The 72,089-nt window shown below is 41.4% G+C and overlaps 3 protein-coding genes across 8 annotated transcripts in view; 2 read left to right on the top strand and 1 right to left on the bottom strand.

Annotated features, from left to right (window-relative positions):
• Window positions 1–18,626: 18,626 nt before the first annotated feature.
• On the bottom strand, window positions 18,627–34,972 carry ube2ql1 (ubiquitin-conjugating enzyme E2Q family-like 1). Its single transcript, XM_023272240.3, has 3 exons — window positions 34,763–34,972; window positions 33,123–34,047; window positions 18,627–22,632 (listed from the first exon to the last, which is right to left on the bottom strand). The coding sequence occupies exons 2-3, from the start codon at window positions 33,825–33,827 to the stop codon at window positions 22,501–22,503; spliced, it is 837 nt and encodes a 278-aa protein (XP_023128008.1). The 5' UTR covers window positions 33,828–34,047; window positions 34,763–34,972; the 3' UTR covers window positions 18,627–22,500.
• A 2,461-nt stretch (window positions 34,973–37,433) lies between these two features.
• Window positions 37,434–39,672, top strand: med10 (mediator complex subunit 10). Its single transcript, XM_023272249.3, has 4 exons — window positions 37,434–37,698; window positions 37,787–37,870; window positions 38,421–38,523; window positions 38,888–39,672. The coding sequence occupies exons 1-4, from the start codon at window positions 37,577–37,579 to the stop codon at window positions 38,981–38,983; spliced, it is 405 nt and encodes a 134-aa protein (XP_023128017.1). The 5' UTR covers window positions 37,434–37,576; the 3' UTR covers window positions 38,984–39,672.
• Window positions 39,673–44,208: 4,536 nt separating this feature from the next.
• Window positions 44,209–72,089, top strand: part of LOC111569849 (uncharacterized) — a 27,961-nt gene continuing 80 nt past the window's right edge. The window contains exons 1-7 of one of the 6 annotated variants that reach the window (XR_008604222.1): window positions 44,293–44,963; window positions 45,053–45,133; window positions 45,284–49,119; window positions 49,209–49,285; window positions 49,616–49,726; window positions 70,888–71,004; window positions 71,140–72,089. The exon at window positions 71,140–72,089 is cut by the window's right edge and continues 80 nt beyond it. Coding sequence is in view for 2 of the 6 variants with exons in the window: in XM_035949053.2 (XP_035804946.2) it covers window positions 44,674–44,963; window positions 45,053–45,133; window positions 45,284–45,341 (429 nt within the window). In the remaining 4 variants the exon portion in view is untranslated. Of the gene's footprint in view, window positions 44,964–45,052; window positions 45,134–45,283; window positions 49,120–49,208; window positions 49,286–49,615; window positions 56,667–70,887; window positions 71,005–71,139 lie in introns of those variants that run through there. The other 5 variants (XR_008604221.1, XR_002746235.3, XR_008604223.1 and 2 more) reach the window with 5 other exon arrangements.

The raw sequence follows: 72,089 nt of genomic DNA on the forward strand, positions 1-72,089 counted from the left end.
GTGCACTCAGTATCACAGTGTCCTTTCTTCACCTCGTTCACTTCTTCCCTCCCTTCCTCCTCTTCCTCCTTGTCCTCCACACCACCCCCCTCTCTCCAGTTTGATGCTCTTGCATGCTTCCTGCCCTCTAGTGCTCAGCCTTGTGGACATGCATATATGTTTGGGATTATATAATCAAGCTGTTACGCAACACTAAAAGAGACTGAGGGAGGCAAATTCACACACACTTAGAGGGAGAGAGAGAGTGACAGAGAGGAGGAGGAGGAGCTGTGTGTGTGTGTGTGTGTGTGTGTGTGTGTGTGTGTGTGTGTGTGTGTGTGTGTGTGTGTGTGTGTGTGTGTGTGTGTGTGTGTGTGTGTGTGTGTGTTGGGGGAATCTAGTGTTTCATGTTTGGATTAAACCAAATCCCACTCAGCTCTACACACACACACAGACCCACACATACACACAACCGCTCGCCCTTTTAAAATCCGCTGGTAAATCTCTGGTTATGGCTGTTGGCTCCGTCTGATAGCGCCATTGTGCAAAGCCAAGTGTGTGTGTTGTATCCATGTGTGCACGTGCACCCTCAAAAAAATAACATTTTTCATGGCAGCTCTCTTCCCACTCCACACATGCACACGAGGCAGAGCTCGGCCTATGCCATTTTATTTCTATCTCTGATACACACTCTGTTCTCCCATGGTATGACGCGGCAGCTTTCACAAGCTTTAATCCTTTTTTTCCTCTCTCATCCTCTGTTCCTGACTCGTGCTAAACATGTGTGTGCATGTGCGCATGTTTGTCCGTACACACTCCTGGTATGGAGCCATTAGCAGTGAATACATCGTCTCCCAGGACTGGATCGAGGGTTTAAACCTGAATTCACCTAATGTGTTATAAAATCCACTCGCACAGGTTAGCAGACACCCATGGGCTTCAAGAGGCACTCTCGAGTCCTCTTGCTGTAATCAGCAGCTGAATAGCACCCACATCACAATGAATCTGTGCACACAAGCCTCCGAGAGAAGCGAAATAAGTATAAACAGACTAATATTGGGACTGGTGTTTGATAAACTACACTTGGTCCCATCAGTGATGGTTTATTCCATCTCCATTGAAATTTTCAAACAATTTCAGCTGTGATTTGCATGAAATTTTGGGAGCAAAAAATATGGATATTTGTAAAGATATTTGTGAAATTTTAGATTGATATATCAGAAACTTTTAACACATTTTTTGGCATCATTTTTCACACATTGAATATAATTCAAGATAAAAGCCTGAAATTTTGTCTGCTATGTTTTATCATGACATTGATTCCGAATCTGCAATGTTGGACAAGAAGATTAAATATTCTCTGGTTATAGATAAGGGAAAATCTGAAAATCAGTGGAAGCTGTAATGAAAGATCCCATCTTTGAGCTGATGCAATGATGCAGAATCCAACTAGTAATATCTTCTGATCTATATGTAGTTTGATGTCACAGTAACACCACAAACTGCGTTATGTTTGTTGAATTTCCATAATCAATTGAGCAGGTATGTCAAGGTGTACCACAAAACCAGAAATATTCCCAGATAGCCTCATCCAAGTAGAGCTGAGATCTGGAGTTTCAAAGCAGTTCTAAAAACATTCCTGTCCCTGATATATTGTCATCCAAACGCAGCCTCAAATTTCAATCTGAGAAAAATCATTCTATAAGTGGGTTGACAGGCAATATGTGCATTTTCTAAAAATAATCTTAGAAAGTATTTTGATGTATCAATCTAAAATTTCACAGATACCATTTTAAATATTGATAATTTATGATGAAAAGCAAACCAGAGATTAAATTTGAGATAGAATGACCCTGATATCTTGTAGCTAGCTTGTAACAATAGTTATGTATATGTATAATGATTATTAGTATTTAGTTTTTAAAAAACGCAAAATCCCTTCTTATCGGCCAAATCTCCAAACAGCACGGGGTCACTGCTTACAAACTGCACTTTCTTGCTGCCTGTCAGGTTGACGGATCTCATGTATGGTCCGAAGATTTATCCTCGTCGACAGCACGGAGCGAAAGATGGGGTACTATGTCAGAGTGACAGTTTGGGGTTAGTTTTACCTGCCTGCTCCCCAAAGTGTGCTGTCTTTATCTACTGCTCTTCTCTTTCTATCTGTCTCTGTCTGCTTCCTCAAGCCCTCATCCCATCTCTGCTGATAAATCACAGAAACTTGTAATATTCTCAAGTTTAAGGAATTATGAGCTCAGTGCAGAATCCAGGTGAGGTAGAGGTCATCTGTGCTCCCTGCATGCTCATTAGATTTCCCAGAATTAAATTGGCAGCAATGTTTTCATTTCATCTTTCCTAAAAGATGTAGCTCATCTGGCTAAATGTTGCCGCATTTACCTGTACAAAAAGATGCAAATAAGGGTATAAAACTATAAAATAATTCTAGAGAGCATTTACCATCACTAAATCCTGTTTTTAAGAATGCATGAAGTGTTTTCTATAGCAGCTGTATTAAAACAACAGCAGCGAGACGAGAGAAGGATGAAGAGTGTTTCTGTTGATGTCAGTGGAGGCGGTTTGTTGATGCTGCTTTATTGGTGCTTGGAGGGAGTTATGAGGCACTTTGCATGCAAAAGCACACTTTTAGCATGAAACAAAAAGCCTTCATTACATTGTTGATTATAAAAGATCAGCTTGTTGGCTTTTATTCAAAATCAGACCGCCTCTGTACATGTTAGGTTCTCCTTAATGATGGCCGCTGTGATTTTTCTTTTGTAAAGGTTATTCAATAAACCATTTTACACCTTTTCTTTAAAAGAGGCTTGAAGCACTTCCTGCAACTTCTCAGAGGCAATCTAAATGTGCTTATGTGAGTCACTGTGGAATTCTCAATATGTCCTCATGTCTGAATTGCCTAACTTGTTATTAGAAGTGAAATTAGACTTATAATAGACCAGGAGCCAGTTGCATCAGCTCTCTCTAACCGCAAACTTTGCCTAGTTTTTACTAGAGAGAGTTGAAAAAGTACTGAACCTCACAAGTCCTTAACATTTACACTCAGTGACCTAACTGACCTAGCAGCCCAGCTAACTAACAAATGTTAACTCTAATATATGACCGGTAGTAGGGAAGATTTGAAATAGGCTGCTCAGTCGTTGTGTCATTTCTGATGGATGAAATCTTTGATAAAAAAAATTACCTTTGTACCTGTATGTTGTGTACGGATACTGAATCGCGTGACCTAAATATGCAGTGGGAATTGATGGGACTCGGAAACACCCCTACAATTGTTCCTTGTATGATTTCAGACGGATAAGTCCCGATAAGTCAGCAGCGGTGGATTTGTAGTAGGATCGCAATCATGTGATCATCAGCAGGCAGCTGATGTAGTGTTCACTTGTAGTCATAGTTACAGTGACACCGTGTCGCTATCTTGTAAGACAGAAATCTTTATCAAATCTGTAGATCCAGACTATAAGCCGCATCACTGACAAAATCTAATCACTTGGTCCTTGTGTCATTTCTGACCATCCCTGAAAATTTCATCCAAATCCATTATTCTGTTTTTGAGTAATGTTGCTAACAGACAGACAGACAGTCAAATGGACAAACAGACAAACAAGCGCCGATCGTCACATGACTCCGCTGCGCTCCTTGGTGGAGTAAAAATTGAGCTTTGCTAAATAACCTAAACTGTTACCAAGCATAATCTGACTCAAAAACACACCTTTGTCAGCCTATGCATACTATTGTACAAAGACAACTAAATAATGCCTGTATTTACAAAAGCTGTTAAAGGCAGAGTCAGCAATACTAATCCAACACGGTTTTGTTTTTTTTGTCAAATTCAATGAATATCTCTTTGGAAACAGTTCGTACAAAGTGGCTTGGACCAATTCCACAGCATTGTTCCAGCATGTTCTGCACATGGTTGTGCTTGTCTTTAAATAAACTAACTAGTTAAATATCAACAACATTCCTCCTGAATCAAAGACTACACCCTCTCTGGTTCTTGATTTAACCCCTAAAAGCTTAATTCGGTGTGTCAGAGTTACAAAATGTGCCAAGAAAATAATCCTTCCATGTCTTAAATGGCTTTAAATGTATCTCCATCCAATTCTCTGCACTCACTGCAACTGGAGCACACCAGCTCACCTACAGCTCTGCTCAAAAACTGCAAAACTACTCTAGACGACACAATGGCAATTTGTAATGTTGGGAATCATTCAGCCATATGTGTTCAAAGAAAAATAATGATACAGAAAGCTGTAGTCTACAAGATGACAGGATTGGTTCTTTAGGTTTGTTACATATGAAGCTATGGAAGCCTGATTCTGTGTTTTTGAGACTTTTATTGGTACAATGCAATTTCAATTTGGAGTGTCATGGGCTGCTTATTTCTATCATAATGTGTCTTCTAGCATATAAAAGCATCATATGGACATGCTGACAAATTAAAAAAATAGATTTTCACTTGGAGGATTTTCTTAAAAGACCCATATTGCCATTTTGTCACATGTCCCCACAGTGTCTTTCAGTTTTAGTCAAAATACTGCATGCATGGTTCATTCCACTTTTACTGTATGCCACCTGGTTTTATGGCTGTTTAAAATTAATATTTTGCTCTGAAAACCAATGAGTTTCTACTGTTCCCGCCCCCTTCAGGAAGAAAACACTATCTGCATCTGTGATTGACAGATGGAGCTGAAAAATCATTTTCTGTTTTATTGATGTTCATAGGAAAGGCTTTACTTTCAAAGACCCACTGGCACAGGACCAGTAATATCAGAGGATCTCTATTATTTATAATAATTGTGGAGGTCATCTCTGATTATAATCCTATGTGAACCTGCCATGTCCGTAATTTGTAAAGTAAAAATTCCACCACAAATTAACTACTATATTTTTTCTCCAAACACAGAGGTTCTGTGACCTTTTGAGTCTCATTTTTCTTTTCTTTCCACCTGTCCTCTACCTCTTCTTCACTCAAGAAACTGAAAGCTGTATTTGGCATTTATAAATGAAAGTTTGGAGTGTTTTAGATGTAAATTCAGGAGGCTTATGTCGCTACACAGCATGGAGACCTATTCACAGTGAGAGAAATTGAAATCCATCTCCAAGGATAATGAGATGGATGACACACATGGCAGCATGCGGTAAGGAACATTTTGCTATCTGTCTGCAGGCTCATCTGTTATTATGTGGCAGATTGTTAACTAATAACTGAGGATAATGTAAGTGAATTCAAATTTACAGATTTTGCTCATCCTGTATGAATGCATCACATGAAACACGCTCAAGGGTGCTTCAGAAAATTCTCAGCCTCACCAGAAATCATCACAGGAGAAACGTTGTTCTTGCTTTTTTTTCCGAGCTTAGTCCCTTTTGATTTTAATGCATCTGACTGATTTTCAAGACTCGCTACCCCTTTGTGGAAGAAGGTCACATCTTGAGTCTCCAGATACTCAAATTTTAATTTTGGGAACAGATAAAATTCAGATGGTGCAGGTCGGGTGAGTAAGGTTCATGGGGCAACAGTTCAAATCCACATATGGCTGCTTCTGCCACCCGAGTTGCGTGGACGGACGCATTGTTCTGGAGCAACACCACACCATTTATTCACTTCCCTATAGTAGTATATAGTAGTATACAGTGTACAGTTATGGCCAAAAATGGGAGTTAGGGCACTTGTTTCCGGGTGAAGTCGAGAACTTTTTTTTTAAAGTTATTTTTTTGACCTTTCATTGGCTTTATTTTGTAGGTACAGTCAAGAGTCAGACAGGAAGGCAGGGGGAAGAATGAGGGGAAGACATGCAGTAAAGCGCTGTGAGCTGGAATCAAACCCAGACCACTGCATACATGAGTCATTCGCTCAACCAGTTGAGCTATCTGAGTGCCCGAAGTTGAGAACTTTTTGAAGTAGCCTTGTATGTAGGAGCCTTATTTCTAAATCACATGTGCTCCACTCTTAGGGCTAAACTTGACAAGATATTTAGGGAAAGTTGATGCAGCCTAATCCAGTTTATGAACTGTATCTTGCTTTTTCTATCTACCCCATATTTATCTGCAGGTGCGTATGAAAGAATTTGACAGGAAACAGAGCATCCATCCATCCACTATCTGCTTAGCTTGATCCCAGCTGACATTAAGCAAGACCCTGGACACAGAAACCTGATCATAATATCAGGAAAAGGGTAGATGGTATTGTTCTACTGTTCTCTCTTTCCATCTCTGAGGTATCCTTAGTTGTAGAAATGAGTTATTATTGTGGATCTGGCTTCACCCCCTGCAGCTGCAGACTGTGTAGCGACCTTAGGAGAAGTTCTTAAACTCAAAACCAGCACCAGTAATCTAATTTACCCCGCTAACCGCCTCCATAACCTTTTTTTATTTTTTCCAAACAAGAGGTAATGTCATTTCTGCTCAGTGTCAAACCACAACTGAAAGCAAAAAGGGAGAGAGAGAAAAAAAACTCTTTTCCGGTAGGTTGAAGGAATGAAGGAGGACGAGGACAACACAGGAAAGAACAGGATGTGCGAGGAGACGGTAATGGGTGCTGGGGATGATGGGGTGAAGGGGTTAGGGTCCTGGAGAGTGAGGGAATGAATGAGAGAAGGAGAGATGGATGAGGCTGATGAGGAGAGAGACAGAGAGGGAGTTGGAGGCGGGGGCTGGGGTGGGGTGAATAGTGGGTACAAGGCTTTATTTAGTGCATGCCTGCAGGTGTTGCCTAGTAACAGAGAGGAAACACATCGAGGGAAGAGAGCTGGAGAGCACATCTCCCTTCATCTTTTTCACTCTTTCTCTTTCTGCTCCTGGCCTTACCCGGCTTCCAAAATCCCAATACAGGCACGAACACGCAAACAAAGACACACACTCTCTGTGTTTCTCCCTCAGACTCCGTCAGACACAACGAAAGCCTCGTCCCTCATTAGCAGGCAGGACGGCTGCTGTCCTCCTGTCAGGAAGACGCCGAGGAAAGGAGGGCAAGGAGAGGCAGGAGGAGAGGCAGGAATGAAGGAGGAAAAGTAAATATGGAGGAGAGAGAATGCAGTGAAATCATTCTGTTCAAAAAAAAGAACAACATTCACCAAGGTTGTTGCCATAGCATTTGTTGCTCTGTTACACTTTCTCATCATTTCGCTCTGTGAAAGTGTGCATCGGACGAGTATTCTGCAGTTCGAACTGTCACTGGCTTTTAATGAGTCTGATTCTGCATCTTGCCGAAGAGCTTATAATATGAGTAAGGAAGGCGGCTCGATAAAGTGCTCGATGTGTTGTTCCCATCCAATCATGACTCTTGGTATTATTGATCAAGGTTAGATTGAGGGCACTATAGGCGGGAATGTGTGTGTGTGTGTGTGTGTGTGTGTGTGTGTGTGTGTGTGTGTGTGTGTGTGTGTGTGTGTGTGTGTGTGTGTGTGTGTGTGTCTGTAATCGACCAGCTTACCTGAAGCCTTGTTAAAAAACCCCATAAGCTAAAAGATCAGGTGAGACATTCTTGAGAGTGAGAAAGAGAAATATGGTCACTTTATATGTGAAAGAAGGTTCAATGATGATGTCTTCAGCAGATCCCTCTCTATGCACACACAAATTCCAGCAGTGATGTGGCTAATGATCCAGGGATGTGTCTAATGCCTGGATTACTAATGAGAATAACAATGTATTTTAAAAAAAAAATCCCTTTCATGTCCAAGCACTTGCAGAAGACTGCACACACTGTCTGCTGTCTGCTGCTCATGTTCATGCATGCATGTCTTGGTGGCCGTTGGAAGGGTGTGCTTTGCATTTTAACGACCCATCCCTCACTACAGACGTCTGCAAAAGGCTTTTTCTCTCTATTCTTTGATTTCCCCCCTCGCACTGCCTGTCTTGTGCCATCAGCGTCTCTATCTTTCTAATTGTCCTTTGGGAGACAGAGATCACCTTGTGTTTAAATCCCAAATACACCGAGACGCAGGTCCTTAAAACTCAAACTTTGTTGAGTTTAAAGCTCACAAAGCGTATCCTCCCTTAAAAGAACTCATTGAGAATCGATGCGGTGGCTGTTGCCAGTGGACAGCAGTCAGACCTGATCGAACTGATCGAGGCCGACCCTGATGCAAAGGCAGGGGTACGAGCGCACACACGAGGAGGGTCAAATTATTCCACACCAAAAAGCTGTCTGGCTTCGCAGGAAAGCTGGCTTCTTGTGAATGCACTGAAAGAGGCTAAAAATACATTTTTCCCACATGCACTGTGCCATATAAAATATTTATAGTGAGCCCTAGTCTGCTAAGAATGGCAAAGATGCTACAGAGCGAGAGGAGAGAGAGCGAGAGAGAGAGCAAGTAGCTGCCAAAGCTTGCTGTAGCCTCCATCCCTGTGCCAGAGCTTACATAAGAGCTAACCACAGTTTGAACGAGACGAGTACAGGCTTTACTCTCTCTGTCTGTATTTAACACACACACACACACACACACACACACACACACACACACTCAGAGAGAGACAGAAAAAGACAGACAGGAGGACAGCGAGGACAGATTCTACTGTGTTCCCTCTTCAGCAATCTAAATTTATCAGCCCCTTATTTATACGCTACAACTCGCTACTATGCATGTTCTGATTTTACCAAGCTTACAGTTGTGGGTGTAATTCATCATCCGAGGGCAAAAGAACCAATGAAGAGAAACATGTAAACGAGGAACCAAGTATTGCAATTTGCACTGCATTATTACTAGATTATTTACATTTATATATATAATAGATAATATAGGTGCAGTCTAGTATCTCTGTACTGCAGTGAGGCAGGTGTCTAGCTGTTATACTGGCCGTTGACTGGACAATTAGGGAGCATCAGGGAGCATCAGTGATCTGCTGTCAGGAACCTGACAAGTTGGAAAAACCCATTTTGCAAGCTTCACTTGAAATGACTAGTCTAGTCTGTTGGACCAGTATACAGGAGTACCTAAAAAAGTCATAGAAAAATGTACCCAACTGACTGTATATACACATGGAGGGATCTTTTATGTAACATGCACATTAAACCTCGAGCATAACACTTTAAATGTACTTACTTTTATAGGGTTTATGTCTGTAACTAAAAAAAACCCAATTCTGAATATGCAATTAGATATTGCTTTAGTTTTTAGTTTAAACATTCATGTACCTTTTGTAGATTTCTAAACAATCTGGTTCATTTTGCAGCCATACAAGTTGAGCCTTGCTTGTCATTACAAGGAATGCAGGTTTCAGGCCCTTCTGCGTTTGCTTCACTTTTCGGACCCGGAGGCTATGACCGTCTTTTATGTTCAGTCTGTTATGTACCTGTTCTTGTGCTTGTTTAGAGATAGGAGAAGAAATACATCAATTAATATTGCCAAGGTCAGTCTATGTCTGTCTGGAAATATTTCCACCCTAATACATTAACATTCACCTTCAGCATGAATATGAAAGAGAACACCCACACTAATAATGTATTTCAAGAAATTTCTGAAGACTAACGTGTGATATAACATCTAAACAATCCAATCTCCGCTAATGTCATTTTTAGACTGTGGCATAATTATATAAGATAATTTGGGCTGACACTGACTTTGCCTGTAATTGTGTCAGGCTGTGTACTCTAATATCCTGTGATGGTGGAGTTTCACTCTTGATACCAATTATGTCACTGTAAGACAAAGTAGCTGATTGTAAGATGAAGGTGCACTAGAGAAAGTGCTCTGTCATCCTTAAAACATTTTTAAAAAACAAATGATTGTATTGCACATTACTCTGTTTCAACATTGTACTCTCACTCTGTCGAAAACAAGAGTGATTTATAAAAATACAAATATGAAAGCAGAGAACTGTGCTGGGTAAAATGCCAATAAGAAGTATTCATTACTTTTGGAAGTCCTTACTATTTATTATTTATCTATAATATAAAAAAGACCTATATTGTCTTTAAACCATTTCTGTTTAGCTTGCTGTTTTTGCTTTACTCTCTACCTTTATAACCCTTGCAGGGCCTGTTAGCAAGAAGCATCCCCACATCATGATGATGCCACCACCATGCTTGACTGTAGGGACAGTGTGTTTGTGATGATGTACAGTGTTGGGTGTCCACCAAACACAGTCTGATGCTCAAAAATGTTGATCTCATCAGACCAAAGAACCTTGTTCTAGTAGATTTTGGCGGCATTCTGGCAAACTCAGGATTTAATATGTGTTTTTCAGCACTGTCTTTTTCTTTGCCAGTGTCCTATAAAGCTTTGATTGGTGAAGGAAAGGAAACAGCTGTTGTTTTTGGTCTCACCCATCTCAGCAACTGAAGCCTGAAACCCCTTTAGAGGACTCATAGGTGTCTTGGTGGCCTCCCTCACTAGTCTCTTTATTGCACCATCACTCAGTTTTTGAGGACAACCTGCTCTAGGCAGATTTATGCATGTGCTATATTTCTTCCTTTTCTTCATGGTGGATTTAACTGTACTCCAAGGGATATTCAGTGACTTGAACATTTTCTTGTATCCATCCCCTGACTTCTACTTTTCAATAAGCTTTTCACAGAGATGCCTGGAGTGTTCTGTTGTCTTCAAGGTGTAGCTAAAACCAGTATTATTGATTCATCAGGGACCGGACCTTCCAGATACACTTGAGACACAATCACTGCACTCAGATAATCTCCATTTCACTAATTGTGTGACTTATTGCAACATTCTGGTGCACCTGTGTTGAATTAAGTAAGTCACTTTAAAGGATTAAATACTTAGCAACCATTTATTTTATATATATTTTATATATTTAAATAACTGACATTACTTTGTGGAAATGGGTTTTCACCTTGCCATGAAATAATCTTTTTTGTAATTTCTTGTCAAAAAAGCCAAATTAAATTGACCATAATTCCATGTTAAAAAGCAACAAAAGTGGAAAACCTCCACATGGGGTAGTCATTTTTATAGGCACTGTTTCGGAATCATTCATGTCTTACACAACATATTCAAACAAAGTAAATACATCACTTGGTAGATGACAAACAGTCATACTAATGAGCATCAGCAGCTTTGCTAACTGAGTGTTGATAGAGGCACACTTACTGTAATTGCTGCAAACAGCCTCCATTCTTCAAACTGCTTTAAGTGACCGCCTTTAATTTATCTGGCAGATGTTTGCTCATGGAACGGAATCAATTTTTGATGGCCGCAGTTATTCAAATGCACGTACACACATATACAATGCACACGTGATCCATGTGTAAATCCTCCCACACACATACACATTCACACGGTCCATCTTATCCATACATCTGTGCATCAACAGGGAAAACAAATTCATTATTTAACACCATATTTCCAAGGCAGACGCCAGCGTATCGGACATGGAGGCATTATGCATGCAGCCCGTATAGAATAAAATCAAATCTCCAGTGTGCCTGCACAGTAAAGCTCCATCTCGTCCTACGCTCAGGCTACAGCATCGCTAATGCGCTCAGCATTTCAGATTATTTCTGCTGTGGAGAAGAACCATGGTTCACCTCCAAAATATGATCACTGTAAATCATCCTGTGGGAATTAATATGATCATCAGATAATATATAGTGTGTGATCTATATGTCATTGATGCTAGTATTTCATGCATTTTGAAAGACAGCTGGACTGACTTATGCATGCGGGAGGGGGGATCTATAATTCAACACAGGCTTTTTGATGGCTTCTCCCCAGGGATTTCTGCCCTTGTGGTTTTTCTCCTCTGACCCCTTAAAGCCCATTTCGGCTTCGACTGATCCTCCTGACAATAACTCCATCACCACTTGAAACAGCAAGTGTCTTTGTGAGCGTGAGAGCGCTCGATGTACTGTATGTGTGCGTCTAATAAGGTGTATGTGTGTTTGCGTGCTTTACAAGCAGCAAGCGAGCGTCCTCTGACCAGCTCTCGACATGGCTGATTTCATACAGACATTCTGGGAAATCTCCTCAGCATTGAGTGTGTCAGTGAGGACGGGGAATAGGAAATGGAAGTCACAAATCACATCTTATCTAATGAAGCTAATATAATTCAACTGGAAAGGAGAAGCTAACCCCCTGCGCTCCTGGCTGTGTGCCCTTACATCACTGTCTTGTTACTTCCCTTTCTGTTTATCAAAAGCCCTCTCTTTCATTGTTTGTATTTGATTTACTGTGGGTCACTAGACCTTTGTGTATTTTAGTAGTACCCAAATGATTTACGGAAGTTACATCTAGGCTTTACAATGGATTCTTTCTATTTTCCACAGCAGTTTATCATCTGTGACATGTTGCCAGCTAACAATTGCTACCTTTGCTGTATTAAATCTGTGGACTTGTTGTTTCTTTTATCTATTTCATCATATATTTTTGAGTGTTAACTAGACAATTAGCAATTTAAACACACTGATTTATAGACTTGATTCATAGACGCTGTACAAAAGAGGAATATAGCATTCAGGTCTGAAAAATGAAGCCAATGTGGAACTGATCCGAGGAGCTTCATCTGAGAGCAACTAGACTCTTTTTGGTTGCTGAAGGTGTCGCACATTTCATCCAATAAGCTTCTAAAGAACCAAGGAGAAGTCCAGTCACCTTCAACTGAAGCTCTTAGGATTATCATGACCAGGATGACTGAGAACCAACAGACACAACACAAAAGCACCTTAAACGTACATTTTTTTTCTAAGAGCCAGAAATGGGCAACAACAACAAAAAAAGCTGATTGTATAGAAGTCTATGAAAAAATGCCCCTATTTCTCCTATGATTTGAATCCTGAGTAAAAATTTTTGTAATGACTTTATTGTCTCAATCATTTTCAAGAGACTTAAAAAAACCCCAAGCCCTCAGAACACTAGCACACAATCCAGTGACTGACTTCACGGTTGCTATGTCTATCTTTTGTATATGGTCTACGTCTAGACTAGAAATTTCCAACTAAACAGGTTTACATGTCAAGGTTAAGACCCTACAGTGTGACTCATGATGTGAATTTACCTGAGCATGTTTAATACTGCAGACGAAACCATACAAAATACAATTCATTTCTCCTCTCAATAAACCTGCTTGACTGCTCTCCCTCTTGTAATGCCACAAACCTGTTGCGTTATCTGAGGCAGTTATAAAACTGTTACACTTATGACTAAATGTTACTGAGGTGCATAAAGAGTTTCTCCTTCATTTTCTTACACCATAATTCAGTGGTCACCAACCTGCAAGATGAAAGAAGACAATTTTTCATCGTACACTTATGCAGAAACCAATTAATATTACAAATTTTCAAAATATCTCTTTAAAAAAAAGATTGTTTTGAACACAGCTCTAAATAAAAAGATGAGTTAACAACCACCTCTATACAAAAATCAGTCACAGGCTACTTTTTGCTTAAAACACCTCAGTGTGCCTTTGTAAGATATATACTCTGATTTATCATAAAGATATATGTTTAACCTGAAAAGCAAGTTAAACTATTACACAGAAACAGATGTGGTTCGACTGCATTTAGGAGGTTTTACCCTCCATCTCATCCATAAGCCTGAACAAAGACAGGACACCACGAATATAAAACAGCTTATCAGTGCCTCCTCACCCCTATTAAAATCTCATTCTGACTAAGCTTACCCCATGAAAACAGGTGCCATATGCTTGCATCTCTCCAATTGTTGTGGTGCTATTTCATCCCACTGCGTGTTGCTTTTACAAATCACATAAACAGCTTCCTCTGGGGGGGTGCTTGTCATTTTTTCTTTTTTTTTTGGCATAAAAGCAATAACTTGAATACATAAACACAATCACGGTCACCTTCCTCTCAGCTTGCTCTCCCGTCTCACTCTGCCTCCTGTTTTTTCTTTTTGTTTTGTCTCTGAGCCTTGCTTAGGTGGTTTTGGATGTTTTCTGTGTCAAGGTAACCTTCAGGGGATTGAGTCTTGTTGTCACACAACCAAATAATGAATTTTTTTGTCTCTGGCTGCCAGTCAAGCGGGAGCAAATACATACACACACAGAGTTGGCTTTTTTCTATGCTTACAGTGTTAACTAATCAGAAAATGAAGCTCCTCCGCTTGCTTCGCTGCCCTCAGAGTATTCGGCATGGTGTCATCAATATCTTGCTTGCTCTCTCTGATCCATACGCTGCTCAGTCCCTCGCTCACGCTAATGAGCAGCAGGGAAATATCAACTAGACAAAAACAACAGTGCTCAGGGATCAATTAACCAGGATATGTCAGCGATGATGATAGCAGTGTGTGTTTGTGTGTGTTAAAGAGTGGCTGTATGTGTGCTCATTTTGGTTTTGCAAATTTGCATAAGTCAGCAGGTATGAGTAGCTGTTAACACCTGTTAACAGGTGCTGACAAAGACTGAATGTTGACTTAAGAGCATATATCTGTGTCAGTTCTCACAACCTTATGTTACCTCCCTGTAAAACCACAGTGTGTCGTTTTTACACTTTGGCTGTTATATGAATAATCCAAACAAGAGTTGGAAAAGGCGAACCTCGTCCTGGGGTCTTTATGCGTGGAGTTGGCAGGTTCTCCCTGTGACTGTATGAGTTGTCACCAGGTTCTCCAGCTTTCTCCCACAGTCTAAAAACATGCTGATGTTAAATGGAGATGAAATCTTTAGCTGAGGTTCAGGAGCAGGACCACATGTCAGTCACTCCCATCCCTGTCGTACGTCCTACATACCACTCTGCCCTTCCCACTGGTGTGTTCTTATGCACCACCCACCCTCCCTACATTTCTGAATCCTTTTCCTGTCTTCTGCTTTTCCTAGAGGGTTTGCTGGCCCCGGGGGCCGCTGCTGATCTCCAACTAACCTTTTTCCCCTACACCACATCAGCTCAACCCAGTCATTGCCAGCATAATGCTCATTTGCATGCAACAAACAATGAAACTTGAAAGTGATGGTGTGGTCCTAGTTAGTGAATTGGTGATTCTAAATTTCCTGTATGTGGATGTGAGTGTGCTTGGTTGTCTGTCTCTCTGCGATAGACTATTGACCTGTCCAGGGTGTCACCAGCTGTAAGACAGTAAGTTAGCTGGGATAGACTCCAGCCCTCACCCAACCCTACAGAGGATAAAGCAGTGTATAGATAATGGATGGATGGATGGATGGATGGATGGATGGATGGATGGATGGATGGAAGAAGTAGAAAAAGAAGACAGCTTTAGCAGTGCCTTCTTTTTCCAGCCTGTCTAGCTGCTATATATTTATAGTACAGATATGAAAGCAGTGAATGAATGAATCACAATGGAGCCTATCTCAGTTGACTTAAGGTGAAGGCAGGGTTCACCTTGGACAGGTCACCATCCACTTTTATCCAGTATAACTGTGCACTTTTACCTCACAACAAGGAAGTTCTGAGTTTGAACCTGGTTGGCTGAAGCTGTTCTGTGTGGAGTTTGCATGTTCTCCCTGTGATTGTATGGATTTTTTCATGGTTCCTTGTCTTCCTCAAGCAGTACAAAGACATGCATGGTAGGTTAACTGGTGTATGTGTGAGTCCTCATGGTTGCTCGTCTGTCGTCTTGTGTCAGTCTTATGATGGACCTGTGATCTGCCCAGGGTGTTCCACTATCAGCATGGACAAAAATAAAGCAACCTATAACCTGATGTTCTGTAGGACACCCTTTTGAGGCCAACCCATGCAGTCAAGTACTTTTTACTACTCCATTTTTCATCCGGTACATTGGCCCAGTTTTCATGAGCAAACTGATCTCTCAGGTTTAATTGGGTTCCTTCTCCCAACTGTGAATTTCAGCACTTTCCAGATAATCAGGACTCAAAGATCACCCCGTCAGAATGGTCCAGTGCTTACTGTCTGTTCTCCCTCTTGTTCATGTTCTCCAAACATGGTGCACACAGCAATATCAAGCACCTTTCTTCTTTTAAAGTGGTAAACAGTTTAAGCATTGCTTTGCCTAACAGCCAGGCTGCTATCCAACGCAAGAAACAACCGCAAGAATCCTAATTTGAAATAGAAACTACAATTTCAGCACAAACAGCCACTTGTATTGATAACTGGGCTGGTTTTGTTATTTACTGAAGCCAAGAAATAATGCGTACTGAATATACGCTTGAGTCCTGGTGCACTCTCTATGGACTGAATGCCCATCCGAGGTTGTTTTAGCTCAGTGTCTGTCTTTCTCCCTCTTCCCTTTGTTCGCTTACTCTGACAACAGGCCTGTTTTTCTTTTCCTGGGCAGTTTCCACAGCTGCTCCAGTTGTTCTACCATCTGCCTTTGCAGCTACCTGAGGAAAGCTACTGATAGCTACCGGGGAAAACAAAAGCTCTATGCTCTTCCTGTTGTGGTCGCAAAGTTGCAGGTGGGCTTTGTTTGCACCGTAAATTCTGCTTTGTTTTCCTCTGAGATTTCATAGCCAGTGATGGACACAAGTGTATAGATAAAATAAGTGTCATAGTGTCGGTTGAAACGCAGATGGTGTCATTATTCTATACCCATTACATTGTTCTATCAAGATTCACTGAATAATGAAAAACAAAAGCAAAAAAGTAGTCTAGTGCCACTTTCAACAGACTGAATGACTGTAAGATTAAAGACATCTGTGATAGGAAAGTAAGATAATAGTCTACTTTAAATATTTCTGTCATTTAATGAGTAAAACTTCAGCTGTTTTTCCCGCTTCTTTGTTTTATTCAAAGGCGAATAGAACATTACTTCACTTAAACATGAGCACTTTTGACCATGTCTGTATTCATTTAAAGGATAGGTGGGCATTTTACACAGCAGGCAGCTTGATTTGTGATTGCAGGAAAAGCACATTAACATTAGCAATGGCTCCTTATGCAAGTGCAAAACACAACACCAGAATCCTGAAACTGATGAAACTAACTGGAAGTCAGCCATCATGTCTTTTACATCTGTGCTTTTCCTGCTGTGACTTGTCAGAATAGCTTCATGGAAAAGGCCTGTTCTGGAGTAATCAGTGCAGGTACTTCCATGGAAAATCAACTCAGTTATCATGCTTTATCCGCTGAAAGTGCACCATCAGGTCACCGAACAGTGGTGTTTTCAGTTAAAGACAATAAAGTTGTCTTTTCCTGCCATGATTTTTTCCACTTAATGTAAACGCCCTGCACAACCACACAGTTATGAGGTCAGGTTGATGGTGGGCGGAGTCAGCTGAAATTATGTAACTGGATTTGGATGATGAAGTTTTCATTTGTCTTGTGCAACAAAGCTGGAGTAGAGTGAGGGGGATGTCAATCAAACAGTCAGTACATGCCCACACAGCCCTGAGAAGATGCCTAATCCACTGAAATAAGCAAAATCACCTCTCTCTCTCTGTGTGTGTGTGTGTGTGTGTGTGTGTGTGTGTGTGTGTGTGTGTGTGTATGGATGGGTGGACAATGGACAATGTATACGATGGGTCTTTAAGACAGATAAGATGCTTTCTGCATGGCTTATGTAATACAATATGCATCATGGTGATCCATCCAGTGCTGTTCATACAATTTATATACTGCAGGTCCAGCTCACCCATGATTCTGTTTGAAACTATTCTAGCTTCAGTCATACATGTTCAAATTGGAAATTGATTTTAAAGAACATTATTGATATAAGAAGCCGTAGCCCACAGGCTTGTTTTTTTCGGTTTGTTACTCCGCCAAGGAACACAGCGGAGCTCTGTGACGATCGGCGTACGTTTGTCCTTCTGTGATTGTGTTTGTCTGTGTGTAACATTACTCAAAAACTAACGGATTTGGATGAAATTTTCAGGGAAGGTCAGAAATGACACAAGGAGCACCTCATTGGATTTTGGCAGTGATGCGACTTATAGTCTGAATCCATGGATTTGTTATAGATTTCTGAATCATTGCGAGAAAGCGGCACGGCGTCACTGTAACTATGACAACAAGTGAACACTACGTCAGCTGCCTGCATCAATTCCCACCGCCCGCTACATTTTTCGGTCACGCAATTCGGTATCCATACATAACGCACACATGCATAACACACACCTGTGCTCAGCAAAGTAATTTTTTATTTATTTATTTATTTAGTTTGTGGGTAGATCTATATCAAATTGCCAGATTCTATGTTGCCGTGATTTCTGAATACACAAATTGAGGAATGAACAGCTGAGGCGGAGTACTGCACTCTCTGAATGCTTTGCTTGTTATGTATGAAACCCTCAGAAGTCTGAATCTGTGTTTTTCAGACTCGTTTTGCTCCATTGCAGTTTCAAGGTACAAATGCATTCACTTCATATTTCGCTAATGACATGTTAACAAGGTGAAAAACTAGATTTTTTTTTTTTTCCAACAGGACTCTTTAAATGTTATGTTCAGTTGGAGACCAACCTTAATCTGTCACCATGACCCCAGCACACATGCTCTTCAACACATCACTTAGAGGCAACCACTCTGCCCTCACAGGGAACACTGTGTTTCCATCAAGCTGGAGGAGCTGGCTGATAAAAGCACAGGAGAAAAGTACTGCTGATTACAGTCTGTCCTTACTGAGGATGTCAGAAACGGTGTCTTATCGACTGCAGTAAATGAAAGTAGGACAATGCAGGGGCCAGGCAGAGGACACAGCAGCCGGAAGTGGGTCATTACAATGTATGCAAGTGTAGCTGGAGCTCTCACAAGCTCCCAGATGTGACATTAACTCATGCTGCAGATATGAAACAAAACCACCAAATCAGCAGAGTTTGAATAAGCTGTAACTTTTATTGCACATTCCTGTTTGGTCTTGCATCGACCTTTCACCTTTTGAACTTTAAGACCTCGGTCTCTACCAAACACTTAAGTCAGGAGTGGGACCAAGTTGCCCACAGTGACTGATCACTGGTCAGATTCCCAGGTAGATTTGAAGCATAGGGAGGTCATACTGATCCTAGATCTGTGACTGAGGGGAACTTCAGACCAGATCTTTGTGTTGACTGCATTACCCACAAGCCAAATCACTGTATAGAGCAGGACCAATGGGGAAGGGACAGTAGTGACATCATGGAGGGGACTAGGAAGTATTCAAGGGAGCGAGGGAATTTTCTTGATTCCACTGTGATGTGCTCCCAAAATACTTCCATTATTATCTTGAGGTTTTGCAACCTTCTGTCCTTCTTCGCTCCCTGAAATCCCCCCAAATAAACACACCTTCCCCGATCACACAAATACATAGGCTATCATTCTTAGTATTTTTTTTTCTTCTCGTTTTCTTGTGACAGTACCTGCAACATGCTTCAAATCTTCATTTTGGCAAACCACAAATAAATTAAAACACAAACATTCATATAACACAATGTGACATTTTTAGGACGCTTTGAAAGAAAAGAAAAATACATACAGTACAGAAACCCCCAAAAAGAAAAAAAATACCAAGAAAAGAGAAGCATTTGCATTTTAGTTTTTTACCCATATTTTTTCTTGCTTTTCTTGAAAAAAGATATACAGTAGCTAGCTACCAATCACATATCACATGCAGATATAATACAACATAATCAGTTCACCCAGTTAGTGTCTGCAAACTACCAATCTAAACTATATCACAAAATTATTCTCTTGAAACCAGCAAACACTCAGCGTTTGAGATATTTTGTCTTAATAATAATTCAGTTTACAGTTTTCTCCGCTGACAAGCCAAGAGATCACTATACGATCGACCCTGAAATGACTAGCCAAATTCAAAGAGGACTAACACGCTTTCGTACATGATCACATACCAGATGGTGTTTTGTCTCTTTTTTCATGATGGGAGTGTAGCACACATATTTGCTCACACCTGCACTCAAACACAGACGGGCATTTGTTATCGACCACAAACGCAACACGAGGGGAGCTTTGAGACACGGCGAGACCCGATCCAAACGTGGCATGCTGGCAGCACGGCTCGGATTGGGCTCAAGGCCAAAGAATACTGCTGTGTTGGTGCGACGTTGACATGCGTTTACGTAGTGTTAGGAAAATGTCGAACAACTGGAAACGTAGTCCGCACTTGTTGGTGTTTGTGCTGTTGTTGGTCCTTTTTCTTTTGCGCCTGCCACGAAAATGACAATCCGAGTGGAGTGGAGTGCAGCAAAACCAAAGCCTGTTGCATCGGCACTTGCAAACGCATGCGTCGATCGTCATCCAAGAAGGACCCTTCACCCTTACCGGTTTAAGCCAACCTTTCGACCAATCAGCATTCGACCTACGCATAGTGTTATCGCCAAGCGGTGTTGGCTTGTTGGAGCACCACATGCAAACCGTAGCTACACAAACGGACACCAAAGTGGAACCATTAATCCACCTTTAGTGTTCTGAACATCCCTCTGGTTGCGCCCGCTGACTGGCATCGATCTGCTCCTATACTACAGCCTCCTCTCACCGAACCCCCTTCCTCCAAAAACAGGGTAGGAAAGTGACAAAATGTCATTGCCGAGCGGGAGGTTTGACATCCTCCATCCTTCAGCTCTTGCTGCGCTTCTCTAATGACGCTCCGCTGAAATGTCAGACCAATTAGCAGCTTTCCGTCTGACATTTAACTGGCAGATAGCAAAACAAACACACGAGGAGCCCACTGGACTGGACGGACAGATAGTCTGCGACTACTGGGCTCTTGATTGATTAAGACTGCTGCTGCTACCGCTGCCGTACAGTTAATATTAGATATTTATAAAGTCCTCCTAAAGGTTGGAACTCAGGAACTCTGTGTCTCTCAAGTAATCAAAGCAGGTAGAGCAAATAATATCTGTCTTCGGCCATTTTGCGAGCCACCTGACATTTCCGAGAAGCGGCCGGCAGTGATCAAAGCTCGCACGATTCCCTCCTCTCCCTCTGTTCTTCATCTTCTCCTCCTCTTCTCCCTATTGCCTTCAGTCCCTCTCTTTCAGCAGACATCAATCAGGTGGGCTCTGAAGCGTACACTCATTTAAAGCACCACTCCATCCACGGCGGCGCTTGAGCTCCTGTCTGTCTTCATTTCTAGGTGTTACGGCTGCCGTCAAGACCGCAGGTGTATGAATGAAGGAGTGTGTGTGTGTGTGTGTGTGTGTGTGTGTGTGTGTGTTGTGTGACTGTGTGAGTGAGGCTAAGTGTGTGTGTGTGGCCGTCCCAAGCACAGCTAAAGCATATTTTCTACTGACCTTTAGTTCTTTACGTGGATTGGAGAAGACAGACGAGGCTATGTGCACATAGATATTCGGTCACAACTGCACACGTGTTTACAGTAATAATAATCAGGAGCTGACATAGACAGTGGAACAAGACGGAGGGTAAGATAGCAAAAAAAAAAAAAACTCAAAAAACAGCACTCCCTTTAGGCCTTAGTGTCATTCACAGTAAATCATATTTTTCTCTGTTTAAAGGGTTGTCTCCCTTGCTTACACACACACACACTAACTGAGGCCTGGCCTTCAGCTGTACCATCTGGTATCTAAATCATGTGAATTACAGTCTTCTTCCTCTCCTACACACACACACACGCACACGCACACGCACACGCACACGCACACGCACACGCACACACAGTAACATGAGAGTAGAGAGAGAAAGAAAGAGAGGTGATTGACTGTCATTCTATTTATCATACATAGTCTCTGCATAAAGCAACATGTGACTTTTTTTTCCTCCATTAGAAATCAATATCCATCTACGCAACAGTGAGCTCTAAATTTAGCCACAAGAGACGGAGAGAAAGAAAGAGAATCAAAGTGAACGAGCGAGCTAAAGAAAGAAACAGATAGAGAGAAAAAGAGCACAGCTCCATGTAAATTACAATCTTCATGTTGCATTGAACTGTGAGCAACAGCACAGTCGAAAGAAAGGGGAAATGAAGGAGTGAATGAGTGAGTATAAACGCCAGTGCGCTGCCTGTCTATTAAACATTAACAGCTTCATTTATATGTAAATGACCCGACAGCTACAGAGAGAGATGGTTGGATGTAATGTGAGTTCAGTGCTAAAGAGAGGAAAGGAACGAGGGATGGGGACAGGGGAGGAGGTGATGGGATGGCAAGGACAGGAGAGGGAGACGAGTCTCCTCCATTCAGTAGTCTTTCACATGGGTGGAAAAGTCCACACTGTCCGATTTGTCCGACTGCACGTGCATGGGTGTGCGTTGGGAGGGAAAAAAAGAACAATAAAGAAATCCACCTACAGTAACGGACACTCCGATGCACGTGCACACACTCCCAGCTGATGTCCGATGGAGTGACACACACATACACATACACACACACACACGCACGCACACACGCACACACACACACACACACACACACACACGCACCTCCCTCTCAGGCCTTTCTGAAACGGAGGAATGAATCCCCAGGCCAGAGGGAGGTGAACCAAAAAGTCGCTTCTTGGCGGAGGGGTGATGATGATGACTGCATGTCAGCTCTCCAACAGTTTCAGTGGAGATGATGACGAAAAACTAAATAACAGAGACACACAAAACCAAAAAAAAAAAGAAGAAGAATCTTGAGTGAAACAAGACAAGGTGAAGATGAGAGATTGTTGAGTTTGCGTGGTGTGTCGTTTTGCGTGTCGGGGCTAGCTGGGTTGGTCCGGCTAGCGCGGGGATCGGAGGCTCGGCGGCCGAGCGTTCAGCCGTCGGACACGGGCGGGGACACCCAGCCGTACTTCTCGTGGGTCTTCACAAGGGACTTGAAAGTGGCCTCGGCTTCCTTACGACTGAAAGCTTTCTTGGACTTCCCTGCTTTCCTACATATACGGCCCTGTGGGAGACAGAAACACAGAGGGGAAGGGAGGATGAGAGGGGTGAGAGGGAAATGAGGTTAGGACTGTGTGGACAGATCAAAAATACAGAATCTGTCAAACTGTCCACTAACAGACCCATTCTTTAATTTATTTAGGATTCTCAGTGGAGCCTGCATACATTCATGCTGTCATTTCAGCCACAATGACATCAATATTCTGTCACTGGAGTTGACTGAGGGACAACAAAGGGCCAACATTAGGGACACCATGTCCAACCAAATCCATGTCTTTCACCACATTTCTTAGGATTTAGGGCTTTTTAAAGACCTGAGGATGTGACATTCTATTATTACAAATATACTGCACGATTCCACATTTTGGAAAGTTGAGAGTTAAATACAGATTTATACCACTCTGTGTGTACTTTGTACACCTTAGTTCTTGTATAAGATTACACAAACGAGATATTGCATGTTAATTGTTGACCTATAGAGATGACAGAAGCCAGATTTTGATATCTTTAGAAAGAGCTAGGCTATTTAATTTTAAAATATATTCTTCTATCTATTCATTTAAAGGTCTGATATTATTTAGACTTAGACTCTTCAAACGTGAGTCGTTTTGGATGCAGAGAAGTTTAAAGAAAATAGAGGGATTTTGGCTTTTCACCAAGATAAAAAGAGCAGTAAAGACACGAAATATATCTGACCAGGCATATATCATAAATTTTGGAATTGTGAAACCTTTTTTTCTTACTACTCAAACATTCTGTTAGATAGGAGGGGTGGTGCTGGAGAAAGATGTACCCATGACCTCTGCATTTGCTGGCTACAGCCCTCCATTAAAGTGGTACGTCTGCCAAAGAAGCTATTTTCATGCAATACATTTGTTTGGCTGCCTGTCAACAGGAAACCTTCAAATTATGAATGAATTTTCACCAAACTGAATAGACATACAGACCCTAATCCAAAAAGCTATTGATTAAATCTTGGCGACTACCTAATTCTAGCATTTCTGACATTATGGGACTAATGTATTTTTGTTCAGCCATATAAAACTAATGGCGACAGAGGCATTCTTCCAAGTCCTACTTTTGTTGCAGAGCCACAAAATCAATTTTTCCTAAACTTTAAAGCCACTACATGTGGAATTTAGTGCTGCAACTAACAATTATTGCCATTATTGATTACTGTGCGTCCCATTTTCATGATAGATTGATTAACTGTTTGCCCTGTAACATACTGGAAACTGTGAAAAGTACCCACTACAATTACCTAAAGATCACGGTAGTTCAAAACACAAAGATATTCAACTAATAATAATGTAAAACTGAGAAAAGCAATAATAACGTTATTGGAAAATAATGAATAACTGAAGGAAGCTTCAAATGATAAAGAAATCTTCTAAGTAATCCCGAAAGCACATTTTTTGTTAAAGAGAAAATCAATCAACACCTTTAAATGTTGGTGCATTTCTTGTTCATCTTTCAGTGCATTTCTCTTGATGCCATTTTAGACACTACCACAAGAGGGCGCCAACATACGAAATTTTCTAACCACCACCAATGTGAACTGTTTGCTCGTGCTTATTTGGAATTGGATTAACTGTGAACTTTTTAAGAAACAGTTAGTTAGCTTTTCCAAAGGCTAGAGAGCCACCATAGAGTTATGTCATTATGTCGCTGTATTCGTCTGTTTGGACATCGGTCTCATTATTATAACTTCCTCTAGTTCATTCTGATCTTCTGTTGAGGACCATGGTGCATGGAGACAGTTTCTCTCTCCCATGGAGCACCGCTGGAAAGCTGATAAAATCATTGTTCTTTTCTGTTTCCCTGCTGTGTGATATTTAATATCACCAGTCTGCGTCTTTAAATGCCGTTGGAAACGACAATCAGCATTTGTTAAAAGCTACTTTTTGTGCTGGTGTTGGCATCATCGTTTAGGAAGGCCAGCTGGCATGGAAATGAGATTAATACCTCATCCTGTCTACATACTGCTGGTTTGATTCCATTTTAATACTAAAAGCTCTGTTTTTTCTTGTTTCGATTAGGCAGACTAGGTCTGTGTTTTTAAAAATGGCGGTCACCAAGTATAAGTTGGTCTTGCTGGTCGCCTTGACATGAGCAGTTCTTGGTAGTAGAACAGCAAAATGATTGGCCACTCTGGAACCAATTTTCCTGGCAGAGAGCTGGTTCTTTGGCTGTAGAAGTGTGAGGAACTGGCCAGATTTCAAACACTTTTTCGAACCACCCCTCCAACTGCCTTGGTGCAAAAGGCGTAATAAGTAAGAGGAAAAGCTTTACATAAAAAGTAAGAAAGTCTTGATTTTCATCATTTTTTCCCCTATGTTCACATTGATTTTTACTTTTGCTATCTCTTCAAAAGAATATCATTTTGAGAAACTTCAAAAACCAGCAGGTCACATTATGGATATGCATTGTCAGATCAAAAGAAAGAGACCGTTCTCTTGGTCGGGATTGTCAGCGGTCTTGTCAAGTTCATTTTAGAAATACTCTTTCAAGTCTCTCCAGACCATATGTAGAAAGACAGAAACACCCCCAACACATGCACATGGATGAAACTGATGGTGAATGCACAGCTTTAGGGGAGAAGTTGACAGGACAAGTGTTCTGAACGTAGGTTGACCAACATTAGATCAATGTTTAAAGGCATGGAAAGATGGAAAGAGCTTTTAAGACGTCAGCTTCAATCAGAAGTGAAAATATACCCTCCAGTACACTGGGCAATGGGGAGATAAGTGAAGACCAGACACAGCCACTGCACTAAATGATGAAAGGGTTGTAAATATGACTATATATATATGTGTGTGTGTGTGTGTGTGTGTGTGTGTGTGTGTGTGTGTGTGTGTGTGTGTGTGTGTGTGTGTGTGTGTGTGTGTATGTGCATATAACTCTATTGTTCTCAGTGCAAAAAGCACTGTGGCATCAGACTGAGACGTTTTCACACAGGCATCACCTTGCTAAAGCCCTCCCTTCTTCACGCACTGAGCTAATAATATATATGGGATAACATGAGGGGTAAAAATGGAGAAAAAAGGTGTGGGCGTCGCCTGTGATGATAAGGCTGCTTATTCTGTTACTGGCAGCAGCGCTTCCCTGAAGAAGAGTGTGTGGGAGGATGAATGGAAAAAGAAACAACTGTCTTCATGCAGAAAAAAAGGAAGCTGGGAGACATGCACAGCCATGACAACACAGCCATGACAAAGGTGTGATTCATACCAGTGTCACTAGTTTTTCACATATTAAAATCAACTCAGAAACATCACAAAGGGCAGGTTGTGATAAACACATCTGACTGCTCAGTAAATCCACTGGTCATACTGCAGCTTCACTGAAGTTTTTCTTGCGTTTGACTCACTAGACAGTAGTAGCCTATAATGTCGACTACTTTACTGGATTTGTTTGTACTCACTCTGTAATACTGCACCACTTCCCTCTACCCAGAACATTTTCTTGGCAGGGAGAAAGTAGCACCAAGACTTTCCAGTGAAACCAATACTAATGAAATTCCCTCAGATGGTGTGCTCCTCTGTATGCTGCAGTGCAGTGCAGATAAATACCCTCATATCATTACACATCCATAGCATGCACCCTAATGCTCCAGCTATCTGATGCTATTCTGTCTTTCTAGGCTAAAACAAACCATGAAGCTACTAGCCGACACAAGGCAGCTATCATCTGCTGTTTAATCGTTTTCTGTCTGGTACTTAAAAGATAGTTCTAGCAATGAGGCCTATTAAAGTTGAATGAGAAGATTGACATGACTCAAAGTACTAACGAGTAAGAGCCAGTAGCAAGTTAGGTTAGCTTAGCACAACCACTGAAAACAGGTGCAAACAGCTAGCCTGGCTCTATCTTAAGGTAACAAACTCTAGCTGACAGCACCGAGGAACCTCACTAATGCATATGTTTTATCTTATTGATTTAGTCAGTGCATAAAATGAAATGATAAGAAACAAACAAGAGATTTAAAGCGGCAATGACTGAAAGACGGCTATGGTCTTCCAGTCTGCGTATGTGCAATTCTAGCCCAACAGGTCCTGGTATCATTGGAAAATCTGTAATTTTGATCCAAAAAAAACAAAACATACTTCTGTTTATTGTTTCAAAACCCAAAATAATAAAATGCTACAAGTCTGAGATAGATGTTTTTTTTGTTTATTTGTTAGATTTAAAAGATTAGACAGAAGAAATTTGCAAGTCAAAATTGGATTGTTATGGGGTTTTTTAGTTTAGTTTTTTTGTTTTCCTTACTAAAAACTAAGAACGGATAGACCATGTGATTTCATTTTTTTGCTTTTGAATTGCCAAAACACATTCTTTATTTCAAGACTCCAAAGAAAATGTACAAAGAAAATGTACACAGTCAGTAAATTAGACTATTGTGCTATGACCCAATGCTGTTATTTAAAAAAAACCCTTTGGTTACAAATTCAAAAACTTACTTCACTTTCATTTAATTCACCTTCATGTACTGTTTTTTTGGGGGAGAAATCATAAAGATAGATACCCTAAACCCTGACCAACTACTGCCAAACTTATCAAATCAAAACAAATCAAGAAAAATTATTTTTGCGTGAAAAAGAAAATGGCTGCCCCTGATGAGTCATCAAGTTGCTCAATGCTAATTAAGTTTTGTTAGCTTAACTATCTTTAGCTTTTTACTTGACCCTTTACTGCCTTATTTAAAATATTGCCAATTAATTTTAGCAACAAAAAAAAAACATCTGAATACACTGATTGTTATGTTGAAACAAGTATAAACTTGTCTCTACTGAAATATTACGTTTTTTTTTTAACCCAAACAACTACCCTGTTAGCTTGTTACTAAAAGAAACTATTGAGTTTTGGCTATTTTTTCAACGTTTTTACTAGTTTTTCTTACCTTCTTTTTATTTTTGTTTCTCTCTGACCAACAGCAGTTATTGTATCACTTGTAACAGTGTACGTTACAGGATAATTATTTATTTAAATGCCTGCTAGCGAATATGTATGTGTGTTTGTGTATGTTGCTTTATCCTGCTAGTAGCATCTACAACAAATAATTATTTTCACCATAAAGGTATTAAAGTTTGGCTTATAACATGTCATTAAATTAACAAATATCTAAATCTGAGAAGCAGAAACAGCACAGTTTTGATACTTTGCCTAGTTTATAAAGTGTTCAGAAGCTGCTTCAGGATGTGAATTGTATGACTAGAGCTTGTGGCCATCGTCTGAGTTGTGTGTCAGGAAAAAAAGAAGCTGTATTTTTGTCAGCGTGCGTTGGACACTGTGTCCCCAGATAACACTGGCTTTCTAATGTGTCCAAAAGATATCAGCTCAAATTATTTTTTTAAAAACTATTTTTGTCTCAACACCAGGATGTAAGAGTCTAAATATGAGATTTAGGTAAACACTCCAGAGATTAAACCAGATAAAATGCGCCACATTTCTTAGATGGTATCCAACCCACCAGTGTAAATCAGTGAACTGCACAAGAGCTTCACACCCTTTACCAAAAAGTTGATTTTATGACTGCATTTGTGCCCCGCAGTGAGATACATCACACATTGTTAATTCTCCCTGCTCCCATGACATCTGATGGATGATCATCATGTCCTATTACGTACTTGCTCAGCTATTTTGGGTCAAAACTGATGCAGGGGATAAAGGAGGATGAGGTGATAACATTGAATGATCTGGAGATTAGGGTTACAGTTTCCATTCCTGTAGCAACAGTGGCCTCATTTCACTGTGAGGCTTAGAGACACTCACACTCTGTTTCTGTGTGCCTCTCAGATAGACACATTTTAAAGAGCTCACCTTATTATTTCCCCTTGTACTTTCATCAGTTGTGAAATCAGTCCTAGTTACAGGTGTCCATCATGGAAAGCTATTTAACCTCATATCGAGTTTGACAAACAAACCACTAGACACAAGTCAGCTGATTGAACCAAGACAAATATGGCTGATCTAATTGCCAGTACAAAGACAATGGCATGATTTTTGAAGCTGATTAGCACGGGAAAAAAATCTTCACTGTAGATTGCTGTACTTGGTATAAAAACTAAATGCATGACTCAAAGAGTGACTCATTCAGACGTTATATGCAGTGTTACATCGGGGCTTGCTTTCTGTTCCTCTCTTTTGCAAAGCCACAATAGATTACACCCTCTTGTCTCAAACAACGGATCAACACATCCCTTAAAATGTAAAACAAACCGACAGGCTGTCACCTAAGCAGCGCTCCCTGAAACCTGCTCGGACTCTCTGCAGCCAGAGGCCTGAATACAGATTACCCAGGCTGACAAACACAGATAATGCACCGGTTGGCTACTGTCAGAGAGCTAGCTGGAGAAAAAGCTGGAATATGCTGTTCTCTTTTTAAATCACATGCAGCTTCATTATCCACGCATATCTCCACATCCAGCCATATGGTTGCTGTCACCACCTCAAAATGGCGGGCAGCTGCCTTGGATGGATATCTTTATGGCAATTGGCCATCGTTAAAGAGGTGTGATTACCGTGGTGATCGATGGCTGGGAGGATCGGTTCCTCAGCTGAACCTCAGCTGAACATTGTGTTGTCATTAAACCAATCTCACTGGGCATCATGTGGTTGTTTTTACGCACAATGGAAAGCAATTTCTCACCGGTTTGGTCCTAATGCAGACGACATTGTGTGCAAATTAGATGGACTCTGTTTGCCTTCACTGACAACAGTTGTTGTGTGCCAGAGATGGAGGGAGAAAGGCAGAGATTGCCAACCTGTAATAAGAGATTGTGTGAATGGGACACCGGCACTTGAGTAATTGTGTATTGGTGCAAAAGCCTGCACAAAAGTTTTTGACGCCAGCATGAAACAGGGAAATTGAGCATTAATTAGCACCATTGTGCTTGCAGTCATCTACAAGAATGCCATCGCATCTGATGGATGGAAAGAGAAAGTAAAAATATCTGCTTGTGAGAGAAAGAATGGGCAAACAAATGTGTGTGTGTGTTCCTTTGCGAATATGTGTTGCCGTTCAGCCGGGCGAGCGCCCCGGGCCTATGCAGTGCCATGTCAGTGTTTATCTATCTCAGCTAAGCGCTCGCTCATTGAGAGGGACACACTCCTGTAGAGTGGCTGCTGGGTAATCGTGTGAATGGATATCAGTCAATGGGCAGAGCAGGGAAGGCCCCAGTGCATGTTGGGAGGCAGCTCAGGGTGCCGAGGGGGGGAGGATTGCATAACCCAGACATGTGTTTAAAAGGGTCGGGATAAACAAACAGAGATCGATGTCATCACCATCCACATCAGATCAGCAAGGAGAGCCCCGTGGGAGCGATGGCGGGGTCATTAAAGGGTAATACCAATGTTTGGTTTTGCTAAGTTAATTTCATTGGCCAAGGTTCCCATCTGCACACTGTCAGACTATATGTATCGCACTGCTGGCAGAATGAAAAAGCAACAAAATCCACCTCAGAAAACGGGATATTTTAAAGGAAAATTTCAGAGATTTTGCACATAAAGTTCAGTCTCCTCATGACAGTTGGTATGACTCAGCCTTTAGCGGCGCTGCATCTGATTTCCAAAGCTTAAAAAATAACCACTGGTGATGGCAACAGGGTTATCTTAACTTGCAGGGTTGAGGCTAACAGGTTTTAACTGTGAGTTTTTTTTTGTTGTTTTTTTTTAGTTTTTGAAACACACTGGCATTGAGGAGCTATTGGAGGCAGCGTGAAATCTGCCTGCATTATGTGGAATTTAGGATCTGGTATCTCCGAGACATCACCCATGCCACGGACTAAAGTCAGGATGTCTCTGGCTCAGTTGTTCGAACTTAAAACAGTATTTAAAATCCTGTTTAGTCTGTCTCTCGTGATTCCCCCAGCTGTACTGAAGAGACACTGACAGTAAAAATTGATGGAAAACACCTTTAATTTAGCCTGGTCAGGTTTGATCCTCATTGACTGCAAATTATGATTATGATCCATTAATCTGCTAATTAAATTTTCTTCTAAGTGTTGTGTTAATCAGTCTGTAGAATGTCAGAACATACTAAAAACCAGAATATTCCCTGAATTTTCTGTTGTAGAAATATTAATCTGAGCAAATAATCATTCTAAACTAAGTCACCCTGAAAGTTGCACCACTTGTTTATATAATATTTAGCACCTAATAGCAGTTAAAGCTAAATTCAGCAATGAATTGGCAATTTGTGATAGAAATTTAAATATGTACTTTTTTGTTCTATTTACTCAAATGATAATAAGGATATGTTGGAAAAGAAATCTATTTACACTTCTGCAATGTGACAAGAGCAGAGCAGGTTACAGCCTGTATTAAACAGAGTATAATTTTAACTGTCACTGGTGTGTTGTATAAATAACACTACATCAGTACAGATCAAGTACCAAAATGGATCTCATTACCAAGATACCTACAATATAAAGAAACTGATGCTGAGATTTACCACATTAGACAACTGTTTTCCGCCACCTGCTCAAGGCTTCATTTCCTGCCGCACTAAACAGATTACACTTTGACAGAGTTTGTCTTAAAACTGGAAGTTAAAGAAAACAGAGGAACAGACAGATGGTTGCCTTTTAGATCTGTCAGATCTCTTCAAATCTCATTGCATCTCAACTTGTGGGATTGTGTGCATGTCTGTGCTTCCTCACATCTGCAGGTGAAGACACGTGTAGCTCTGTTGACTTTCAGCTCAGCACTGTGTCACTGCATGTATCCTCTCACACTAAAAATAGAGAGGGAGCTTCTAAACAAGCTACATCACTTCTGTCACAGGGAACCGGTGGCCAAGGACGAATAAATATACTCTGTGTATTTAGTTATATATAAAGGTCTGCGCGCTCAGTCTGTCATGATGCACGAGAGACAAATACATCTCCCTGAAAATTAGGACACATGCGAGCGCTGGTGTAGACACATATTCACGAAGGAGGCAAACAAAGAGATAAAGAGATGCACACACACACACACGCACTCACACGCACTCACACAGGAATAATTAATCAATAATGTTTCCATTAGCAAACCGGAGAAGGAAGACACTGCACCATAATTAGGGAACACTGCAGAGCTGCTAGCTCATCTCTTCAAGCAGCAAATCAAGATGAACACAGGCACATTTTCCCCTCTTTCACACTCTGATGTGGGTACAGTTTTTGCATGACCTCTCTTGGTGACAGATGCTTAATGACTACAGATGACTCGGGAATAATGTTCAGTTATATCATCAAAGACAAAAAAATAAAAAAATAAAAGCACTGGGATCGGGGGTAGGGAGGAGAATCCAGTGACAGTTTACGTAAGGTCTCATGCCACTGTGTCGTCATACTGCTGATGTCAAAAGGCAGAGAGTCAGCGAGGGGGAAAGAGCAGAGTCTACGGGTGAAATGACTGAAGGATGCACAAGTGAGCATTTGAAAACCGATTACAAACAGTGATTCTTATCTGATGGAGAACAGAAAATCTACTCAGAGTTTAAACGATTATAGTCTAAAGTGCATTTAGAAATGCAGCCATTTTCGTTGGAATTGCAGAGCTGCTGCTCCTGCTGCTGCTGCAGTGCACTGAGGATGTGAAAAACAGATTTGACAGGATTACATAATCCAGACAGTCTAAGTCACTGAGGACTACTAGGTAGGCTACCTGCTGTCTCTATTTATCCATCTTTCTTTATACCTATCTTCATGTGCTGAATAATTGCTTTATTCCTCCTGTAGAATAATCTGATGGCGCTACATACATCGTGAGGCTGCATTACAGCATGCAAAGGGACGTTTCCATAGCATGGCAGCAGGTCTTTGTTGTCAAAGGATGCTGATTTATGGAGGTGATAAAAGGAGAGCAAGCCGAGACTGCAGAGAAGAGCTGGCATGACAAAGATACGGAGGGTTGCACTGCATGAAATGGCCGCCGTAAAGTCAAATAAAGATTAATAATATTCACAATCATGGGTTTGCTCTTAGCAGAGAGGAGGGGGAGTGAGGAGTCTAGCAATCTCTGATATTACAGTGTTACACATACAGCACACTGGGTGACACAAAATGCTATAAATAGCCTACATGTATGGAATTAGCATCAATTTTCTGGAATAATTATGTAGCGTGATGACATTTTTCTTCTAAATGTAAAAGTAAAACAGTATTCATATTCTAAAAAGTGTCCAAAGTGACACTTGGTTTGACAAATTATACAAAAAATAGAGAAGTTACCCAAAGGACATTTTCATATTTTATCAACTGCACTATAAGAAACACTGGTTTAAAATCTTCAGGGGAAAAAAAATGACTAAAATAGAGTGCCATGGCGGACACGAGCGCGTAAAAGTGGTTTTACGCATTAATTACGCATGACGCATGAATGTCTAATGGAATTGCTGATATCCAGTGCGTGTCATGACAGGAAATAAATGTGCTTAGGGGTGATTAACATGCCGGATGGTTTATGATATATCCAAACAAAGACCTTCACCCACCATCCCATTCCTCCCCTCACCTGTCCTTTTACGAGGCTGGCAGCGAACTGCCTCATGACCGCCTCCACCGTGTAGGCGCTGGACCATCCGCGCGGGGTCAACAGCTCCATGCATATGGCCCCGCCGTCCAGCACGTAGCCGTTCTCCAACCGGGGCGTCAGGACCCGCATGAACGGCGGCGAGAAGGGGAAATTGTCGGGAAAGGTGACGTTGAGCAGTATGAACTCGGTGCTGGTCTCCTTCATGTCCTGCCACAGCGCCGAGTCCTTGTCTACCTGGTGCAGCTTGACGTTCCAGTCATACAGGTTGTCCTCCACCAGCTCCACCGTGATGAAGTTGTCCCCTAACCTCCTGATCTCCTGTAGCTCCTTCATCAACCTTCGCGTCCGGACCTGGGTGCAGTGTTGCCGGTGAGGCGCCAGCGGTGGTATTGAGGAGGCACTGGTCGCTTTACTCCCGCCTCCTCCCGTCTGCTGCTTCTCCTTTGCATCCTTTGCCTGCTTATCCTTGCCGGACGGCTTGTCCTTGCCGTGCTGGTCCAGCTTCCTCGCCTTAATCTCCGGGGTGCTCAGGATGTTGGTTTCGTTGGCGGTCTGACAGTGTTTGTTGGCGTTGTTCTTCTGGTTCCCTTTGCTCCCCTTTAACGAGCCTTGGTGGTGCTTTGGGTCCTCAGTGTCTCGGTCGTGCAGACGGATCAGACCGATCTTCCGCAGTAGGGTGGCCATAATTTTGTATAGTATTATATTTCTCCGCCGATCCCCCCGCACAGGGGCGAGATTCACCCTTTTCAAGTCGGTTCCCGCTCACACAGACGACCTTTATTGATGCTGATTATTAACCTTGTTATACCGCAATCCCCCCTCCGTTCACTGCAGCCTCAGGATGAACACAACCGGGGGAGCCTGAGCTGTTCGCTCCTCAGTGCATCATGTCGACACGGCTCGACTAAAAGCAGGAAAACAGGGAAACAACAAATAAATGCCAGTTTAGATCAACAATCGATTATAGCCAACGTGGAAATAAAACAGATCAATGTAATCCAGTCGGGGTTTTTTTTCCCTACAAGTGGACGGACATGATGACTGGGACTGCAGTTGTTCAATGATAGGACGATGCGTTACGCAGAAGCACTGAGGTGATCTTACACTCGCCTACATTTTAAGACAAGGCTGAATAGTATATGATCATAGCGTAAAATACACGATGCAGGAATGTAGTTCATAGAGGAAAATCAAAGAAGCAAATAAAGGATACAGGACGGGCAATTACGGGAGGAAAATAATGCATTCCAATGTTGCTGTAGTCTAATGTAATGAACACTTTAGACTCCTATAGGAATTGCATATGAATAACACAAAAACACAACCTATAGGAGATAAAATGCCAAACATAGGCTACAAAACCTATTTCTACAGCCATATATATTAGCTATAAAGACATACCACACAAGCTAGTGTAAAATACTATAGCATATATAGTCAGTGAGGAACAATACAAAATAGCCCGGTGAGGCCGCTATAAGATCCATATATGTTTAGAAAAACACTTAAAATTCTGTTTTTTTTAATGAGAACATAATATATTTTCCTATATATGAGCTCTCCTGCCCACACACAGACCCAACGCTACACCAGCAATCCGACAGCAGCCTGTTCCTTACCGTGGACTGGTGAAATTCAGAGTATGTCCCGTTTAGTGTCCAGCACCGAACACCGATCCCGCTGTGCGTAAAACCAAAAATAAAAAGAAGAAAAAGCTCCACCATCCAGCAGACCTGTCGTCCGTGAGAGCTGCAGTGACGAAGAGGAGGAGAAGAGCCTCTGATGTGTGTGCAGCTGCGGCAGCTCCAGCTTTAATGCGGCCGAGGACGAACCAGCCCCCGGTAATCCTGCTCAGCCAGTCGCCGCTCACCGGAGAGGCGCTGCGAACCCCCGCGTTTCAAAATAAAAGCACCGAGGTAAGAAAACGTTTAAGGCAAATCGTCGTGTCTATGACTCATTCCAGTGGGCGATCACAACACGAACCATAACGTGGCAGTTAAACTACCCCAACTCGGTGCCTTCATTAATAAAATTATTAAGCATGCCACTATTTTAACGCTGCATCAATAGGCGTATAACCTAAAGGGCAATAAAACATGGCAACACAAACAGCAAAAGGTTAGCCAGACATTGCAGTTAACCTCTACTCGACGCTGAAACGGTGTTGCAGTTGCTAAATAATTACATTTACAGACATCATCCCACGTTACCAAAACATTACCTTTATTTTGAAGGAAATGGTTTATTACATGGTTTATTCTGGCTAACTATCTGCAACTTGATGTGTTTACCTGAAACAGTAGAGGCTGGCCAGAATTAAGATGCTGGAGGAATGTAATGTCAGCGGCACTGACATTCACTTTCACTTTCAGTGAAGTCAGAACCTGTGTGTTTTTACACAGAATGAAACTGCCATTTAGTGGAAGCAGAGCTCAGCATTATTTCAGAGGTTAACGGGAATCAACAGGCATTTTGCAACACTTACGGGAATATCTAAACAGCAGTGTAAACTCCAGTCCCTTGTCCTGTAGGCCAGATTAACTGCAATCTACAGCTATAAAGACTGACATGGTTCATGTACAGAAAATGAACCTTACTCTCAGTAAATTAATGGCTCTTAAATGGTTGTTTAAAGCGCCATCATCCACTAAAAAAAAAGCTTTATTTAAGTAATTGTTCCTCATGCACACTATGTGGCTCTTGAAGTACTAAAGGTTCTTCACCATTATTGGAATTATTTGGTTTAGTGTCTAGTAGCAACATGAAATTACAGCTGCAACTAAGAATTGTTTAAATAACTGATTAATCATTTGTTCTATGAAACATTAGAGAGAAATACCCATCATAGTTGCCCTGATCTCAAGTAGTCATTTTGTTATATGTTCTACTGTCAAACTAACATCCAAAAAACCCCAAAATAATGACAGTGTTATAACGGAAATCTGGAAATACTACAAAGTTGACTTTTTTGCTTAAAACGTACCTGAACAATTATCAAGTTTTGTTGTCAGAATAGAATCAAATGGGTCCACAAATAACTACCTTGAAAATGGCTCCTTAAAGACGGTGTCTTTGCAGTGCTAAAAGGTTCTTTGTGGAACTAAGAATGGTTCTTTTATAGCAACGCTTGGAAGAACTGGTTCCCGTTAGGGCCTTTATTTTTCTGAGTGACAGTTTATGTGAAAACAAGCTCTCTAAATTGATGCCTTTTCACAGATTTCTTTAACGTCACTGTTTGATCACTGATCAAAGATATAAAAACTAATCTCTGTGTATCAAAGTTGCATATTTCATTTTTTTTAAAAAGAAAATAATCTCTTCCTGCCTTGAAATGTCTTAGATATAACTCTACAGAATTGCTTCCTTTAAAACTGCACCTGCCTCTGTTCACACACACCCTTCCCCACTTGCTGCATTTCAAGCTCACCTACGGTTCTGCTGAAACACTATAAAACTACTCTACTCTGTACAATGGCAAGTTGTATTATTGGAATAATTCAGCCATGTCTGTTTTGTCTGCCTGCTGATTCAAAGAAAGAGTAATTATACAGACAGTCCCACCTTGTAAGTTCACAGGATTGGTTCCTTGGGTTGGTCAACTGTGCACTGCAGTTACAAGGTGAAATAGTTTTATTAATAGTTTAATTTCACTCATACTGTCTCTTCCACATCATAGAAAACATGATAAGACATGTTTACAAGGTGAAAACTTTATTTTCACCTTTTTAGCAGCAGAATGAGCAACTACAGCAATTTCAGCCACATCTGACTAACACTGTCCTTATAACCTGTCAGTAAAAAAATGTCTTATATTCTCAGTCAGGCTTCACTTTTCTTTCAAGAGGTGTGCGCGCTTTTGAATGTATGTGTTAACTTTATTATTACAATTATTATTTTATTTGTCATGTTCGTGAACTATATTTGGAATTATACCAAACATTTGCGCATCTGCAATAAAAAATAAACAAAAAAAACACTATGCTATGTGTGCATGTTTTATCAACACAGTCATAGCCTACATTGTAGCCCAATGCTATAATATAGCTGGATGCTGGCTTTCAAACACATTTTTGACGCAGCATATATTTTCAAATTAAATATATTTCAATAAAGAAACTGCTTAACGTTTGCACTACACTCTCATATTCCGAGGTATATTCATTTTGTTGTCCTGACAAAGCGGAATCCTTCCAACCGGCAGCACGACACTTTGATACTTTACATGTCAACATACGACTGTCTGTCATTGACGGTTACCCAGGCAGCAGAACAGTCTCCACAGCGATTGGCTGTCGTATCGCCGTAAAGTGCTTCGACGCTGTAGCTGGCGTAGCGTCGGTGGCTAACAGTAAACAGCGATAAATTGACAAAAGGATTCTTCTAAACGGAGTCATATTTGTTTCTTTTTCGTGGTTTGATAACAGTTCATTGCAATGGCTGAAAAATTTGATAACCTCGAAGAGCATTTGGAGAAATTTATCGAGAATATTCGACAGATGGGAATCATCGTCAGCGACTTCCAGCCCAGCAGCCAGGCAGGACTCAACCAGAAGCTGTGAGCCGTGTTTTACTTAGCTCATGATTACAGCATCGTTCAGCAAATAAGCAATATGCTAACCCGCTTTGTTGGTTTTTCTCTTCAGAAATTTCATGATATCCGGTCTACAAGACATCGAGAAGTGTCGTCAGCAGCTTCACGAGATCAACGTACCTCTGGAGGTGTTTGAGTGAGTCCAGTTATCAGGTTATAGTGTTGTGCGTGTCTGGCTCTGTAACATTTCTAATCATATTTGCTTCACATCTCTGTTAGCTGCCATTGCAATGTAGCTCCGAATAGTGTAGTCTTGAGAGCATACATGTCATTCGGCGCTGAAGCCGCACCAAACCCCATTTAAAAATCTTTGGATTTAAGATTTTCATTCCTTGTTGGTTTATTTGTCAATATTACATGCTTTATATTACCGTTTTCCTGGACTGTTAAGAGCCACTTTAACATTCGGCGTGCACACACTCTGGAAAAAAAAAATAGTATTTTCAATTTAAAATTCTTCATAAAATAGTGTTTTTAGGAGGATTGCTGAAATAATAGAAACTTTGCAAAAGGAATAAGTAGATCATGCAGCAAATCAACAAGTGGCTCCAATGATTCAGGAACTCTCTGGTGTCTTGTATGTTATTGAATGCCAAAAAGAAGTAGAGACTGGCTGATGGAGTTTAGGTTTTATTTGTGTTTCATAGCTTAATTTTGTAATCATGTGATATTTATTGTGTTTGTAGATACATTGACCAAGGTCGAAACCCTCAGTTGTACACCAAGGAATGTCTGGAGAGAGCCTTGGCAAGGAACGAGCAGGTCAAAGGGAAGATAGACACAATGACGGTAAGAGATAATGCCAGGAACACTACGATCTTCCCCACCAAGGACCTGACAAGAATAAACAGACATTAAAACGCTTCACTGATCCAATACTCATACGCATATTTAGAGTATCTGAGAAGATAAAAGAGTCATTTTCAGTATACAAACAACCATGTAATTGCCATAGTCCTTGCTGTTTAAATGGCCTTGTTGTGTCTAACCCTTGCCTATTATTTGGTAATAGAAATAGATACAAGACAGATTTATTTTGGGCAGCACTTATCAGGTTATAAGTTGTCCTTGGCCTAAACACACATAGTTATGTTCTGCATAAAATGAATCAGCATTAAAGCAACCTGTACTGCGTCCTCTTCTTTTATTACAGAAATTCAAGAGCCTTTTAATTTCTGAGCTCAGCAAAGTGTTTCCAGAGGAGATGTCCAAGTATAAGGCTATACACGGAGAAGATGCCCCCTCCTAGTGACTGCTGCACCAAGACCCCTGACCATCAACCTGTGACCCTCCAGATGGAAGCATGAATGAAGTCTGACCGAGCAGGATCCTCTGTGCTTGAGAACAGAATATGATGATAACCGATTATTATTTGTCATAAACGTTGCGATGCTGTCTGTGATCTAGTATCCTGAGGGAGGAGGTTTCATTTCTGGTCAGCACCCTGGCTCAGCCAATCCAGTCCTGTTGCTACATTTAAACTTCATGTAAAGAATTACAAATCAGTGGCAAGTTGAGAGAGGAAACAGATGATCTTATGCACTGGTTTGTTAACTCGCACGGGTACACATTCATTTTTTAAGGCCCCTGTTGATGCACGGATACGGAATTAGCAGGAGAATTTTTTTTTTAAGCTGCAAGGCTCTTGTCTGGTCCTGCGTTAAATAATTGACTCCATCAGATGTACATATAATCTATTTATACTCTCTAGTTTTTGTAAAGCTTCCTAATTGTCGTGCAGCATACATTTGTAAAAGCCACACTTCATAACATTTTGTATCAAGCTCAGGTTTTTAATGACCATGATCACTGAATGCAAATGTTGTTTGAAGGTAATTCTGTGCCTGATCACTTGACATGGTCAGAAATGAGTCCACCCTTTATTTGTAACTTGTTTGTATAATAATGTTTGTTAATAAATAATCATTTTTGGATTGATTTTGTGTTTTGTTTGCTGTGTTACTTTGAATACTTGTGGGTAGGATTATTGCGGAGTGAAGTGTTCTTTAAAATAATTGCATTTATTTGTTATAAAAGATGCAAATGAATAAAATACAGCAAATATTACTGTATTTGTTGATCTACAATGATACAAAATCTAATATAGAAATAATATAAGACATATATCAGTGGTTCAATCCCTGTCCCTTTATGTCCAGGGGTGTCCTCGTGCAAAACACTGAACTCCAAGAGTGTGTGATTGGGTGAATGAGAGACATGTAAAGCATTTAGTAGAACCTTGCTAAGGGTAGAAAGCGCTCTAAGTGTGGACCAATTACTGTAAAGAGGTCAGCTATTGTTACTGTCACATGTGTGTTCTGGTACATGCAGGCATGTTCCCCTTCCAATGCCATTTTCAGTGATGAAAGGTCTAAAATACCTTAGAAGAACACCATAATATGCAAATATAAATATCACCACTGTGTTTTTATTGTTATTATCCTTGCGACAAATTTTAATAAACAGTATTTCCTGTGTGGAATTTGTAAATAAAATCCCAGGAGCACTATAAATGATGTAAATGTGTCAGTGGAACACCTGCAGACATGTCCTGCATGCACTTGATGACATATCGGTGACGTCTTTGGGGTCATTGCTGCCTCTAGAGCGTCCCGTATTGAAACTATACCCCTCCCACATAAGTGTGTGTGTGTGTCTGCCATACTTTAACACAGACACAGATGCTCTGTCTCTGCTCACACAGGGCTGCGTCATCCAGCAGGTCACAGCCCAACACGCCTCCTCCTGCTGGGGCTTAACTACAGCGTCACGCCCCTCTGACCCTGGAGGCCGATCCTTTGAGACAGAAGGAAGGAAATGAGCCCTGTTATTGGTTCGTGATCTGCTGTGGGGTAATACAGACAGCCCTGCTCCCTCGCTGTCAGGCCTCCCTAAGGATTTCCGAACACGCATCTCATTTAGTCAGCTGTGTTTTAGTGAGGACTCAACCTCCACCCTTGCTTGAGGAAAGAAGAGAGTCATAGAGTCCGTATTGTTTTGGTTCGGTTTTGGTTTCTCAGCCTAAGCTTTAGGTTTTGTGTGTACTGTAAGCACTCCAGCCCCCCCATGACCCTAATGAGGATTATGCGGTGTAAAGATAATGGATGGATGGATGCTGCAGATATACTGATTCTCTTATTACAAATGGACATGATTAGTTCATAAGTACAGCATGAACATGTTGCTATATCTTGTTAACATCGTACTCAACTCATTCTCTTGTGGCTTTAGTGTTTCTGGTGCTCTGCTCTCCTCATAGACTACATAATATCTCACATTTTAAAATTGCTTTATTAGACTCTGATAGTTCTACAAATAGAAAACATTAAGTAATAATTCACCATGTTTGTATTTAGAAACAGAATAAGGGCATGCCTTAATCCACCATGAATGTTGACGAGGATTTTCTTGTGCACATCAACAGAACATTAATTAACAGATGCCAGATACAAACTGCAAGAAAACAGAAGAAAGCTTTTTTTTCAGTAAATGTCGGGAGCTTTTATTTGTATGTGTAATTTCATTCCAATATTTGTGCAGCTAGAACTAACAGTGTTTATTATCTTGATTGGAGCAATATTTTGTTAATTAAATTCACTAATAATATATAAGACATATAAGTCCACGGGTAGAAGTTATTGATGTGTTTCTTCGTTGGTCAAAATAGAGACCTAATACAAAAACAGGCCAAAGACGGTCACACTTGGTCCAAATAGATCCAAGGAAAGTTCAACCAGATCCAAAATGCAGTTGACCTGCACAGATCAAACTATAGAAAGGATCTCGACACCGGCAGTGGCATGCTGCTCCACCAGTTATGGAGCAGCGCAAACTAAAAAAGAATAGAAATACATTTATTTTTCCAGCAACAGTTCACAATGTCTGTCTTGTGTTGCACTATATGATCATGGTTCTATTTGAGTATGATACACTGAAATGGGATGTGACATGTCCTATGGCCTGTACCTTGAAGCAAGGTTTTGGTCTAGTGAGGGAACACCAGGTTTAACTCTGGGTTTTCAAGGATGCGATGGTGCTTCACTTCTTCTTGGAGTGCATCACCAATTTACGAGGCACACTTAACCTGCTCTTCATGTTCAAGATGAGAGATCTTTTAAAAACACCACCTACTGACCAATCATTTCTCTTAAACAATGTCATCTCCACTCCTGGAAGATCTAATCGTGCACAGTGAGCTCATGTTAGGTTTTTGGAACTGTGAACATATTTATTGTTCTATTAGGCTTTACTTTTTTCAATTATGGGTTTATATTTGTTCTTTATTTCCTCCCAAAAACAATTTAATCCCACCAAGATTGAAATTGAAAGAATAAGATCAAAATCTGCCCCCCCTCTATCTGACCCACCATATTAATAAGTCTAAGAAACATGCTTTAATGGAATAGGTAATTGTCATCATAGTCAGATTGCCTCGTGGCTTCATGATGGCAAAGTTTTATTAATAAGGTTATTAACTTATTCATTCACACAGTCAGCAGTCTTTATCCAGCTTTCCTTCCTGCTTTGGCTTCAGCAGCTGTGTTGCTTTTAGCGTGCAATTCTTTTTTTTTTTTTTTTTTTAAAAATTCCTCCTATCGGTTTAGTAGTTTATTTTTCTTGTGAGAAATGTCCGGATTCAGATCTGTCCACATTTGTGATCTGGTGTCAACACTGCCCCTTTTGTGTGAATGCATTCACAGCTAGATTCAGAAACACTGAGTTGACTTAACAAGCTGACGGTCAGTTTCATGTACTCGCTTAGCATGACGGTGGTTGTTAGAATTAGTGAAGCCAGAAAATGAAAAGATATCATGTGTAATGTTGAGCTATTTCAGGCCCCTGATTAGACAAGCCATTATTTGGACCTGACGTGTCTTGGTCTTGGTAGCTTCAGGAAACAAGTGGACCATGGATGACGTCTAACTATCAGTCTTTCAGGCAGTAATAATTTGGTGTTAATTGCTGTAGCTACTTTAAGCTCCAACATCATCACAGCAGACAGGAACTCCATCTGTGAAGCAAACTCCTCGCAGTCGCCTCACATTCCTGTCCTTCAGTAACAATGCAAAACAGTCCAACTTTTTACTCAAGTCACATTGCGCATTACTGACTGGCCATCAGCTGCCTGCATTTCTCTGCTTTTTTTCCCTTCATCTTATTGTCACCCTTTAGCCCAGCTTCTGTGTCTGTGGATGACGAACATCCTCACTGCAGTGAGTCGCAGCAGCAGTGGTCAAGGGCACCCTTTCAATCCAATAATGCGCCAATTCGGAGAGATGAGAAATGAAATTAAATGCTGTTTTTATCCAGTTTGTGTTTGTCTGCGCGGCATGACATTCCTTTCACAGGCGCACACTCTGGCTGTGCGTGTGGATGTGTGTCGTGATGCTTGGCTAACCAGAGAAGGAGAAAAGGAGAAGCAGAGTATTGTACTGTAAATATGTCTCTGTATGAAGTGCTGAGGTATGTTGGATGACTCATCTGAGGTGACTGAGTCCTTCTCTCTCCTTTCATTTCTTGCACCCAGGCCTGAAACGCCGGACAAACACCCTCCTCTGTTACCTTGGTTCCCTCTTTTTCAAGGACCTGCATTTTCTCCTCGTCCAAGGCATTATTCTCTGGATTTCCAAGGGAGCAGTATCATAAGAATGTGAGCGGGGTTGATTGAAATGATTCACGCGGAGGTGGATCCTCTTCTCCCATTATTATTTGTCATTCTCACAGGATTGAGGGGTACTTTAACGCAGGAGGAAAGAGTTCCTGTAGCCTGCTGGGAGGAGTAAATACTGTAATTGTTAGATCCTGTGGTATTTCATTTTGTCAGCCTGAAGAGCTCTGAGTTCTCCAATTTCATGGTGTAAATGGGACGCTCAGCAAACTGCTTTCCAAAAACAAAGGCATGAGCGCTCCGCGTCACTGACTTTGTCCTGCAGGTATCACATGTAAAAGAGCGTGTGGTGGAGTATCAGGTGATCTGTTGCCTTTGCACTCTCTAAATAGTTAATTCAGTACCCTGAAGACAAAAAAATAGGTCTAAGACAGGCTTTTTACAAACGAACAGTTAGTGATTATCACAAGACAGTCTCAATAACAGGCAAGAAATCAATTTCACTTCTGCAGTTTTGTTTCGGTTCACTGAGAGAGCTTATCTTCTTAAAGTCTTTATTAATATGTTATTAATTTTAGAATTTCTGTTTAATATAACTGTACCCCTCGTGATTTTATCATGTATTATGATTTGTGACCAGTGTGGCAGGATGTGCATTTTAAAGAGGCACAATGAAACCAAAATTTTGGGTTTGGAAGAAGGAAAACCCCCTTCTAAACCGAATCTAGTCTTGAGAAAAAGCCTTTCTCAACATTATATTGTGTATCTTGATTAATATGTTTGGATAAAGATATATTTTTTTAAAGACAACTATCATTGTTTATTTAATATGTTTTATTTGCATATACAAATACCATTCACCATAATTTCAAGAGGTTTTTTTGAATGAATGTCAAACTCAGTCTATATGTGAGTTGAGGGTTAACAGATTACTTGGACAGGTCTATACTGTCAACAGGACAGAGAGGAGGGAACTGAGATTACCCTTTGTAGGTTGAGTACAATGACTTCAGTAGATATTCTTTATGCTTTAATTAATTGAAAAGAAACGAAAGTTGATGGCACAATGTAATGACTATAGAATAATGACACCATCTTAGACTGGTTCCATATAAGCCTTGTTTTCATGATGCAGTTCTGCCTGCCATGAGATTCGTGGCCCAAAAATAACTGTAGAACTGTAGAAACTCCCGTTGCAAATGTAGCCAGGTGTAAAAAAAAAAACACACACACACAGTTATTTGAGTACAATCACAGAAGAGAGACTGTTTATTTTCTTTATCTTTATTTGTTTTGCATCGGTAAAGTATTAGATGTCCTATTGCATTTGAATGCACCGCTCCGCTCACATGGTCCCACGTCGGGTACCTAGCTCTCAGCAGCCAATCAGAGGCTACGCAGGCCACGCTCAGCCTGTCGGCTCAGAGGCGAAGTGCAGGCGCGCTGCTCTTCCGGTCCCTTCTGATCTCAGCCAGAGTAGCGAGGGCAACTGCATGCAAAGAGGAAGCGAAAACCAGGAGAAAACCGCGGAGTTTACCTGTGAAAAGGAAAAGAACAGTTGGAGCACTTACCCACTGGAGGTCCGGAGCCAAGTGACTGAACGAAGGAGAGGGTTACGTCGGTAAGACGAGTCAATTATCCGGCGGGGAAAAAAACCTTGTTGACGCTTACCGTCGTCATGTATGCTAATGCTAGCTCTGTGCCTAACAGGCTAACCGCTTGCCTTTCACCCAGAGAGCCGCGGCAAGGTCCGACATCGGCGTGTTCTGCCTTGATACACAGAGAGCAACGGTGAGAAATCTGCCTTTTCAGCTTGCACATGGTTCTGATATGGTTATGATTAATGATATGTTGAATGTTAATGGTTACTTACCCTGATATCCTTGATGATGCATCTGAGAAAAGACGGTGTTGAATGTAAATTGTGTGACCTGTCTACAGGTCAGGTTTTTTTGGAGGACTGAAGAGTCTGAGGTTCAGGACAAACTTCCTGCCGTAACAGATGGCGAGCCAACCACCCTGAAGAAAGATCAGCACCGAGAAGATATCCACGTACCCACTCATTCACACACACATTATACATTTATATTGCACTACAAAGACCTTTGGAATCAGGTGAACTTGCAATAATCCTACAACAGGAAAACCTGCAACAACTCCTATTTTACTTAAGGGCCCCAACGGACATTTTTTTTGTTTCAAGTGTGCACACTGGGTTTTTCTTATTGTCTTACTGTTTAGGTCATTATTTTATATTCTGTACAAATCAGACAAATTGTTTTATCCACTGTTAAAAATTATACGAGTGGCTACTTAACCATTAACCCTGCGATTGCCTCATTATTGTTGTTCAGTACAGTGGCTCCTCCCGAATTTAGTGTCTTCTGATTCTGGTCCAGGTATTATAAATAGTCCAAGTAATTATTACACTGTAATTCACTTTTATATCCCTGAAGTTGGTTACAGAAGTGGCGAGCCAGCCAGGAGCCATTTGATTTGAGCATCAGTATTGAAGTAATGACCAGTATGGATTTCATACAAAAGTCTGATGTCAAAATTCCAAACGCAGTTATTGTCAGTGGGATAACGCAGGTGGCTGAACAAGATCAACAAATGCTTGACTTTCTAAAACAGTGTGGTAAAATTGAGAGAATCCGTTTGGTTGATGATTCACAGTCCGAGTTCTTTCAAAACCTGATCGTTGAATATTCTAACGGTTCAGTCTTAGAAGGTTTAGAACCTCACTTACCGTACACATGCACAGCACAAGGTGACTCTACTGTTGTCTATGAAGTTAAGACACTCAGTAGCATGTACGCTACCAAGGTTGGAAGTAATGTTACTAAGACATACTTAGCTGAACTCAAGCAACTAGCTAAGATGAGCGGCAAAGACTATGGTGAGGTGTTGAAAGAAATGATGTCTCAGATTGGGGAAGATGTTGAAGCCATGCAGCACACAACTGGAAAATACAAAAGGGGCTAGCAGCAAGGGATCTGCAGCTAAGCCACAGAGCAGGATGTCAAAGCCAAATGATACAGACATGCAAAGACAAATTAAAAAGAAACAGACATACAAACCCAAGCCCTGGTACTGTTTAAACTGCGGTGAAGACTGGCACATCGCCCACTGCTGCCCCGTCCCTGCAAACCCCAACTTAGTGGTTCTCAGTTCTCGACCTAAAGTCAGGGTACTGCCAGATCCAGGCTGAAGAGGCAGACAAACCAAAGACAGCCTTCATGTGTCCACTCAGATTCTGGGAGTTCAATAGAATGCCTCATGGTGTGATGAATGCCCCCAGTACTTTCCAAAGAGTAATGGAACGGTGCATGGGGGATATGCATTTGAAAGATGCGTTGGTCTTCCTTGATGATGTGATCGTATTCTCCAGAACCCTTGAGGAGCACGAAGAACTCGGGCACAACCTGAAAGAGCAGCCCCCTTAGTGAACATTAGGACTACTCGACCTCTTGAGGTCCTCTGTATGGACTACCTGTCCCTGGAGGCTGACAAAAGCAAAACCAAGGATATACTGGTGATCACAGATCACTTCACTAAATTTGCGGTTGCTATCCCAACACCCAATCAAAAGGCCCGCAAAGTGTCTGTGGGAGAACTTTATGGTACACTATGGTATCCCAGAGAAGTTACATAGTGATCAGGGTCCAGATTTCGAGTCCCGCACAGTCAAGGAACTCTGTCAGGTAGCTGGTATCCACAAGGTTCGGACAACCCCATACCACCCTAGGGGCAACCCTGTGGAACCATTTAATCGTACCCTGCTTGATATGTTGGGCACTCTTCAAAGTCAAGATAAGTCCTGTTGGCGTGATCATGTGAGACCCCTGGTTCATGCCTATAATTGCACCAGGAACGAGGTGACTGGCTTCACTCCGTATGAACTGATGTTTGGGTGCCAACCTCGCTTGCCAGTTGACCTTGCTTTCAAGTTGCCAGTACAAGAGAGTCAACATTCATCTCACTCTGAGTATGTGCAAAACCCAAGGTCATGTCTCAAGGAGAGCTACAAGATAGCTATGGAAAAAGCTGCAAAGATAGCTCACAAGAACAAAACGAGATATGACAGGCATGTCATTGCCTCAGACCTGGAACGTGGAGACCAAGTATTGGTCAGGAATGTTCGCATCCGGGGAAAACATAAGATCTCAGACAAATGGGAACTTACTGTCCATGTGGTGGTGAGAAGAGCAGGCACTCTCCTGTATACACTGTTAAACCTGAAAATGAGGATGGTCCCCTAAGGACACTACACAGGGACCTGTTGCTTCAGTGCGGTTACCTATCTGTGGAGGAAAACCGTGAGCCGGTGCAAAAGCCAGTACCACGCAGGCCAGGAACCCGTGCGAACCTTGTGGTAGAGGAAGAGCATTCCTCAGATGAAGAAGATGATGCACTCGTTCCTGTTTGGTTAAGTTCCCCTGGCCCCATGGTCAGTGAGATTCCTATGCACCTGGATCTGCCCATGACCCATGTCCAAGGTGCTCAGCATGTTGAACTTCCAGGCCCTTGTCCTGTTGAGAGTTCTGTAAATGCTCAAAATGATGACAACCCACCAGATGTTGACAAGTCACCTGATCTTGATAATCCACCCGATCTTGACACCCAATCCGATTTTGACAACTTAACTAATAGTACTCCTTTGATGTTCGTCAAGTCTAACTCTCATCAGAGTGATACTGAGTACTTACCCGTCGATAGAAACACACCAACCGAACAAGTAGATGAAACCACCTTGATCCAAAATCAGTCACCCGAGGATGATTATCCAGACATCCGAGGAGAGCAGCTCTCAGTTCCCTCAGTTATGTCTGACAAAGATGAGGAGAATGATGTTCTTAAAGGAGCAGAACCTGAGGAAAGAAAGGAGGAAATAGGTGAAATGGAAGGGAAGGATGGAACAGTCCCAATGGATGTAGAGGAGAACACAGATATAAATGATTCTGTCTGGAGATCTGGGAGAAACCGTCAACCACCACGACAGCTGGATTATACAGAGCTAGGAAATCCTTTGATCACAGCAGTGAAATCATTCTTTCAAGGACTGTCCACAGCTTGGGCAGAAGTCATAAGAGAAGAACCTGTTCAACCACTTACCTTGTCACTTGAATAATTGTCCTTTAACGGTCTACTATGCACAGTGACGTGCATAGGTTCAGGAGGGGAGGGTGTAGCCAGGTGTAAAAAAAAAAAAAAAAAAAAAAGTTATTTGAGTACAATCACAGAAGAGAGACTGTTTATTTTCTTTATCTTTATTTGTTTTGCATCGGTAAAGTGTTAGATGTCCTATTGCATTTGAATGCACCGCTCAGGTCACATGGGTACCTAGCTCTCATCAGCCAATCAGAGGCTACGCAGGCCACGCTCAGCCTGTCGGCTCAGAGGCGAAGTGCAGGCGTGCTGCTCTTCCGGTCCCTTCTGATCTCAGCTGGAGAAGCGAGAGCAACTGCATTTTTATTTTATTTCTTTTAAACTTATCTTACCTTATTTATTATATGTCATTTATTTATGATGTATTTTTTAATATCATGTGTTCTGTTTTATTGTGTTGCAGTGCAGCTCGATGTCTTGCCTTGTCTAAGACAAATTTCTCCCATGGGAGACAAATAAAGTGAACTTTGAACTTTGAACATGCTAAGAGGAAGAAAAAACCAGGAGAAAACCGCAGAGTTTACTTGTGAAAAGGAAAAGAACAGTTGGAGCACTTACCCACTGGAGGTCCGGAGCCAAGTGACTGAACGAAGGAGAGGGTTATGTCGGTAAGACGAGTCAATTATCCGGCGGAGGAAAAAACCTTGTTGACGCTTACCGTTGTTATGTATGCTAATGCTAGCTCTGTGCCTAACAGGCTAACCACTTGCCTTTCACCCAGAGAGCCGCGGCAAGGTCCGACATCGGCGTGTTCCGCCTTGATACACAGCAACGGTGAGAAATGTGCCTTTTCAGCTTGCACATGGTTCTGATATGGTTATGATTAATGATATGTTGAATGTTAATGGTTACTTACCATAAGTATTATTGAAACACTGTTCATATGAACAGGTAAATGTGTGAGCACTTTCATGTTTAGTCTTCATAAATGATACACTTAAGACTGAATGTTGTACAACTGAGACAGAGATTTAAGATTTGAATAGAGATGAAGATTCATGTCAGAATTAGGTGTAATGGTGTGCATCTTTTGACATTTGATATCCCTGATAATGCATCTGAGAAAAGACGGTGTTGAATGTAAATTGTGTGACCTGTCTACAGGTCAGGTTTTTTTGGAGGACTGAAGAGTCTGAGGTTCAGGACAAACTTCCTGCTGTAACAGATGGCGAACCAACCACCCTGAAGAAAGATCAGCACCGAGAAGATATCCACGTACCCACTCATTCACACACACATTATACATTTATATTGCACTACAAAGACCTTTGGAATCAGGTGAACTTGCAATAATCCTACAACAGGAAAACCTGCAACAACTCCTATTTTACTTAAGGGCCCCAACGGACATTTTTTTTGTTTCAAGTGTGCACACTGGGTTTTTCTTATTGTCTTACTGTTTAGGTCATTATTTTATATTCTGTACAAATCAGACAAATTGTTTTATCCACTGTTAAAAATTATACGAGTGGCTACTTAACCATTACCCCTGCGACTGCCTCATTATTGTTGCTCAGTACAGTGGCTCCTCCCGAATTTAGTGTCTTCTGATTCTGGTCCAGGTATTATAAATAGTCCAAGTAATTATTACACTGTAATTCACTTTTATATCCCTGAAGTTGGTTACAGAAACAAAAAAGACCCCTGTAGCCAGAAGAGGCAAAGATAGAGAAAAAGGAGAGTGATAGAAACCTCAGACAAACATCCACTCGATGCAGAGAGCTCCAGGACTTGAAATGGTTAAATACTGACATTTAGTTGGCATTATTTCAAATTGATCAGCACATTACAAACCTGCCTACTTATTAATAAAACTGGGTGCTATACTCTGAGTTTAGCGTTGTTTGAGATTGAGATTTGTAGTTCTATTCTGATTAGTATTGTCTTAGTTGGTAGCCATGCTGCTAGTGCTACTGCTAACAGCCAGAAGATAAATCATGAGCTTCTTCTCTCTCTTTTATATACCATATATAAACAAGAAAAGCACTCAGAGAGCGCAGCACTCTGCCAAGGCTGCTCAGTCGTTGTATGATTTCGGACAGATAAGTCCTGATAAGTCTGCAGTGGTTGATTTGTAGTAGGATCGCAATCATGTGATCGTCAGCAGGCCGCTGACATAACGTTCACTTGTCATAGTTGCAGTGCCGCTATGTCACGATACAGAAATCTTTAACAGATCAGTGGATCCAGACTATAAGCTGCATCACTGCCAAAATGTAATCAGGTGGTCCTTGTGTCATTTCTGACTTTCCCTGAAAATTTAATCCAAATCCATTAGTCCGTTTTTGAGTAATGTTGCGCACAGACAAACGGACAAATGTACGCCCATCGTCACATATGTCCACATTTACTCTGTTGCGTTCCTTGTTGAAGTGAATATGGACATATCCTCAGGGTCTGGAAAGCAAAGTAAAACTTACATTTTTTCTAACGACCAGAACAGTTTCAAATCTCCTTCAATACAGCAGGTGTTTATTTTGTAAATTATAGTCACATTTTGAGTAAAATAGAAGATAAAGCAGGGTAGAGCTACCTTGTTACTGACAGGTTGCTATTTTCCTCAAGTTCTCAGTCAGATTCTCTCCTCACCTGTTATGTCTTGTTTCAACAGACCAAGCTGGTGACAGCCAATTTCCAAACTCAAGGCTTCAAAGCAGCAGTCTACAAACTAATAGATTATATCACAATCTATATTAGAATCATGTCCTGTGTTGTTGGTAGTTGTGAAGCTCTGAGGAACAGTGACTTGGTCTCTGCAACTATGGTGTATGACTTCCACCATGTGGAAATTGAAGGTGGGGTAAAGTTGAAAAATTGTTGCCATTTTAAGAAGAGAGCTTTGGTGAGTTTCACGGATATGGACAAAACAAAGACACAATGATATACACACCCTGACAGATGTTACTGGAGCAGAGGTTCATTCTATTGTGACGTCTATACAGTTTGTGACCACCTTACAGATGAATCTCAAATATATGTTCTTTTATCTGGGGTTCAATGTACACAAAATATTGACAAAAACTATTTGGTTGCTGACTTTCTTTGAACTCTGTTTGGTGCTGGGCAGGTAATATACAGTTCTGTGTTTTTGTCAGTATGGATGACCATGTTCATGTTAAACAGAGTCATTTAATCTTGTTTTATTGTGCTTCCTACATTTTTTGTCTTTTTCAGTCTCTCTTTGACAGCATCATAGTGCAGTATCGTACCAATAGTCTGGTATCTGCCACGCCTACTGACGTGTAACCGTCAGAGGTCTTTGGTTTATGTGGAATAGTGTTTATTAAAGAAAGCAAATTAAAAAAAAAAACCACAGAATATCATTTGAAATAAATTCACATCCCCTGTCTCTAAAATGAAGTGAACCATAATGTACTTTTGAGCAATGTGTTAATGTAGATTGAAGTCTTTTAGAAATTTCCATTATCACAAATGTGTCAGTAAGGTTTTGCTGGTTTTACTTCGGGTCTCTTCTGTAGTATGTTTAGTTTGTTTATCCTTCATCATGCAGCCTTGAAGCCTTTTCTCTTAGCGCCTGTGGACTGTGAGACCTTTAGCGGCTTGGCTGTGCTACAGCATTTTGTGTAATGCATCGCAGTTTTCCTTTTTTTTTTCCCTCATGCAAATGCTTTGTGAGTTTAGGACTGGAAAGGCAGTTGAAATGTAAAATCCTCCTGTGCCCTTGGGTTGGTGCAGAAAACACAAAGGCAGGGGCTGCTGCCTTTGATGCTATTAGCATAATGTCTTTCTGATGCTAATGCTAAGTGCCTCAGACTGACCGCTGAAGCTTACACGGCCCACAGCCATGATGGGCTTACATGGCTGCTGATCGCTCTCTTCCTCGCCCTTCTTCCTAGTATTGTGACTGCTGCCTGCTTGTCTTGCCTCAGCTTAGTGACAGTCATTCACCTTCTCAACGAGGGTCAGGAGGCGGACCCCCTCTTCCTTCTGTCGCCCTGGTCACCATGGAAACACCCCTCCCATTCGCCATCACCCACCCCGCCTCTCTTCTCTCTGGACAATGGCCTTTGCTATGTGAATGCCGTATGGTAAATGTTAAAAGTGTGTTGTGTGTGCGTGTGTGTGTGTGCTGGGGTGTAATAGGCTCTGTCTCATCGCAGCTGATTTGTGTTGGTGATTCTACAGTACTCCAGGGCTCAGATATGAATTGTAAAACACATCACAGCAGGAGAAACACTCCTACGTACTGCTCTCTGAACATCTATTAACTCCACAAACACCCACGGAGACACACAAATACATGCACACTATCCTGGGCACACAGTGTGTGTCAAGTCAAAGAGCCCTGCTGTGGAGGTGATCAGGGCCTGATTGTGTTGCAAACAGTAATGAGACACACAACACAAAGGCTAGTGAGGTGCATGACTATTATACCTTCTGGACCCACTCAGGGGTGTCTGCCTGAATGCGTGTGCGTGTCGAGTAATGGGACGATAAGGACACTAAATGAAAACGATAAATTAGCCCAATGATGTCTGCTGCACGATGCAGCTCACACCCGTCAACAGCTCTGATTGAATTATTGCGTTTGAAAAAGGCACCACAGATGGAAAGTTAATAGATGGAAAACATCATTTTCATCCGTGCTTTACGGCCCAACTGCCCGTTTGTGTATTTTTCTCCTCTTCTCTCTCCATTTTTGGATTTGCTGTTTTCATCTGCAGCCAGGCTGATTTGCTGACAAGCAGTAAGAGTGGGAGTGAACAAGACAGAAAAAGAGACAGAGAGAAGAGACACAGAGAGGGGGGAGGAGAGAGAAAGAAAGTTGTTATAATTTCCCTCTGGTTTAATTATCTGAGCCTGCAGACAGCCCTACTCTTTCTCTCTTGTTGTTAAATGTTAGAGGTGAAAATGTGAGCCGTCTGTGTGTAACACATATGTGTGTGCATGTATGAGATATTCCTTTCCCTGTGTGGGCTAATGGCATACACAACAAAGCACCATGGACATCGACATTGCTGAGCAGGGAGTAGTTTTATCTCACTGTAATGTTTAAACCTTGCTCATTACACCCTGAAAAGAGGAAATCAATCATTTTCATCACCTGCTGACAGTCTGTGATTACACAAGTCAATGAGCCATCATATTCATAGTTGTGATTTACTGTACTCCTGCGTAATACTCCCTCTGATGTACCAGTATGATTAGAGCTTCTAAATTATTCTGCGTCTTCAAACAATGCATGCGAAGACAATCAGTGGAGATTCTCACATTTTTACAGCCTTTGTGATGTCAGTATTTGCCAGAGGCGGTTTTGGCCCGAGGCCGTGATTTTTTTGAGATGTGAAGGCAAGCTCTGGAGGGTCGGCAGGTCTCTTTGTTTGTCATAAACTGCGTGTCTCATAACTGATGGATATATTAAATACAAGAGCTGTTATCAAACAGAAGCAGACCCTTTTCTCCACAGCAGACATTTTGACTTCTTTGTAGCAAGAAACGACAGTTGTAGCTGATAACATTAGCAAGGGCTCAGTCGAGTTAAGTGTCCTAGTTAGGCAGCCTTAAAGGAATGTGGCCGGTATTAACCTTATTATTTACACCTGTGCTTTTCCTGCATTGACATCTAAAATGTTCGCCACAAAGATGATTGCTGTTGTTTTTGCATTACTGAAGCAGTTCTCATTTTCAGATTGAAATACTATATATTTTACTACACTACGGATATCTAACTTCTGCGATTGCTAGTTTATTTGCCATCGTCATGGTGACTTCTGTCTTGAAAAAATGGCATCTTATACAACTAAACTGCATGTTCCGTTCAGTGTGGAGAAAAGCATATTGTCTCTTGGATAATGTTTGTTGTGATGCATCAGAAATATGAAGTGCGATCATAAAGTTCAGAGTCCTGCCACTTCTGCAAGACTCGTTACAGCTTCCGGGAATCCTTTCACATAAACCCGTCAAACATCATCTGCAATGAGCACTGAATCTCCTCAACTGTGTGAAAACGACACATTTTGCACAAGAGGGAGAAGTTACTGAGAGTTAAATGCAGCAAGCTGGGTGGGTGGGGGGGCGGCAATTGTGTTGCCGTCGCCAAAACACCACAGCACTGTGACTGAGCGCAAAGCGAAGCTGTGCTGCAGTTAAGGTTTTTTGCAATAAACGCTCTCCCTCAGATGCCTCAAGACACTACATGAGAACTCTGCCTTGAAAGTTAAACCCTGGGGGATGAATTCACAGTGCACAACCATTTGAATGTGGTAGAAAATAACAAGCATGCTCCTGGTATGCTCCTGACCTGGACACTGCAGGTTTATCCTCTGTGAAAGCTGCTGTTTCTTCTCTTAATGGTAGCTACAGACCCACCTCTCATCACCAATGACGATTCTTGCCATGAAGCTTGGCTTATCTCGAGCTGATGACTGACACAGAATGTGATATACCCTCTCTGCTCCAGCTTGAGGTCCATATAGAAATCTCAGACACACAGGTCACGATGTTGATAGTGCGGTGTCTTACGGTCTCCTGATTTGTGTTGTCGCTCAAACATACCATTTGTTTTATTACTTTACTGCTTAAAGGTCAGTTCATGCTTTCTGCATCCACAAGGGCGCACATGGCATGAGATTTTATCATGAGGCTGCGTGGACTGACCGCATGATTCTCAAAATTTGTGACTGCACAGATTGTCCGCACTGCAAGGGTGCTGACAGCATGTGGCAGGGAAACAAGCGGTGCGTAAAGCAAAAGTTGCAGTTTAAGTAGTCACTGCTTGACTTTGGAGGTGCTTTGATTTTTATACATTCTTTTTCACGATGGAGCCCAAACAAACTAGGATGTCCTAAATTCTCCAGAAATACCGTGCTATGTTCAAAACATGGAATAATAACATTGACATACATAGTATGAATAGAGGCCGCTTATTTGTCTGTGCACACACATATGGAAAGCATTATTTGGCCCTTTTCAAATGTGCCACAGAGTCAATTTGAACAACAGACCTAATGGAATAATTTTGGTGCCTAAACCTAACCAAATAGCAAACAAAAAGAAAAGTGAACATCAAGTGAGAACAATACTACAGTCAAAAAATAATGGGACCACATGGGACAAATGCACCCAGCCCCTAAGGTGGACTTTGAGGCTCTTTGAACCCTATAACACAGCCTGTTCAAGGCGGAACATTTGCAACTCTGTTTTAATGTACAAAGATTGAATGGGGGGACATTGTTGTTGCACCTTTAGGATAAAAGTGGTGGTTGTCACAGAGCCAAGTCTACATCTCTGTGAAAGGGTGAACTGGTATGAAAGAAGTGCAATAGACACCAATGCTGTTGTGTTACACATCATACCTCTGATTATGGCTACGTCACCGTGCTACATGAACCACACACTGAGGTTGCTTGACGCCGATTTGCTTGGATCAGTTTAAATGAGAAAAAGCAATCTTTTGAGACATAACTATGAACCATCTTCTTAGCAGCATTATACTGCGATCTCTGTGTTTAAAAGGCTTTTGACAGTGTTTCAGTTTCGTACTTGCTCTTACTACTGGAAACAAATGCATTTCTTTCAAAATGTGAATCCAAATTCTGTTTAGATGTATAATAATGTATTTTTTTTTGCAGACAGGTTTTCAAGGTTTAGCTGTTTTTATCAGTTCATTGTGACACGTGCAGCATACATTGCAGGAAACAGCACCCACCACTGATGTTTGTGAAGAGTAAATACGAAAAGCTTTCATAAACCATGTTGAAGCTCGACTGTAGTGTAACAATCTGTGAGAAAAAAATAGATTACATTTCAAGGAAAATGTTGAAAACCATTTTATGATGGCTTTGTGAGATTAATAGGCGGCGTCCCAAGTGGTCGAGTGAAATGTTAATTTGTTTCTTGAATAATTTCCCATATCGTCAGCTGCTACACATAACCTCTATTGTCCTCAGGGTGTTTCCTTCATCCCTATGGACACACACACACACACACACACACACACACACACACACACACACACACACACACACACACACACACACACACACACACACACACACACACACACACACACACACGCCAGGCTCCATAAAACTCACAGCCACGCCCTGCCTTTGTTTTGCCATTTGGCTTCAACTTCTGTCTTCTGATGTGAACCCTGCAGAGGTCATCACATAAATGCCAAGCTGGTATCTCCCCTCCCCTACACACACACACACACACACACACACACACACACACACACCCACGCACACACACACATTCCCCAACAAACATGCAGCACACACACCAGCACATGCAAGGTGACCTGGCCTGATGCACATCTCACAAACTTCCTCCCACGCAGATCTGACTGTGGGCCGGGTCCATACATGAAGAGGGGTGCAGGGCAGCAGGAGAGAGGAAGGAAGAAGACTAGAGGAGATGTATGCAAAACTAGCTGATGCTAAAAATCCAGTGGAAAGTGCACTAAGATCACAATTAGCGCTCACTTTGTCTAACTTTTAGCTCTTTTAAAGATTTTTCAAAGAGCACAGAAGTTTAGCAACAAGTCAAAAATAGATAAAAGTGAAACCCTGATTCAAAAAAAATATCTTCCCATTAGTTCTCGGTTAAACCCAAGAAGTGAGCTCTTCTGCCTGAGGAGTTCACGTAACGATTCGTGGTACTTTTGTTATACCATCCTTGGTTTTTAATGCTTTCTCTATTGATTTAATCAGTTAGAGCTATTATGAAAGCACTTTGTAGCATAAAAAGCGTTGTGTTATTATTTTGGATACACTCTGCAATGATGTAGGGCTGACAGGCTGAAGATTATAATCACTGGAGAGTCTGTGTTAAAATGGAATGAAGCATTCTGGGAATTCTTAGGGATGCAGGGTGCTTTGGTCCTGGGGGGTGGGTGCTGGATACAAAAAACATATAATGGGGCATATGTGTGTAATGGCAGGGGTCATGCCTGTGTGTAGGGAGGGAGGTGGTTAGGAACAAAATGAGGTTGCCACCAGTATAATGAGGGCAGAAGTGTGTGTGTGTGTGTGCTTTAGTGTGACTGGTCACTGTGTAAAGGCCCACATATAGGCTATATTGTTTTTGGCTCGTGCTGAAGTCCCTGTGGCAGCAGATGTGGTGTTACACAGCAACAACTAAGCTCATTAATCAATGTCTAGGGTGTGTGTGTGTGTGTGTGTGTGTGTGTGTGTGTGTGTGTGTGTGTGTGTGTGTGTGTGTGTGTGTGTGTGTGTGTGTGTGTGTGTGTGTGTGTGTGTTCTGCCAGGTTGTTTTGCATGTATGCACTTTTTCCTGTCTGCCTCCTCAGTGTGTGTCTATGTGTGCGTAGGCTGTGTTTTGTGTGTGTGCATATTTGCAAGCGCAGCCACTTGGGCGAACAGTTTGATCCCACAGCGGGCAAAAGAATGTAAGTGTGAAGCATTGTGTGAACTCCCTGGAGTGTTTGCGTGTGTCTTGGGATGGGGTGGGGTCTTCACAGGAGAATTCAAAGCCTAGCCGGAGGCTGTGGCACTGACATCATAAAGCAGCAGCAGCAACTATCACTACTTTCTTATTCTGCCCACACACACACACAAATTACAGAAACATTCGCATCTCTGCTTGATGCACCATTCGTCTCCAAAGATTCACACACACAAACACACACATCTGGGTGGAGGTGTTGCAGAGAGAGACCTGAGGTAATCTGATCAACACAATCCACTTTGTCCTTCCTCTGGATCCTTCATACAATTACGTGAGCCATTTGATCAGGTCAGGGAGAGTGTGTTGCCTACACACCCACACACACACGTTACACACACCCACTAGTGGATGACTCAAGCCCACACGGCCAGGACTCACCTGCTGCCTACACTTACCTTATTCAAAAGCAGTGAATGGACAAAGCAAGCGTAATCACTCCTCCCCTCCCTGTCTCCCACTCTCTCTTTCTGCCTCTTTCTGTCCTTCATCAGAGGTGGGAGAATCACGGTAACGCTTCACCCCGACTTCCTTTATGGCTTTTCGTTTTTGCAGATTCCACGCAAGAAAAAACAAGATATGCATCGAATAATAATATTCCCTCTTTAGATGGAAAATTCAAGTACAAGTAATGATGAAATTGCCCTTGCTGGAAAAATTATAGCATTGGTTGTTTGCTCGAGCAGCTTAGCATTACTCACTTCACAGTTTTCTAGCACAAGTTATTGAGTTCATGCTAACAATGGCAATAGACAGCACTGGTTGTGGGTTTGTACAACATATGTTCAGTAGCTAAGACAGACTGGTTCACATCCTGTGGCTTTTCTCATTAATGAAGGTGATTCATGTACCAGCCTTAAAGATAACCAGAGTCTTTAAATAACCTTAGTCAACAAGTAGTTTTCAAAACGTAGCAACATGTGAAGAATACTAAAATTCCATTAACCTAATTGCACACACCTCATATCAGAATCATCCAGGGTCCTATTACCAGGTCGACGATTCATAAGCTTCCAAACTAATGAATTTGTTACTCCACCTGGGCTTCCTAGATTGTATTTCATTGTCTCAACTGCTCCTCAAAAGCATCTCCCAACAAATGCAGCCCCTCTAATCTTTGAAATACAAGGTTGGTTCCAGTATGAATGTCTACTCCACATTTCATTTCATTTCATTGACCTTAATTAGACAAGATTCTATACCTATGATGGTAATCTCTGCTGTCAACATATTTATCACCTCGTTGTTGTATACCTCAATCAAGTTGTATTTTCCATCCATGTCAGCTTATACAAAATGTTTAAAAATTGTACCGATTTTTCCTCATTTAAGTTCCTTAGGGACGTATACATGAAGTTAGTTGGACTGTAAAAAAAATCAGTGTCAACATGTGTAGTAAAAGTTCGATCAGGTCGTGCACTGCTGCCTTCAACAGACTGTATTGTGCTACGAGGTTGCAAAGCATAACTTCGGTCCTCACCACTTTTTTCAGGGCAGTGGATTTGGGATGCGCAAACATCGTCATCTGTGACTGATTCTCCTTCTGATGCATCTTTATCTGGTGCAATTTTTAAATGTTCCTTTGCTTAATCCACACAGAAGCTGCCACCTTGATGTCTCACACAGACTATGCAGGGCCCTTATTCTTTGTTTTTTTCTAGCACAATGAGGCAGTTGTATTTATTCATTTATTTTTATCGATTTTCTTACAAAGCATCACTATGTGGTACACTTGGTTGCCATTTAAAAACCTTGCGGATTTTCTGTGGATTTTTGCCGATTTGAGTCAAACTCACATGTTTGACCAATACAGCTGATTCAGACAAAACACAGAACTGTAACCATGACAACAGATAACGCTTCAAATGTAGACGTTGCTGCAAAGAAGTTACAGTTTCAAAAACACTGGTGTTTCTAAGGGCGGCACAATGGCTTGGTGGTTAGCACTGTTGTCTTGCAGCTAGAAGATCCTCGGTTTGTGTCCCGGCCTGGGCCTGGGATCTTTCTGTCTTTCTGCATGGAGTTTGCATGTTCTCCCTGTGCATGAGTTGGGTTTCTCTGGGTACTCCAGCTTCTTCCCACAGTCTAAAGACATGCTGAGATGAATTGGTGAGTCTAAATTGTCCGTAGGTGTGAATGTGAGTGTGATTGTTTGTCTGTCTGTGTAGATGATAGACTGGTGACGTGTCCAGGGTGCCCCTTCCTGTGCCCTAAATCAGCTGGGACAGACTCCAGCCCCCCTGTAACTATAATAAGGATTAAGCGGTGTATAGATAATGGATGGATGAGTAGTGTTTCTAAACAGTCAGCTAAGTTTGAAGGTTGACACCTAAGATTAGAGTTACCAATTCTGTATCCAACCAAATGTGAAATCATGTCAACTCCCCCTTCTGTTCCTGAGTTATGGTGTTGAATAGGGGCCAGAGAAGTATGTTTTCATTCTAATGTTGCAGTAAAGTTGATCTTTTGGATAAAAAATGTCATCATCTTATACTATTAGACATTTTGACCATATGATCATCCTTGAGTCCAGGTGAACATCTATGCCAAATTTGAAGGAACTCTACACGTGTCATGAAGACTTTTTAGTGCATCTGAAATGACTTTTTTTTTTTTTTTTTTTTTTTTTTACATGTTTCTACCAAATATCAAGACCTGAATAGCCGTGACACCCTTACATGGTGATCAGGTAACTGAAAAGGTCCATTTTTTGTAAAAGGTCACAACCTTGTTTTCATTTTTTTCTGATTTGACCTCTGCTGACATTAAATGTGGAAGATATGCTGAAATTAGTAAAGATACAACTCTCCTGCCCTAAAGGGTGCTACAAAACTGATAGTCAGTCAAACACACTATGAACATGGAAACATTGTCCTAGGATAACATTAAATCAGACAAAGTAGCGAAAATATCTATAGTATGCAGGTGGACCAAAGGTGTGATCTTGAAGTGGTCCTGACTGATCTGAGCAGAATAAATATTTCTATACTGCAATTTCTAATATAATCAAATAAAAATGTTTAAAGATACAATTTTATTCTTCAATCTGTAGGACTTACTATGCTTCCATTTGTTGACTATACTGGCTTTTCTAAATGCAGGAGAAGCATCTGCCCTGTCTGAGTTGTTTTTAGTTGCTCCATTGCCTGCAGGTTGATATAGGAATAGCCTCTTGGAAGGTACTGGAGTGCTTTTGGTAGGACACAACCAAGGAGAGATAAGTCTGGAATCATACCAAGCAGAAATGTAGCAGCTTAGGAAGGAAGCGCTGCTGGTGTCAGCATGCCACATAATAGTATCACTGGCGACATCCAGCAGACCCCAGTGCCAGTAAAGACCTAAATCCTGCTGCGAGTTACCTTCACGGCTGGTGTGCTTCGCCTTCCACACCTGCTGTTCACCAAACCCACACTAAACACTTTCACACTGCGGCTGAGGCCAGGATGAACTTGTGCCCAGAGCAAAACACAGAGTCTCTGCTCATCCCCTAGACTTTCAGTCAGTCAGTGTATCACCGCCTGGCTAAGCCTAAGCTGTCGAATTTAGACCTAGTTAACTTGTGTTCATGGGGCGAGCAGCTTAATGGCTTGTCCTGACTGGCAGACTGTTGGAAGCAATGCTGGCTGGGAGTTACATAATGCTACGTCATGGAGCTGGATGTGGCCTTTCTCTCCAGCTCACAGCTGGGACGCCAGTGTTCTTGGAACCACGACATTTTGAGATATAATTCTAATGATACGCCAGTGTTCAGCCTGTGAACAAGTTAATCTGGAATTAGCATTTGTGCTGTCCTCAAGGAACCTCTCTGAAACCTGAGCATAACCAGCAAAGGCAGGCTCATCAAATATTTAAGATTATTTCATGTAAGTTGGACTGTTTTCACCTTTCAAGCCCCAAACCAAACACTTTTCACAGAGAATGCACTCAGTCAGCCTTATAAATAAGTTATTGCCTGTGCAGGTTTTCAGATTGGAAATGGTTAAAAGGACATTAACTTTTCCTGCTCCCTGAATGTGTGGCCGTGACTGTGGAAGTGTCTCCTGGAGGCCGAGAGAAAGCGATGACTGTGAATTAGCAAAGCAGCAGAGAGAAGCAGCAACACCTGCTCACAGTCATGATGCATGCCCAAAACAATCCTTTCAGACAAGGCTGAAAGCAGGCCTCGATGCTGCCTCCCATGCCTGCTGCACACCCGTCTCCACGATGCATTAAAATCAGAGAATATGTGAGTGTGTGTGTCTGTGCTGCATCTGTAGTCACGCTTGTGTGACTGCCAGCTCTACCTGCGCGACGAAATTACAGGGGAGGAAATTTATAATTGCCTTGTTGCTTGGGCTCCAGTCTCTCAGTAGGCAGAGGTGGATGGATGTGGGGGTGGAGAGGAGGGTGTTATTTTAAAGTGCACAGTCGTGAACTGGCCAAATTTAGATTGGCAGCCAACTGCTGACTTTCCTACAACGTCAGCGCTTTGTCTGCTCGGAGCCGACACGTGCAGAAAAAATGAAGAGTGGCGAGGAATGAGGTGAAGGAAGGAAAGTCCATGCGGGTAAAAGCAGGTTTTAAAAAGAAACCGAATCCAATTTGTCCCATCAAACATCTAATATTCCCACTATATCTTTGTATTCTGAAGAAAATTAAACCACTCCACTGATTTTGCACATGAAGGTAACTTCATTGGTTCAAGGGGAAATACTCTTTGAAAACAGTTGTATAACACCTGAAAAATATTCCCAATGAGGTCATAAAAAGTTAGCTGGTGTCGCCCTCATTTACAACAAATCTATTACAGAAAACCAGCTTTACAAACTGGGTGGCATGGAGTTCAAAGGCTTAAACAACTGACAGGCTAAATCAAAATGAGGAAAACTCACCCAGGGAAAAGCTAAAGTCACGCTAACATGCTCACAAGTCTGGAATTAAGATTTGTACTGTCCTTAAGGCTCCTCTTTAGGTGCCTGTTGGTAGCATGATGGGAAATGTATCATTTTGGACTTAAATCAACACTATTGACTGCGCTAATACATAGAAGCTGGATGTAGCCTCCAGGTCTGACAAGTGAGGCCAGAGTGGAAGTAACTGTGCTCTTTGTAACAGTCTGCAGGTGATTCCTTTGCTTGCTAGAAGAATATACACTTATACAAGTCTATTAACAATTTTCTACAGCAGGCTTGAAGGGTGTTTTATTGTGGCCCAAACCTTTGTGCACGTTCCAAATGCAATAACCGCCTCCATGGAACTGATTTAAGGCTGTTTTCGGGGAGAAAAAAGTACCTACTCTTGGGTAGCTACATCTAAAAAAATTTCTTTAAAGCGCTCAATGCAGATTTGTTAAATTTGGAGAGGACAACGACAGCATTTTTTCTGCCTTCTTGATTTCCTCATTGTGTAGCAGTATTGTCATATATAAGATAGGATAAAATCAGATCTACTTTATTCATCCCGTAGGAAATTATTTGCCAAACATTGCCAAACATCGCCATCAACAACAGAAAATTTGTCACACAGGTAAACATAACGAACCTTTCAATATGCATCAAGTAAGCACTATTTGTTTTGATGCACTAATGGTTGAAGCTGCCTACACCACAGTGGAAACAAAGGCTACTTTTAACCTTGATTTATTACCTCAGTAAACATTTTCCTGATGAATTTATGGTCTCACTCAGTAATTTCATGTGTATTTATATATAGCATGGTATCAATTTAGAAAATGATGGTACCATTTAGAGTAAAATAAACAATAAAGCAAGGTATGTTTTAGTGTGGTGCCACTTTGGGATTGACAAGTTGCCACCATATAGGCATGTGTAGTGTCAGATTTTTCCTTTGTTTTGGCGAGGACCGAAATGCCAACTCAAGGCTCCAACATTCTAGTCTACTAATCAATTGGTGATGTCACGATGACTACGCCCACCTTTTTTTAGGGACCAGGATATCTCAACCTCTGCTGGTTTGATGTGAATATGAATTAAAGCATTCAGTGTTCTGCTAAAAAGATGCTAAACTAAGATAGAGAAAATGGGCAAACAACATTTATGCTAGCCTTGTCACTGTAGGCATGTTAGCACAACTTTAGCATTTAGCTCATATTCCCACTGTGTCTAATTAAGTGCGTCCTCAGAACTAATAGTGTATTTGGAAACTCTAAGTCTAGTTTTAATTTATCTACGTCTGAGTCCCTCAACTTTATGAAAGTCAATAACTCAGTCTCTGGAGTTAAGAGCTGAGTGAAGCCAGAAACTAGGAACTGATGTGCAATCAGCCAATGTAAAAATGTAAATTAAAAATACCAAAACAAATTAGATAAAAAAATGAAAGGCTGCTAATGTTACTTGCTATAAAATGCTGCAAGTGCAGGATCCTGGAGGCTCAAACAAAAATGTGTCTGAGCCCATTGTACATCAATCTAGTCATCCCTTTAATAATTTTCATGCAATATCTTTGAATTAAACTGCAGCTCAGATCATTTGTGAGTGTGCAGGGACTATGAGCTAATCCCCTCCCAAAGACCTAACAGCTTTGCATTTAATTTTTCAGCCCCTACGCCTTCATCTTTCTTCCCCTTAACCCACTTTCTCTCTCCTCATGCCTTCACACAATGAAAAGCCGGAGTGGTGTCATGGTAGGGATGTCTTCGGCTTTTCTTATCCCTGTCCATAAGCTTATTTAAGACAATTAATCTTCGCGGGTTTGTAGGTTTTAATGCTCCTGATAGAACACGGAGCATAAAGACCTTGAGTTAAATGCAGGTGATTTTCTAGGGATCTTCCTTTTGTTTTCTGTGTGCCTTATTCATATCTAGCACTCCGCCTTTTGTAATCCTTTCTCACATCACACATGCATTCACACCCTTTCACATGCACACAAAGGCACTGAAGGGCTCTGCATAAATATACTTTTTATACATATTTATCGCTCACAAAATAAAAACATTTTTATTCAAAGCCAGAATCCTTTATTAAAAGTGAGCCTGCTGCTGTGGTTATATCTTTGATCTGTTGGCCTCTGTTTCTCATCCAAACATCAAAATCCCCAAATAAAATATCAGAAGAGTCATCACTCTGCATCTCCTGTGAGGTGCTGAATGCAGCAACTGAAAAAAAGCTGTGACATGAGTGGGTTATTCACAGAAAATCCTAATAAAACAACACAATGACATGGCTGGACGTAGTCGCCTATGTAAAGACTCAGAAAAGGTTCTGCATCTTTATTTAGAGACAGAGGTCACCCGAATCTGTTTCTGAATGCCGTTCACCTGACAGGAATAGGATGGGATGAAGATGGATTAGATGGTGATGTCATGAATCCATGCTGCAGGAAAATGTCATTCCAAGTTGGATGTACACCACAGGTTCCTAGAATACTAAACCTAAAGTCGAACTACTCTAGCTGGATGATGCTGTGTCTGGTTTGTAGAAAAGTAGGCTAATCTTTATTATTAAACAAAACCCTCTTTACCTCATTTTAGTCTCACTAGCAGTGCTGGCTGTGGCATTATGTGAGGGAGTTGTGCTAATTGTAACACACTGCACACCGGTGTTGTTGTTGTGAAAGTGAGATTTCTACTAAGACAGACATCTCTTCAGAGCCAGGGAGACATAATGAGCATGTACGTTTCTTTTTGCAGCAGCCTACCTCACATTCACAGCTGGTCTTGCTCACATTAGCAGCTCCGTAGTATTATCACAGGCATGTACTGTTCCAGAGAGCGGTGAAGGTTTGAGTGTTTTACACTAGGGTGTCTTAATCATAACTTTCAAAGGGGGGAAGGAACACATTTCACCTGGTCACAAGCCTCTTTATTTTACCTTCAGGCTACAGCTGATGTAACTTACCTTTCATATGCCATCCATATGTGTGCAGGATGATCAGAAAAATGTTTGAAATTCAGTTGTATGATGAATTTAAAAAGCATCCCAGGTCACTACTTACTGACAATGACCAGAGATGCATTTGTCCAAAATTCTAAGAAAGGGAAATATGATGTTTAAACCACATGGAGGAATCTGGAGCTGAGAGTCAGTTAGCCTAAGCAAATATGCCTCCTCTAGTAGGTTTCACAATCCCTTTTCAGACATGGGATACATACCATCACTGGCCCTAATCAATCTGTTAAAACGACAGCATTCTGTTGTTCAGACCTGGATTACTGCCATGTTCCTCACAGCTTCATTCACACATACCCACCACAGTGACGGAGAGAGTCACAGTACGCACACAGTATTTGTCATACATACAACATTGGATAGTACATCAAGTGACGCAGTGCACAGTAATACACTAATAAACAGAAGACTGACAACAAATTACTTAAATGCAGATAATAAAAAGTGTGTGACAGCTTACCTGTCTGAGGTGAAGACAAATTCCCACTGTGACCTGCTGTTAGATCCTGACTGATCCTGTCTCAAAGATCACATCTAATTATAGGAAAATGATGAAGTTATTTCTGTTGTTCCATGTGCATAAATTTGCCAACTCTTTCACTTGGAAGATGCTCATATGGATCCTTTCGCTGTTTGATGCTGCAGGTGTTTAATAATCTCAGAGGAAATACTCCAACAAACAGCTGAATGTTCATCACTTAGATGCTGTTAGATTAGTAGAGACAAGTCTTTATGTTAAGGTATGAGTAACCTTTGCTATATAACTATTGCTTTAGCTTAGCATGTATAAACTGGAAACCGATGGGGACAATTTTTCTAGTTTCTTCTTAATGTAACACAAACGTTCATATTAACATTTTCTATCTTGTTAGTTTAAATCACTACAAAGACTGAAGTGCAAAAATGACACGTGCCAGTACGTCCTCTTCTCAGTCTTTATGGTAAGCTAAAGTAACCATTTATGAGGGGTAGCTTCACATTTAGTGCAAAGATGCAGTGAGGGGCTGGTAACCATCTTCATCTAGGTCTTGGCAAGAAGGCGTATAAGCCTGTTTTTAAAAATGTTGAACCATTCCTTTCATGTTGCGAGCAAAACTGCATACAGTAGATAAAATTCAGATCCGGACGGGAGAAAAATAAGATGGTTTGAATGCCACAAAAACAGAAATCTAGAACAAACGGACCACATACAGACATCTGGTTGCATCTGATGTGACAACATTAAAGCGAGGCATGTGAGGGCGCACACCATCACTGCAGCCTCTGCTGAGTGAACCTCGGACTCCCTCTGCGCTTTTGAACTCAGCCACCTAAAAAATAATGGACCACCTGCTGTCTTTCTCTTTAGAGGCCAGTTATTGAACTCATTGAGTTTGTGGATCATTTCACTGTGTGTTTGTGTGAATGCCTAAATCTCATTTCCAACGAGCCTTTTTTGAAAAAATTGTGAAAAAGCACCACTGGGGTTTTGCTCTACAATGGAGGTTAACAGAGTTAGGCCTCACAGATGCTGCTGAGCTAGACAGGAAGCATCATAATTACACTACAATGCTCGAATAGATAAATCCAAACACACATGCACAAACTCTTCCGGTTGTGATAACCGTACTTGCACTCAGAGAAGCTTTCAGTTGGCTATAATGGTTGCATGATTAATTTGTGTGTGTGTGTGAATGTTAATATGGGTGCCATATCACCTTTGCCAGTGTGTTTGTGGAATCATTTGCATGCTGACTGATAGGCTTGTGTGCACATGCCTGCTATATGTGTTAATTAATCCATGTTCGGCAGTCACACTCCATCTGCAGAGTGGGCCTATATATGCACACATGTATGCACCCTTCCCTATAAATTCCACCTAATGAGCATGTGCGTACATATGTGTGATGATGCATATGTGTGTGTGTGTGTGTGTGTGTGTGTGTGTGTGTGTGTGTTAGAGAGAGGCACAGATTGAGCGCGGTGAAGTCAGAGCGCGTGGAGCGATATACAGATGACGCAGAAAGAGTTCATAATGTGAGTGTCATCTGGCCTTCTGCTCTGTTTGAATGTCACAGTGTGAGGTCAGTCTGACCACGTACACACACTCACACACTTACACACACCCGGTGTTGTGGTCGCTCACAGTAGTACAGCTCCTTAAGCTTATGTAAGCACCTGTGTGCTACAGTCTGAACAGACAGGAATAGCCCTAATAAGGGGCTTAAACACGCACACACACACACACACGGACCTGAATGAGGCTAAGCTCCTTTTTCCCATGGGAGATTCATCAATGGAGTGTTTTTGGGACTTGAGACCTTGTTTTCTCTGAGTCATCCAAACAATGCTGTGTGACTATATTCCCCTAAACGGCAGCAGTAAAGCATTTAACAGGGTTAAAAGGGTTTGCCCTTACATAATAGAAAACACACAATTCAATCACATGTATAATTCTATAATGTATCTGCCTGTGACTAGTCAATGAAATGTTAAAGTGACCTGCCTCTGCTCTGGTACACTCCTGCCCAGGGCTGCTCTTATGTAACGGATTTTATGCAGCCGGATGAGTCGCTGGAGATTCTCCCCTTATTTGGCAAACGGTCAAGGATGACACAGCGACAACACCGTCACCATGTCATGTCATTGTGCGGCTATTTTAAGATTACATCCTCACTTGGATTCTCAAGAGGTGTGTGTCCGCTTTTCATAGCGACACTGCCTGTCCGTCTTCTCATCTGTTTATAGCTTGCTAATCTGTTTTTCTTTGCCGGCCCAGGAGAGTAGCAGGTTCAAAATTGAACCAGAGTTTAATAAAAGACGGCGTGTTGTTTGTGCACTTTAGGGTGCATGTGGTTTCGGTGGAGGATGTACACACAGAGGTTATCTATCATGCAGTGCTGTGTCCAGGTGGATTCACACAGTAATAGAAACACGAGGCCAGAGTTTTTTTTCATTGTAGCACATATAATCTGGCCTTTGCTTTTCATTGCTGAAAAGATACAATATGTTTCATGATGGTAAATCACCATGACTTCTTTTTGAGCACACCTCAGACACACAACTCACTGTGTGAAGGGAAATATGATTATTGTGCATGGAAATTGTGTTTTTGATACGCTTGTTGCTACTTGTAAATTGAATTAAAGCTGGGGTAGGCAGTATTGCTTTGGTATTACTGAGCAAAAATTGAATACTAACCTTTCAGCACATCATAATTACTCCGCCAAGGAACGGTGGAGTTATGTGACGATTGCTGTCTGTCTGTCTGTCTGTCTGTCTGTCTGTTAGCAACATTACTCGAAAGCAGATTCACAGATCTGAATGAAGTTTTCAGGGAAGGTCAGAAATGACACAAGGACCTAGTGATTAGATTTTGGCAGTGATGCGGTTTATAGTCTGGATCCACGAATTTGTTGAACATTTCTGTATCATTATGAGATAGCGGCCCGGCGTCACTGTAACTATGACAACAAGTGAACACTATGTCAGCTGCCTGCTGATGATCACATGGTTGCGATCCTACTACAAATCAGCCGTTGCGGACTTATCGGGACTTATCTGTCAGAAATGATACAAGGAACAATTGATTAAATTGTGTAGGTGTTTCTGAGGTGCATCAATTCTCGCCGCCCGCTACATATTTAGGTTATGTGATTCGGTATCTGTACATAACATATACATGCAGAACACATACCTGCGCTCAGCGCAAGGTCATTTTGCTTGTGGGTACGTTTATATTAAATGGCCACATTCTATAATGCCTTGATTTCTGCCGTGACTTTTTTCAAGATTTCATCATCGTTGTATAATTTTTCTGAAATGATACAATGATTGAACAGGCTTGGCAGAGTACTGCGCTTCTGAGTGCTTTTCTTGTTGATTAAGTGATCTGAGAAACATCTGCAGCCCCTCTTGGTTGCATTTTCAGGCATTAGAAAGTGTTACAAAGTTTTACAAAGAGCAGGTGAGGTAGTATAAATAGCAACAAAGTCTTGATTGAGATCAGGATGTGGTGGTGCTATGGATTAGACAGAGGATTTTCACTTCACAGGGTGGGGTTTGAAGTCCAGCTGAGGCCACAAATCAATAGTGACTTTTAGCTTGACTGTCTTTGAAGTGCAAGCTCATCTGTGGTAAGAGCTAAGAACAAAGAGGAGCTTTCCTTTTCTAGATTTCTGACCACTGCAGCTATAAGTGATGTGAAATATTTTTATTGCAGCATGTCCCCAGCTAGAGATACAGTATATCACATCTAACAGTTCCCAGGATCTCAGGAAAACAAAAGATCACATCTAAAGGTTGCCTGAATGACTTCATAGTTGGGGTTTTCAATTCTAATAATTGCTTGCTGCCATCACATTAATCATAAATAGAAAAAAAGCAGCAAAAAAGACAAAAAATTCAGTTTTTCCTGTTTTTTGTAGCTGTATTACTACACATAGATGTAATTAAAGCTTCAGTTGGCCAGAAAAAGCGACCAAATATCATATCAGGGTGTGACTGTGTTAAAAATATGCATAAAAAAATGCAACAGCCCTCCTTATGTCTTTTCACATTTACATTTCCCATTCTGTCCGGAAGATGAGAGGTAATTGCCTTTGTTTTTATGAGCAATCCTGAGTGTACAATAGTCCTGACATCCTGGCTGAGGTATGCAGAAAGAAAGGTTAAGACATTGAAGTTGGGGGCGGGGCTGCGTTGGGGTGGGGTGGGGGGGTGGAGGCAAACCTGCCGAATGTGAAACGCTATCAAATTACCATGCTTCACATGTCTGGAATTAGCATACATCAGATCAAACAGCCAGAGACTCCTCAGTGATTATGCATCCAGACGCATGTTCAGTTTCAACCCTATTTTACTCCCAATTATCATATCATTATCATAGCATTGCTCCTCGGCTGCTGTGCAGTCAATTTAGTCTACACTGCACTCAGGGGAGTGGTAGACATGGTTCAGGCAGACAGACTGCCTGGCCATCCATCCATCCATCCACTGATACAGACTTTGGTTTCAGTTCGAAAATACACTGAAAGACAGAAAGACTACCACTTATTCTGGTATCTGTGTTCCTTTCAGGATGCCATAAACTCTGAATCATCTTTTGTTTTCTCTGGTTTGACTGTGAGGATCCTCAATTGCCTCCCTGACGTAACTCGAAGTGCAAACACAAGTCATATGCACAGATCACTGCAGGTAAAGCATAGTTAATAGGCTGCTATCTCACATTTTCATTTAGAGATGATTCCCTCATTTGTAGCCATTCATTAAAGAAATTTGCTTTCTGAGTCCACAGTGTTTGGTAATGAGTTGATCTTTCATATCTTTTAGGGCGCTAATGCATTCACACAGACTATTTGATGTGCAGATAATCTCCCGGAAGCTCTGTGTCAAAACACCACAGCAATTTATGCCAATAAATGTGAAAACAAAACAACATCCAACAGAACATCTTACAGATAAAAACTTCCGTAAAGTTGTAGAGTTGTGTTTGAGTGGCCACAGAACCACATCTTGGAATCAAATGTCATTTCATTATTGCACATTAAGAGCACTAACAAAGCTTTGGTGGTGTTAGGAAGCGTTGAATGACTTCAGAATGAAACCGGCAGGACGACGTGCTCCAAACCATCCTTGACTGTCAAAAACCACTCAGTCCGTCAGAGGAAGGCCACGGCATCTGTACCTACTGTGATGCACAGCGTTAATAGAAGTGAACAAAGAGCGTCTGAAAATGCACCCTTGGAGGAGAAGAAAAGAATGGTTTAATAAAAGGACCGATGGGGGAGGAGATGACGGGCTGCCGTTCCTTAGAGACAGCGATTAACATTTGATTGGCTGTCATACAGTTAACTCTTGCCATGCTGCCAGCGTCCTTAGAGGAATTAATGTGTTCGATTGTTTAGGAATGAAGAGAAAACTGAGAAGGGCGGAGTAAGGAAGAAGAGTGAGAAATGGAGGGGGGAGGGAAGGAAGTGAGGAAGGAGTGAGGAGGAGAGCGTTAATTAGAAGAAAGAAGATTCTGGCAAATACCTGTCAGGTCTTTTAACTCTTCATAGGCCATATGGAGCCCTGCCATGCCCCAAACCATTCCTCATCCCTGATTACAGAAAATGATGCAAGACCTGTGTTGGGATGCTGCAGAGAGACGAGACAGACAGCGTAGGAGAAAGAGTCTGAGGCAACAAATAAATTGAAAGAGAAAGGACAGGAAAGGAGGGGACAGGGAACAGGGTGAGATGGAACGACTCAGCAGAGGGCAAGAGCAGTTATGTAACCCA

The sequence above is a fragment of the Amphiprion ocellaris genome, chromosome 15 (genome assembly GCF_022539595.1).
Source record: "Amphiprion ocellaris isolate individual 3 ecotype Okinawa chromosome 15, ASM2253959v1, whole genome shotgun sequence".
In the NCBI taxonomy this organism is placed as follows: domain Eukaryota; kingdom Metazoa; phylum Chordata; class Actinopteri; family Pomacentridae; genus Amphiprion; species Amphiprion ocellaris.

Coding starts and splice junctions, on each gene's coding strand:
- med10 (XM_023272249.3), top strand. CDS start 37,577: ATGGCTGAAAAATTTGATAACCTCGAAGAGCATTTGGAGAAATTTATC. Junction 37,699..37,786: donor GCAGGACTCAACCAGAAGCT/GTGAGCCGTGTT, acceptor TTTTCTCTTCAG/AAATTTCATGATATCCGGTC. Junction 37,871..38,420: donor GTACCTCTGGAGGTGTTTGA/GTGAGTCCAGTT, acceptor TTGTGTTTGTAG/ATACATTGACCAAGGTCGAA.
- ube2ql1 (XM_023272240.3), bottom strand. CDS start 33,827: ATGGCCACCCTACTGCGGAAGATCGGTCTGATCCGTCTGCACGACCGA. Junction 22,633..33,122: donor CCAGCCTCGTAAAAGGACAG/GTGAGGGGAGGA, acceptor TGTCTCCCACAG/GGCCGTATATGTAGGAAAGC.